The sequence below is a fragment of the Piliocolobus tephrosceles genome, chromosome 4, assembly GCF_002776525.5.
Source record: "Piliocolobus tephrosceles isolate RC106 chromosome 4, ASM277652v3, whole genome shotgun sequence".
Taxonomy (NCBI): domain Eukaryota; kingdom Metazoa; phylum Chordata; class Mammalia; order Primates; family Cercopithecidae; genus Piliocolobus; species Piliocolobus tephrosceles.
In genome coordinates this window covers 34,017,696-34,086,458 of record NC_045437.1, presented here as the reverse complement: position 1 = coordinate 34,086,458, position 68,763 = coordinate 34,017,696, and the positions used below count along the sequence as shown (strand labels likewise).

Below are 68,763 nucleotides of genomic sequence, written 5' to 3'. Positions count from 1 at the left end.
GATAGATAGATAGATAGATAGATAGATAGATAGATAGATAGATAGATAGATAGATAGACAGACAGACAGATAGATAGATAGATAGGTAGATAGATAGATAGATGATAGATAGATAGATAGATAGATAGATAGATAGATAGATAGATAGATAGATAGATAGACAGATGAGAGGAAGCCAGAAAGGGCACAACAAAATGGTCTAGGGGCCAACCAGCAAATATTCAGTGAATGTTTACGTATTGTTTAATTGAATCAACACAGAGCTGTTGTGAATAGCGTGACTTACTTTGCCTGATAAGAAATTGAGTCTGGCTGTGATTTGGGGATAAACCTGCCACCCTGTGATTTGAGACTCTTCATACCAAAACATATTGATACGTTTTTGAATGTCTTTGGCTTACATGCCTAAACCCGAAGAGAACAATGCATGTACATTGGAACTTTGCACACAAACAGAAAAATATAAATGACTTTGAATTACCATCCCAAGTGTTGCTAACATAGATGTGCCATTGATGAAAATCTCGTGTGTTCTTGAGTGAATAAATTTCCTTTTCTGCCTTTTTGGCTCAAGCACAATAATACTGTCACTAAGACAGTGACTGAGCACTCAATGTCCAAGGCTAAATCACATTGCCACGACTAAGCAGGCTCTCTGTCCTGGAATGTCTTTTAAAATCTGAACATCAGGTTCCTTACTTGTTAAATAAGTGGGTTGCTCTAAAAGGTTTCTAAGACCTCTCATGATCTAGGTAAAATCCAGGGTTTCAGGTCAGTGTCCCTGGTGCAGTGCAAGAAAGCCTTGCTGACATGCCCTTGGCCTGAAGCAGCGAGCACGTGAAACTGTGTGACAATGCTTGAGAGAAAAACAGAGATCTGTTCCTCTCAAGTCAGATTGATTTAACATCCTTGCTTTTCCTTTTCCTTCCTAGCTTTACGTATTTATAGGGTTTTTACTTCTTCTCCAGAGCCTACTATTTTTCCTAAGAGTTAGTAGCAACCATAGGCTCCACAAGAAATGAAATTATTCATAAACAATGACTTTGGCACTGCAAAAGACTAAGTCAAAGGTTAAATCAGTCACACAAATATCCAAGGCCAAGTTGAAGATCACAAGTATATCCCATTTAGAGATTTGCATGCTTAGAGACTAAGCCCACATTCATTAATTATTTAGTTAATTCAAAGGCCATTAATAAATCCATGCCCAGCCTCGGCAACATAGTAAGACCCAGTCTCTACAAAAATTTTAAAAATTAGCCAGTCATGGTGACACGTACCTGTAGTCCTAGTCACTTGGGAATCTGAAGCCAGAGGATTGCTTGAGCCCAGGAGATCGAGGCTGCAGTGAACCGTGATTGTGTCACTGCACTCCAGCCTGAGTGACAGAGCAAGACCTTGTCTCAATAAATAAATAAATCCAAGCTACTTTGATGACTAGATAGTGGAGGTCTTAAGGAGAAACTTTAAAAATACAGATGGATTGCTTCAGAGAAATCCTATTTATAATTACGATCTGAACTTATTCGATGATTAGCAAATATATCATCTGAAAATAAAACAGGAGTTCTCTCCCCAGATTTTTGTTTTTCAGGATGGTGAGTTTTGGCCTAGGACCCTCATGGCACCCATTTCAATAAAAGGAAAAAGATAGTAAAATAGGAAATAGGAAGTTTCCAGAGAGATCTAGGCATTTCAGGATTCCATGAAATGCTGAGACTAACCCACTAAATCCAAATTTTATTGGATATGGTAAATCTAAATATGTTCAGTGTTCTGAACAGATTTTAGGAGTTTATGTCTAAGAGAGGTACATAATTCACAAACACTGTCATGCTGGCAGCTGTTTTATCCACATCAATTCCCTTGATTTAATGCTCTGATTTCAATTTAGAAAGTATTGAGACATGTTAAGTCTCAAAATAGGAAAAACCTATCTTGTTTATAAGGTGTGGTCGATAAATAGACCACAGATAACCTTAGTCTATTAATTAACTCTCAGATAATCTTTGTCTATTCATTAACATTCTACTTGCTGCTGATTAAAAAGAAAGAAACCCTAAAACCTTCAGCAACTGAAGTAGTAATATAAAAAATAACCTTTACTAATTATGGTCAAATTAGGCTTCACTTGGATAAACCTCAAAATGTAGTCTGAGTTTTTTTGTGCACACTTTACAAATCCTGAGGAAAAAAAATTTTTTTCCACGTTATCTCAAAAACTATATGGTGAAGATACCTCTGAAAAATAATTTGTTTTATGAAATTCCTGAAAAGCTAATTTTGAATTTTTTAAAGTAACTACCTCCCCTTTGTGTCCTAATGTCCTTCCTTCAAAGCTGCATATAGTTTAGAAATGAAAGATGTCACGTCTCATGCTTTGACTGGTTTTTGGTGGCATATTTGATATATTTGCTAAGTGGCATTCCTGACTTCACAGTAACTGTTACATTATTTAGTACTATATTGCTTTATGTGGTTCAAAAATAGTATACGCCATACTGAAATATGTAATCCTCATGTTGTGAAACTCATCATGTAATACAAATGAAAATCATTACTTAATAACTTACAATTTATCCATATGTAGTTGCAATATTATTGTGTCTATGACTGTAAAAAAAACTGAAAAAATATGTAATGTATTTCTGTTGAAACCGTGAATGTACTAATTTTTTTCTTAATCTTTGTCTAGAAGGAGGATTCTATGTCATTCATTGTACAGCTGCTCTGGGGTGTTACACATTTAAAGAACAATCCAACAGTTGTTTAAAAGTCAACCTCTCAGCTTTGTTTCATGTGACTGCTGAAGCTTCTCAAGTGTTCTTTGCATAATGAGGCTTGCTTTTGTGCTTCATCATTCATTTTAAACAATTGAAAAGTCTCATGTGGAAACCAAAGCAATCTAGAACCAGCCTGTTGGGTGACTGCATCTTCTGTAAAGCCATATTGAAGTGAAGCTATACGTTATAGCATAAGGTTCCATATTTTCAAAGCTACCACTACCTCTGCTTTTCCTCTTTCCCTAGAAAATGCCAAGCAAAATTCCCCAACACTAAGTGAGAAATTAGAAGTAATTGTTATAATTAAGTTGCTGGGTTTTTATATGTATATATACCTTCTAATTCATCACTTTGCAGGGTTATGTGAGAGTTTCTGAATAACTATTCTTACATTTTTACATTTTATAAAAACTGGCAGCAAGAAAGGTTCAGAAAGAATACTTAGTAAGTCATCAGATGAAAAACCAGCAAAACCATAGTGTGGAGATTTTTTCCTAACTATAAGTCACCTCATAGTTGTCCAAAGCCATGATAATGATATCTCTTACAAATTGACTTCTGTAACCCCCTAGAAATAACTCTTTTCCTTATTTGATTTTAGCCATCAAACACAGTATGATATGGGAAAGGTCAGCCATTTACCAGGAATAATCTTGTTTTGATTTTAAAAACTCATTTCTGTATGTAGTTATTGCAATGTCTATTTTTTTAGACTTAAAGATTTATAGAAGACTATAGTTATCTGATTTGTTATTTTGCATTTTTCATTTTGTAAATCTTTGCTTGTGGCACATTGTGCTCTCTGTTTTCCATGGGTTTATTCATTTGTCCCCTTCTATTTTGAGGGGACAGCATAGGTAGTTAAATCTTTGTCAACAGATTGGAGATAGTGCTAACTGCTATCATAACATCTTCATTTTTATTGCATGCCAAAAACAATGCCTGCCAAACAAAATCTTAGACATCCCAATATAATATGTTCATTATATTTCTATTCACATCATTATTGAAAATACCCAGCTCAGTGCCTAGCTTAATAAATGCTTAATTCCCTTACCTACTCTTGCTCTATTTTTTTATTTGAAATGGAGATGAGCAAAATAACACATTCATGGCTGAAGCATTTTTTTGGACATTTCTTGTTACTAAAAAATCTTGAGGACATTGTTTATGTAAGTTGGACAAAAAAAGTTCTTCCCCTCTATGTCCACCCTTCCATATGATTGCAAGACAAAATTTCCCTCCTTTACCTCATCCCAATAACATGGGAGCCTGAGAAAAATGAGGGGAGATGGAAGCAGATATAAGGAGATCCAGTAAGAGAAGCTTATTTAAATATTGTGAAATAATGGGAAACCAAAGCATTTTTTAAAGTGGGGAAACCTTTTGAACAGTTATTATTTATCCATATTGCTAACAACAGTTTTTCTGACAAAATCCATCAGATGAAGTGCAAATGGATAATCTTTTACTTTTAATGGATCTAGAACTAGAAAGTTTCACTTACTGTTCATGTTTGTGTTGCAGAATTGTGAAATGGTGTGTGGTTTTGCTTTCCAAGTTCTTCTCTGCCTCCTCTTAATTCTCTAATGCCATATCTTACAGAAGAATGAGAAATTTCTTTCTTACTTGAATATCATGCTCTAAAAAACTTGGCTTCAATCAAAGAAATACTAGCTCTCCTGTGCTTATATTGGAGCCATCTGCCTTTAATTCTTGGGTCCTCTTATATTTTTAAGGTGCAAAATTTGAAGTCTCAGTCACCAGACACAGGATCTATACAATTAATGGTGAGCTGGATAAGTAATATGTAACTAATTTTTCAAAAGCATTGAATATACTTTCCCGAAAGAAAACAGAAATTAAATATTGCCACATCTTGCCAGATTCCCATCTGACACCTTAACCTTGTCAGGTTTCCTACAACTTACTAATCAAGTTTTATACATTGTAAATCTCCCCAGTTTTTTGGGGGCTGAAAGATGCAACTTCCATTTAATAGAAACTTTGAAATGTTGGGGTAAGGGAGCAGTGGGGGGACGGAGGAGAAGGATAAGAAATAGAATTATTGAAAAGCCCCCAACAGGGACCTTCCTGGCCAGAATATGCAGAGTAATTCCTGCTGGCTTTACCTTTGAAAGTCCCTCAAAACCATGCAGATGAAACTGAGCCTGTTTTTGATATTGTCAGATGCATTCTACTTTGGAGGTCCCAATGCCTAAACTGGAATTCTTGTATCTACATCTCCTCCACCATCCCCCACACCGCCCCTCAATTCCTGTTGCCCCTGCTAATGTTAAGCATTTTTCTCTTGTTATGATCAGGTTCACATTAAAAACAGATACTTACAAACTGACTTGAAGCACAGATACCTTTACAAATGTGATGAAACATTTTCTTAAGAAGAAGAAAGAGGATGTCGGTCAAATAAAACACTACGTGGATGTTGATTGGTGAACACTGGTGTAAGAAAAGGGAGCTCAGGAATTTTTATTACTGTATTTGTAAATGAGTTTGAAAGAATTTGTAAATGCCACTGGTACATTTTTAAGGTGACACATTCGCTCCTTATAAAGTTATTAAAAGCTTAAATGACATTTGCCAGTAGTTTTACTTTACATAATCAATATTGATATTGTTGCTGAACTATGTAACTTTATGATGCATTTTTCAGTCCCTTTTCAGAGCAAATGCTTTTGCAATGGTAGCAATGTTTAGTTTAAATTGACTTAATAAATTATTACCTGAGCAGTGGTTTCTGGAGGGTCTTTATATATGTATGTGAAATATGCATTACATGAAAAATTTAAGTTGAAACAAGTTTTTCTTCTTTGCCACAACAAAATTTATTAGAATAGATTTTTTAAAAGAAGGAGGGGGAACTGCATTTTAACTCTGAAAATAAAGTATGCAGACACATGCTAAAACATTTATCTTAGGACACTTACAGGTGGCATTTTTTTCAAGCAGAAATCTTTGTGCTCATCTTTGAACACCTCCGATTTTATTTTCCTACTAATTCTAAATCAAAACTGAACACACATTTCCCCAGTCTTTATTCATCTGCCAGACTCAAGCCTTGAAAATGCAAGCATGCTTGGAAGCACCCAGAAGTTTCTTGGAACTTCTCCTGGGAACAACCAAGAACAATCAAAAGAAGAGTTTCCAAACCTGAGATTCGATTAACTTTCCCAAGTTTCCAAACCTGAGATATGATCAACTTTCATTTAACAAGCCGCAAATCTCGGGGCCAAAGTTTCACATTTTCTTTTGTTCATGTTTTCCTGACTAGAATTACTCAATGTCTTTACTTAAAACCAGCTGTGAGGCCGGGCGCGGTGGCTCAAGCCTCTAATCCCAGCACTTTGGGAGGCCGAGACGGGCGGATCACGAAGTCAGGAGATCGAGTCCATCCTGGCTAACACGGTGAAACCCGGTCTCTACTAAAAAAAAATACAAAATCTAGCCGGGCGATGTGGCAGGCGCCTGTAGTCCCAGCTACGTGGGAGGCTGAGGCAGGAGAATGGCGTGAACCCAAGAGGCGGAGCTTGCAGTGAGCTGAGATCGCACCACTGCACTCCAGCCTGGGCGACAGAGCGAGACGCCGTCTCAAAAAAAAAAAAAAACCAGCTGTGAGTTCATCATCCATTTGTGATCTTTTATTTATTGCATAATATATTTCACAAATACTTGAAAATATATAGAAAAACATAACACTCATTTGCCTACATCCAAATCTTATAAATATTCATATTTTGCCTTGTCTGTTCCTTTTTTAAACAAACATTCATTTAATATCACAGATACTGTCATTTACATCCCTCAACAACCAAATTCTCTACCTCTCTCTTCAGCAGTAACTACAATCCTAAAGTTATTATATATCCTTCCCAGCTATTTTTAAAATGCATTTGCCTCATATCTACCTATCCTTAAATAACATGACCAATTACTTTGGTATTTATGAGTTTTGCATAAAAAATAGCAGATAACATTATGCACTTTGATTTTTTTTCATTCGGCATTGGGTTTTTGAGATACAAATAGCTCCAGTTGCTTAGTTGTATATTATTAAGCTCCCTATTTATCAACATTTAATTTTCATTGCTTTATGTATACAACTGCTATGGTTGCATACATATATGCAATTTATTAATCTCCCTATTTATCAACATTTAATTTTCACTGCTTTATGCATACAACTGCTGTAATTGTATACATACGTATAATTTATTAATCTCTCTATTTATCAACATTTAATTTTCATTGCCATAAATGGCAAAAGTTGTGTGTATACCACTGCTATAATTTTACACTTATATACAATTTATTAATCTCCCTGTTTAGCAACATTTGATTTTCACTGTCATAAATGACTATGCAATGAGTATTCCCATGCCAGTCTCACTGGAATATGTGCAAAAGTTTCTCCAAAATATACACCTAGAGGTGGAATTGCTGGGTCATATAAAATGCATATCTTAATATTTCCTAGATACTGACAAACTTCTCCCTCTCCACAGTAGTTTTACTGATGTGTACCCTTACCTTCAGTGTAGTAATTTCCATTTCTCTTCATCTTTATCATTACCTGGTGCTGTCAGATGTTTTAATGTTTGACAGTTCAATGAGCATACAATGATGCATTGTTATTTTACTTTTTATTTCCCTGATGAATCCATTTGTATCTGAGTAACTCATCCTTTTCCTGCTTATCTTTTATACCATCTTTGTGGTCTTCTGATTGAATACATATGCCCAAATGTTAATCCAGGCTTTTCTGGCCCATTTTTCTGGGTATTTATTCCTGCCCTGGTGCTCCACTGTTTTATTACCATATTTTATACAAAGTCTTGTTATCTGGTAAATTAATTCTCACACCGCCATACCCTTCTTCAAAATTGTTGTGGCTATTCTTGGCCATTTACTCATCATATGAATTTTAGATGAGCCTATCGATCTCCTAAAAAATTGTGTTGGGAGCTAGATTGAATTTATGTTTTAATGCCAGAAGTTCCATCTTTATAATATTGTGCCTTCTTAATCATGAACATGGTATATCACTTCCTTTATATTGGGCTTCAATAAAACTTTACATTATTCTTCATAAATGTTTGCATATGTTTTATTAGATTCATCCCTAGGCACCCTCTCATTGCAACCTCCGCCTCCCATGTTCAAATGATTCTCCTGCCCCAGCCTCCCGAGTAGCTAGGATTACAGGCCCACACCACCACACCCAGCTAATTTTGGCATTTTTAGTAGAGACAGGGTTTCGCCATGTTATGCAGGTTTGTCTTGAACTCCTGACCTCAGGTGATCCACCGGCCTCAGCCTCCCAAAGTGCTGGGATTATAGGCATGATTCCACTGATATTTTAATACTGATCTTGCATCCTGTAACCTTACTGAACTCTAATTAATGTTCTTATAATTTGTAGGTTTTCTTGGATTTTCCATTTTTACAACTGTATCACCACAAACTAACAACATTGTTTCTTCTTTTAATAAGAGAAATACCTCTTATTTCTCTTTCTTCATCTATGTTATTGGGCTTCCAGGACAGTGTTAAATAGAAATGTGTTATGGGCATTCTTTCTTTTTCCTGACTTTAACAAGAATGCTGTGAAAAGTTCACTATTACATATAAGGCATCATGTAGGTGTTGTAGGGGGAGAGGAAAGCTGCCATTTTGCCCTCCAAGGGTTCACTAAAAGTCACTGACGAAAGTTGAATTAATAGGAGAAAAGGCATACAAATTTATTTGATTATAGTTTTGTGTGACATGGGAACCTTCAGAATGAAGACCCAAAGATACAGAGGAAACTGTCCATTTTTATGCATAGTTTCAATGAAGTATGGACAGTTGTGTAGGAAAATGATTGGATCTAAAGCCGATAGACTGAGTGAGAAAACCTAGCAAGGCCTGTCTGTCTGGGTTTTTCTTGGCCTCTCTGTGTAGCAATGCCTCTCACCATTCCTTCCTTCTGGGTATGGGGCAGGACCCTCTCTGGAAAGTGGGTCTTATGACCTACAGTCAAACAAGATAGGTAGGTTATTCATGGTCAGTTTTTACACAGAAAGACTGTGTAAGGTTACAGTAATATTTTTAGACTGTAAAACTGACTTTAGGGCAAGAGGGTTCCAGTTTCTATGACCCGCCCTGGGGAAGTGAGATGCCAGTTTCTATGGCCAGCTTCTGGAGAGAACGAGAGACCAGACAGGAGAGCAGCAGGTCAGAGAGACCTGCTGCTGGGCCCTTACAATTTTTCAGATACCATTAGCTATGTGAAAGATATTCCTTTATATTTCTAGTTTGCTAATAGTTTTTTATCTTAACTAATTTTAAAACTTCTCAAATTTTTTCTACATCTATTGATATGTTCATGTGACTTTTATCTGTTAATGTGTAAGTTATTACAGAAAATTATTTTGGAGAGTATATTTTAAGGTTAAAGTAGCCTTGCGTTCTTGAGATAAACCTCACTTATACATGAAGTATTTGTGCAAACATTATTAGGTTCAATTTTCTAAACTTTTATTTAGGATTTTTGCATGAATGAGGTTCATCTTTTTTGCTGCTTAAGATATCATTTTTGGAGGTGATTTATAAGTAAGTTAAAATCTTCTAAGATTAAGTAAGTTTCTACTTTTTTTTTTTTTTTTTTTTTTGAGACGGAGTCTCCCTCTGTCGCCCAGGCTGGAGTGCAGTGGCGCGATCTCAGCTCACTGCAAGCTCCGCCTCCCGGGTTTACGCCATTCTCCTGCCTCAGCCTCCGGAGTAGCTGGGACTACAGGCGCCCACCACCTCGCCCCGCTAGTTTTTTGTATTTTTTTTAGTAGAGATGGGGTTTCACCGTGTTAGCCAGGATGGTCTCGATCTCCTGACCTCGTGATTCACCCGTCTCGGCCTCCCAAAGTGCTGGGATAACAGGTTTGAGCCACTGCGCCTGGCCAGTTTCTACTTATTATAATTCTGTCAGTTTTTGCTTTATATCTTTTGAGGCTGTATTATTGGGCATATACAGATTTAAATGTTCAATCCTCCAAATAAATTATTTTTTTCATTGCTACATATGATCCCCTTTATTTATAATGGCCACATTTGTCTTAAAACCTATTTTTTCTGAAACTGATATCACTAATTTGGCTTTTCTTGGGAGCAGTAATTCTCTGGTAAGTTTCCTTTCATTCCTTTACTTCCTAATTTTTCTATATCATTATATTTTAGGTGTGTCTTTAAAAAAACAGCATACGCTAGATTTTGTTTTCTTATAGTTGAGAATTTGTTCCTTTTGGTGGCTAAACAGTTCTCTCCTTCTCATCTGATGCACCCTTCCTTCATTTTTCTTTTGCAATTTGAATTATTTATATCAGCCAGTTCTGTAATGATCACAATAGTAACAGGATATAATTAAAGGTCTTTGTAATTAAAGATCCCTGTGAGATAATTCACTGTAACTGAGAGCCCTAAGCTTGGGAACAGCTCTTCCCCCACACAGGAACGATCCCAGGCATAGTGAACCAAACTGTGAGGACTCTCATCTTACTGTGATTGAAAACAATAATTAAGCCTTGATTGTAAAGTTCAAGGGAATGAACAACTAGAAAATCCCAACTGCTAAGAGAAGGGCCTATGCTCAAAAAGATCTTGCCATACATTCTACCAAAAAGAGATTGAGTTGTATTTTCAGGATCTTCCATTTAAACACAAATATGCCCCATATAGATTATCTGTGAATCATTCCACCACAGACATTATTGAATAATACCTGATGAACACTGTATGCCAGGCACTGTGCTATGTATGCAGTGAGCAGTATGGATGTGCTCTGCGTCCTAAGGCTGAGGTAATCCATGTGTCCCTAGCTCTCTCCAGAATGTTACTTTCTAAAACATAAAGTCCAATAATTTCAATGAGACTTGTTCAAAGAGTCCTAATAAATAAACAAAAGGACTTTGACCTTGCATTATTTTTCAAGAAAATCAGTTTTCCATGAAATTCTAAGGGTTACTGAGCCACATCTTTATGCAGTTATTCTCTTCTTACACACCTACTAATCTCTGCAGCTCAGTCTGAACACCCTGCATACAGCATTCTTTGTAGACCATTAACTGTGAAATGGAACACCTGTAATATGAAGTATCATGTAAACTGTCCACATTTATCTGAAATCCTTCCAAAACAATTTTCCTTTCCTTCAATTTCACAACTCCTAAACGAGTTGAGAGAGGGAAAGGATTACTTTGGAAAAGCTGTTAATTATCTTCAGAGACTTACTGGACTCTGTTATTGACAGAAGGCCTGGGGCAGAGCAAAGTTCAGTTACACTCAGGACTTAACTGATAAATCATTGGTGAACCTGTGTGTAAAAATCCTCCCCAATAATTCCTAACATGACAACAGAATTTCCAAGTTTCCCCATTTGTGAAGTATTTTTTTTCAAGGAGAAATTTCTATATTTTCCTACCTGATGAAAGTCTTCTCCCCTCCTATTTACCATCTGTGCAAACTGAGATAGTTCTTCATCTTCTCTAGTCCTATGTAAAATGGAGAAAATTATACCTGATCTGCTCAAAGGAGAGAGAACAGAGAAACTCAACAGGTGTCGCTTATAACTCAGAAATAATATCTGTTTAATTGGAGTTTTATCTGTGAAGGTAGGGTAGGATCTTAGATTGATATTCCAAATTACTCCTAGGCTGAGAATGAAGCTCTAGAAGCAATCTAAGTTTCCTCTTCATCCCAGTTTTCAGATTTTGTGGATATCATGTAATTCTACAGAGTTCAAAAGAACAAACATCTTAGAATATAGTTTTGTCCGGCCGGGCGCAGTGGCTCATGCCTGTAATCCCAGCATTTTGGGATGCCAAGGCGGGCAGATCACCTGAGGTCAGGAGTTCGAGACAAGCCTCAACATGGAGAAACCCCGTCTCTACTAAAAATACAAAATTAACCGGGCGTGGAGTAGCTGTAATCCCAGCTACTCGGGAGGCTGAGGCAGGAGAATTGCTTGAACCTGGGAGGCAGAGGTTGCGGTGAGCCAAGATCGTGCCATTGCACTCCAGCCTGGGCAATAAGAGCGAAACTCCATCCCAAAAAAAAATATATATATATACACACACACACACACACACACACACACACGCACACACACACACATATATATACACACATATATATTATATATAGTTTTGTGCAATTTTAGTTAGTTGAATTATAAATTAATGTCATCTTACTGAGATGCATTTAAAATGTACATACATTTTGACCTAGGAATCCTTCTTCAAGGAATTTATCTGAAGAAAAAAATAGTCAAGTGCAGAAAATTCTCTGTCCTAGGATGCTGGAGGAAATATAGCTATCCATCAAAAGGAACTTATTAAATAAAAAAATGAAGACTTTCAGTTTCTGAAACAGCATGTGCATACACAGATATACACACGTAGAGAAAGATTTCTGAAAGGAAATTTACTAAAATATAACGGTCAGATTTGTTGTGATCTTTTTCTTTCTTCTTTATTCTTTTCTAGGCTTGACTTTGTTTAACAAAAGTACATATTATGGTAATCAGAACAATTTATTTTCTTTTTAAATAAAAAAGGTATAACCTCCCACTTTCCCTCTGGAAGTTATTCAAAATGTACTGTTTTTCTTCCCCACTGTAGGTGACCCCTTGATGTTGGGTGTCTCTCACTATAAAAATCTCAAATCTTACAGCCCAAGAAAAATCTCAAGTCAGGGAAGACTGCAGCCTGCAGTGTTCACAAAGGCAAAATTGACCACAGTCCAGTAGAGCTGAAGAGCATATACCAGACTTCAGGAACTCATCATTTTCTCCCCTCTGTCCAACCACAGGACAGACTGTGCACCCCAGGGAGAGGCTGTGTGGCCACTGGCCTCACTGACTTGGATTACTCCTGCAGCACATGACCAGCCAGCTCATATGATCACTCCCTACTGCCCCCAAAGCAGAATTGACTGGGAGCTGGAAACCCACACAAAAAGGGACAATTATACTGAATATAACATACTCTCTGTGCTTACGTTACCCAACGCCTTCACCTCCCACGGGCATTCAGAGTCAAAAGTTGTTATGTAGGCGTTTGTGAAGGATGTGGCCAAGTCAGTTGTCTCCCCTACACGGTGACCCAAGATTAATGATATCTACGCATCCCCACTCCCTCGACCCCCTAGTTGCAATCAACTTTGTCACTGTCCCCCTTGGGCACTGCCATGTAGAGCACGTGGCCCCCATTCTGAAGCAGTGGGAAACCCAGAAGAGATGTACCCTTCGCAATCTGGTTGGATCTTAAAAACATAGATCTAACTGAAAAGAAAAAAAGACACACATTACACATATTGACATAAATTAAAACTGCATTCACCCTAAACGATACACATTCTGCAAGAATGCGTGCCAAGAAAAGGATATATGTAAACATGCTAAATAGTTGCTAAATAGTTGCTTATGGGGATATATGTAAACATGCTAAATAGTTGAAGGTAAGGGGAGGCTAGACTGGGATAAATGGGAATTTAAGAAATAATGAAAATAAGGCACACTAACTCCTCAGCTCTCAACCTTTTGCCTTCCTCAGACACATAAGAGGAGCCACAGCTGTCCAGAACCTTACCTAGTTATTTGGTACTCTCTGATTTCTTTGGAATGGCTCCTTCCCCATTGTTTTCTCCTCTTTCTCTAAGACCCCCAAAACCAATTTATTTGTTCATTCACTTCATGCATATCCTCCTTTTTACTCTCTTAGTCACATCTCTCATTTCTCAGTCTCTGACCCCTTCAACCATGTCCTGATCCTTCTCCTACACCCAGCACAACCCTCCTGCAGAGAAAAGTGTACCCGGATGAAACCCCGATGGAATACTAAACTAACAGAACTCATCAGATGGCCTTTGCTTTATCTGCCTGCTTTCTTTCCTCTTCCCTTCTGTTCTCTTCTTTTCCTTTCTTTTCTCTCCTCTTCTCTCTCTCCCTCCTACTTTCACTGTCTCTCTACCGCTTTTCCTCATTCTCTTTTTCTCCCCCCTTGAAGGCACTGTTACTAGCAATAGAGAGCTCTGGGGCTTGCCTGAAGCCATGGGCAGTTACCACTCCAGGATTCCCCTTTTAGCGCCTCCTCCCCATCTTAATCTCAAAGTCCAGCAAGGATAGTGAGCAGTTAGAGCCCGACCTCCAACCTACTTCCACGGGGGTTTGCTTCCTGAGTAGGAGAGATGACTCTAGTCTGGAGACATTTGCTGAGACCCTTGTGCCTGGTCACCTCCGCTCCCAGGATCCTTGAGATGCGTCCTTTCCTGAGCCGTAAGTGGAAACCAGGGGGACATGGGTCAGTTGAGGATCAGCGAGAGGGGAAGACTTGAGCTCTGAAGGCTGCTTCCTGGGATTCTGGAATGTTAGACCTGGATGAGGTCTTAGAGATGAGGCATGTTTTTAACACACAGGTTCTCACCCTGAGTCGATGCCCCATTTTCATAGACAATATTTTGTAATACTTCCTTTTATTTTGAAATGAAATTCATGGATAGTAAAACCTGACTATGCTTAATTTCAACATAATGACATGTTATCTCAGCTGCAATATTTTTAAAAACCAAGGGAAAGCAATTCAAAATAAAGTGTGACTTCAACTTACAGATGCCCAAGGATGATTTCTACTTTTTCTTTTTTGAGACAGGGTCTCCCTCTGTCACGTAGGTTGGAGTACAGTGGTGTGATCATGGTTCACTGCAGCCTCGACATCCCAGACTCAAATAATTCTCCCACCTCAGCCTCCTGAGTAGCTGGAACTATAGGCACATGCCACCATGCCTAGCTATTTTTCTTTTTTACCTTTTTGTAGACATGTGGCTTTACTGTGTTGCCCGAGCTGATCTTGAACTCCTGGGCTCAAGCAATTCTCTCACTTCAGCCTTTCAAAGTGCTCGGATTGCAGGCCTGAGCCACTGCACCTGGCTAGGATGACTATTTTAAAAAACATAAAGCATCTGCATGAATTTTCATCATGCCTCCAGGAAGTGAGACCATTGTCTCAATTACCAACAAATGCTGTGATTTACCCAGAGTCATCCAAGCCAGGACTTGACCCCAGGCCCTCCCCATCCACTCAAACTCTCCTCTCTGCAGCAGGAACAGGAAATGTGGGGAGATGTGGGGTAACCAGACATTGCTGGCTTTATGAGTGATATCCTATGTGCCTGTGATTTTCAGATGGATCTTGTTTCACGAAAGCCCCACCTCCTCCCCAGCAAATTCCCTCATGTAAACATGAGATGAAGCAGCTGTCTGTACGTTTCTGTGCCTGTGCTTCACAGGCCCTAAACAGGTATGGGGACCATTTTCCATTCCCCATTGTGACCAACTTTGTCTTCATTCTCTCCTCATCTTTCCCTTTTACCCTCCTTCCTTCCTCTCCTCTTTGCTTTCTTCCTCCTGAAAACTGCAATTTTTTGAAACTTGATACATGCATGATGCTTTCAATGCATTATGTCCCTTTATCTTCAACCAAACTTGTTAGCGAGTACTATTATCTCATTCCACAGATCAGGAGACAGGGTAATAAGGAATATCTAAGAAATGTGGTCAAAGGCAGAAAAATGTAAGTGACAACTTGGGATTCCCAGCCAGGCCTATCTGACTCCAAACTCGGAGAGATTCTACCAGGCCCTGTCTATCCTCCCCCAGTCTTCCAGTCCTGTTTGGACTGCTCTTTTCCCTTGGTCATGAGTTTTTTGCCAGGACATCACTTAACTCCAACGTTTTCTCAGAAGCAGGTAAAATTATACCCAGTCTTATGCTCAGTGAGGAGGAAATTATGCTGAAAGTACCAGCTGCTGACCTAGCAAGAGAAATGCCCTAGGCTGCCCTCTCCCCTTTCCTACCCCAACCTCTGAGCATTGTGTAGCTGCACAGTGGAGCAGCAGATAACCTAGACAGGGCAGGTGAGTCCTAGTACCTAGAGATCTTGATCAACTCATTGGGGATGCCTTACCATAGGCCCAGCAAGGACACTACGAAGGAGCAGTCTTAGAAAACCACACCACCTAGACTGAATGCCATCCTCATTACCTGGCCTTGCAAAAACCTTTGGGACTTTTATGTCTACTTTCTTACCTACTCTACCTAGGTCTATGCTTGCTTGTGCTTGTTCATTCAAACACACACTCACTGAACATACACTTTGGGAGCACCTGCCACATGCAAAATATACATTCAGGCAAAATATATGAGCATCTATTATGCACCAGTGCTGGAGACTTAGCCACAATAGGCAAGAAAAAGCCCCTGCCCTCTATTTCAGGAAGGAGATGGACATAAACGAGTAAGTAAATACGTAAATATATATATGTGTGTGTATGTATGTATTTATGTATGTATCCAGTAGAGAAGCATACCATGAATAAAACCAAATCTGGAAAGGGAATAGAAAAATATAATGGGGGAGGTGGGAAGGGAAGGGGCTGTGGTAAAGAGATTACCATATTTCAAGTGTAGTTATATATGCAAAAATAAATAAGTCACAACTCTTGTATAGTATCTACATAGTTACTATACAATATTCATATGCCTAAAATGTTCAGCCTTGTTTACGCTTTGATATGCGCAATCACTTTGGGCCAAGTGTATGCAAAGTTATGGAAGCAATTTGCTTTCAGTACAAAAGTGTGGAGAAATATCTCAGTGGGGCATTCTTTCCTACCATTAGCTAATGACTGTGAAATGTATAATATTTGCAGGTGGCTGGGGTATGTGCTCCCTGTAGCAATTTCCTAATATATGCCTGCTCTCCCACAAAAGAAGGGGGGCACAAAAAGTAATCCATTTCCAGCTGAGATGTTTCTCCATTCCTGCCAAGGCCATTTTAAGAAAACATCTAAAATTTGCCCTAAAGGGGGGCCTCCCATGTGCACCCCTCCAGGCAGCCTTGCCACAGTCAGAACTGATTTAACACATGCCAAGGGCCAGGAAGGGTGATCACAGAGAATGACTACTCCCAAGCATGCAGAAGGAAGACCCACTCACCTCAGAATCAGGAATCGAGCAGCGCTCTCGCTTGTGCACAGACACAACTGCCCCTGTTTGGCTTCAGCAAAAGGGCATATACTGGAAGGGTATGAAGGAATGGAGGCAGGGAGGGAAGGCGGCTGAAATAATCAACAGGAGGCTGAGGAGGTGGACAGGACCCCACACGCAAAGAAGCCAAGGAAGGCCAGGCAGGAGTAGAGTAAATTCTGGTAGGAACCGCCTCTTAGCAGCTTTGCTGGGGGAGATGCAGGCACCTGGCATTCATCGCTGTCATCCTTTCACCCAGAGCATGCATGGGACAGAGGGGACCTCCACAGAGAGGGCTGCGAGAGATCACGTCCTGAGCTGAATAACACCGAACAGCAATGGCGAGGGTTCTCGGCAGTGTCCTGCAGACTGCAGTCCCATGAGTGAAGGAAAAAGGACCACTCTGGAGTCTCCAAGCTGGCAGCTCCAGGACAGGGAAGCAGAGGAGGAAAAGTTTCTCTGCTGACCAGACACTGTCACCCAGGCATCCAAACACCAACACAGCTTCAGCAGGCCTCCATGGGAGGCGGTGTCTCAAACCCTCGATGTTAGTGAGGGACTTCAAAAGTGCCAAGGCCTCAAATTCCATCTGTCACTGACTCCACCCTAAGGTGGATGCAGGATGAAATCTTCCTTTCCTAACTCATTGGCTATCCTAAGTATTAAATGAGATTCCAAATGTGACAAGATTTTTTTCAAGTTACCTAAGATGCTATACAGAAATGAGATAAATTGGCATTTGGGGCCAGGCTCAGTGGTTCATGCCTGTAATCACAACACTTCCGGAGGCCAAGGCAGACAGATGACTTGAGCTCAGGAGTTCGAGACCAGCCTGGGCAACCTGGAAACCCGATCTCTACTAAAAATACAAAACATTAGCCGGGTGTGGTGGCATGCACCTGTGGTTCTAGCTACTAGGGAGGCTGAGACAGGAGGAGGACTGCTTGAGCCTGGGAGGTACAAGTTGCAATGAGCAGAGATCCCACCACTGCACTCCATGTAAGACCCCATGTCTATTAAAAGTAGAAAAAGGAAAATAGCTGGGCGTGGTGGCATGTGCTGACGGTTCCAGCTACTCAAGAGGCTGAGGTGGGAGAATTGTTTGAGCCTGGGATGTCGAGGCTACAGTAAGCCACGATCACAACACTGTACTCCAGCCTGTTTGACAGACAGAGACCTTGTCTCAAAAAAGGAAAAAAAGAAATCATCCCTGGGCATCTGTAAATTAAAGCCATACTTGATTTTGAATGCTTTCCTTTGATTTTTAAAATTATTGCAGTTGAGATAGCATGTCGTTATTTTAACACATTATATGAGCATTGGGCAACAAAGCCAGACTCTGGCTCAATAATAATAATAATAATTAGCATTTTAATAAATCACACTGTGTCCACTGCATATTTTCAAATATTTTAGAATCTTTTTTTCATTTTAAAGGGTGAGGAAGCCCTTAATAAATACTCCCTCTGGGCTGAAAACTGGTTGTGAATACTGAAAAACTCTTTATCATTACAAAGAGAATTTTCCCAAGAGTTTCCAAATGCCAAAAAAGATTGATTTTTCTCACTTACTTTGCCCAACAGTTTTTGTCATTTGACATCATGATTTTGGGGAAAGAAAACAAAGTTACGGTGACCTGTAAGCTATAGAACCCTGAGAATTAGGCAGCTGGGAAATGAAAGCTTGCTAGTTACCCACTTGACATTTATTATGCAAAAGCAATGCTGTTCTCCAAATTGAATTCCATCTTTCAATGTCTTGAGTTGCTCATGTGAATTGAAGTGAAAATTGGTGAATTGGATGAAAATCATTAGCTGTCATCTGTTTAGCCTAAAAAGACACTATCCGATTAGTTAAAACAATGAGACAAAACAAAACAAATACCTATTCACAAATAGACCTTGGATATAGTTTTATTAATCCTAATCTCATTCATTCCTTCCCTTCTACCTCCATCTCTCTCTCTTTCTCACACACACACACACACACACATACAGGTATGCATATGCATATACACACATACACAATCTCCAGGAGCCCCCAAAAAGCTTTATGAACACTCAACTCTTACATCATCCTCAAAACCCAGGCTATTTTGAATAAAGAATGCATGCAATTATCTAGATAATTAGATTTTAATTTTTTTCTGGAAAATAATAAAAACTAAAGCAGTTTTATTTCTTTCTGTCCATCAAATATCAACATTATTACTATTATTTTTGAGTTTTAGTTATTTATTAAGAGGGGTGATATGACAGTCAATAGATTTGGAGGTATTATCCAGATTTATTTCACTTACTGACCCCTATTATATTTCTCCTACTTGCTCGTTACTCTCTGTCTATTTCTTCCTTCCTCTTTCTTCTTCCTTTCTCCCTTCTTCTCTTTCTTCCTCTTCTTTCTTCCTTGCAGAATTTCATGTATTTCATTTGAAGCCCTCACTCCACCATCATATGCTTATCACTTCTGTGAATAAATGAATAAATAAACCTGCCTTGACTGTTTAAAATTCAAGCTTTTCTTTATCAAGTCTTTCTCTCCAACTCCCTTCCCCCTCTAGCCTACTTTCGTAAATCCTATAACCTTGGAGTCAAGAGAGCCTACAACCTCCTCAATGGGCAACTCCAATTTTGCAGACAGAAAAATGAGACTGAAGAAACGAAAGGATTTTTGAATTCTTAGAAACACTCAGAAGTTTTGTTCCATCTCAGAAGCATAACTAATGCAGAGAGACACAATGAAAAGCTTTTTAAAAGGTGAAATTCTCAGAAAACTGAAGCTATCAAATTTCTTGGTTCTTTCTATACATGAAAATCAAAAGTCACTTGCTTTTAAAGTAAGAGCAAATTAATGACATTAGTGATTACTTAGAGCAGAAAAGTGAATGGAATCTCTTTGAAAGAAGATATATTCAGAGCTGTTACTTTCCATCTTCATTTAAAAACACAATTGTTCATTATGTTTCTCAGGACTGTGACTTCATAGCCACACAAAATACTAACATTTCTTTCTTGCATTCAAACCTTCATGCTGAGAAAGAGACATAATTTCCTCAGCTCTCTCCACCTGTAAAACTATCTTAATGTTGACCTTTAGTCTTCAAAATTAGGAGCATCTTTCCTAGGAGTACTTATATGTTCTCTAGAAACCTCTTCCAGCTCTAACGTTCTGATTCCATTATTCCATCCCACTGCTGCAGAGCGGCCAAAATCTGTGCTGTCAGGGAAGGGTGGAAATGGCTGAGGAATGAGCAAAACAGACCCCTGGGCTAGAAGTCAGAGGAATTTTGTTCTCATTCTTCACCTAACTAGCTTGATAGCCTCGAACAGATTAATTTACCACTTTACGCTGGTTTCCTTATCTATAAAGTATGCATTTTGACACACACACACACACACACACACACTCACACACACAAATGTAAGGTCCCTCCTAGCTCCAAATATTTAATGAATCTGGTTTAGCTTATCCTTGTTTTGTCACAGCCTTGTGTTGGTAACCGTTTTCTTTTTTTTTTTTTTTTTTTGGAGTAGGGGAGGTTTTGTCTTCTGGGTCTATTTGCCTGTGTTTATTAGTCTAGTTTATTGTCTAACACCTGCCTCTCTTCATTCCCTACAAGAATAGTCAACAGTCATTAATTCCATGTGTACTGACAGCTAACCAGGTACCAGGCACTGACTAAACACTAGAATTCCGGCACTAGGCAGCTTGAAGCCTAAAAGACACCTCTATTAACAGAGGATGGACTCCAACAACACATTACACTGGCAGAAGCTTTGCCTACTGATGAGAGAATCAACATGGTGAGGGTAACACGGGCAGTTTGCCTAAACTGAGCTTCCCAAGCTTGTGAGGGACTGCAGTAAATTGTTTTTCCAAACTAGATTTGAGAAGAACTATCTTTTTTTCCTCCAGAAAACTCATTATTGAGATACTCAGTTTTTAAATCCAAACTAAAAGCTGATTTACATGACTTTTTAACTAAGAAATAAACAAAATTGTCTAAGCAGTTTTATTTGGATAACTATAGGTGACTTTCACCAACAGACCTATGTCATGCTTAGTTGAGGATTCTAACTCACTCCACTTTCGGTAGGTGCTTCCTGGACATCAGGAACCAAGCTCAGTCTTCATACAAGGCCCAGAATGCCTCCATGTGACTTCAAGCCTGAAAGATACCAGGTAAGATTCGGGGCTTTAAGAACACTCAAAGAGGTAGTTTCTCTGGGGAGGTCTCAATTGATTGTTTCCTTAGGAATGACACAAAAATAGCCCTGCTTGCCACTAAACTATCTCATTCCAGATATTGTACCTCTAAGTCATTGGAAGCATCTGAAACCCTCTTACTCCCTTAATGTTAGTATATAAATTGGTGTCCGTGTGTGAGAGATAGAGACAGAGACAGAGGCAAAGAAAGAGAGTACAAGAAACACACTATACATGATAATTAATATATGTATTGCAGGGAGATACACACACATCACAAATGTGATGGCACACGTTGGCTTTAAAGTAAATATTGCTCCTGTTTTAACTGACTCATGTGGCCATCTGACCTTCCTGAGCCCTCCAGCCAAAATTATAGTTATATTTTTGTTCTCAGGCTAATAAAGATTGAGCTGGCATTTTCTCTCTCACTTTCTCTCTTTCTTTCTTTCTTTCTGTTTCTTTCTTCCTTCCTTTCTTTCTTTCTTTCTCTCTCTCTCTAATGCATGCACATGTGCATGCACACACACACACAGCAACTCCTTTATTCTACATGATACTTACAAGTTAGAAATTGTAGAATCAATAGGTACTCATGAGGGATCCACAAAGAAGAGAAATACAGGAGAGATATTTTATAATTAAAGATACAAACATGACTAGCACTTCATTGTATTTTTATTTTTTAAAACACTACCACAACAAAAATGACTTACTGGTTCAGACTAATTGCTTATTAGTTCGGACATTTACTTCCAAAGTCTATTTTTTTCATAGTTAAAATCAACTCAAAGCCAAGGCTTTTCATTGATAGGTAGAAATTCCAGCCCTTTTCTAGAAAGAGATTGAAAGCCTACAAATAATAATTCACCTCCTTAAAAGAAAAGGCTTTAATTTCTTGCAAGGATGATATTGGGTAAGTACACCCACTTTTGAGCCTCTACAGGCTAGCAGCCCTCTGCTCCATCCACTAGAGAGACTGGGCACTATTATTCATAGATTGACTGCCATTGACCTTCTAAGAAGTATGCGAGTTTAAATCTTGTTTATCTATAGTCCCTTGGCTACAACCGTGTCCTGGAAATCCACAAGGAACACCTTTCTCCTGTGGTGACGGCATATTTCCAGAAACCCCTGCTGCTCCACCAGGGGCACATGGAGTGGCTCTTTGATGCTGAGGGAAACAGATACCTGGATTTCTTTTCTGGGATTGTTACTGTCAGTGTTGGCCACTGCCACCCGTGAGTATCCTTAAAATCTGGGGATTTTTGTTGCAAAAGAATGCATGGAAAACAATTATGCTAGTGATTCCGAACTCTTGATTTGCTTATCTTGGTTAAAAAATATCTATGACAGATTGTGGCTGACATACTCCCTTCCATTTCCTGAGTACAAAATCTTGACACTCTACTTTTCCTTTTCTTGACAGCAAGATGTAGTGTGGCAGGTACCACGTGACTGGAGTCTTGCTGTGTGTGTTTCTCATTAGCAACAGCTTTCCAAAGAGAGGAGTGCATTCAGGGAAAGGAAGGGAAGGGAAAGGCAGGTGGCTCTCAGAGAAACACATGACGGGCTTGTCAGGCGAGGGATGATGAGAGATTAGAAATAGCTTCTAGCCTGGGGAATCTTTTTCATGGCCTCTGAGAGATGGAAGAGGAAGAGAAGAATGATAAGAGACATATGCAATTCTAGCTGGAAATTTACCTGGAAATGTATGAATCAATTAATCTAGAGATTATCTGCAGTGATGACGGTACATTTGCCCACACAGATACCCTTGGAGTATTCTTGGTTTCCATGCAGTGCTCTCATTTCATGTCTGTTCTCTCTTTCTTTTAATAATCTGACCAATGCAACCTCACACTAAGTTAGGGGAAAGCAATAAAGCAGCAAGTCTAAAACAAACTGAATAGGTGTGGGACCTTCCGTCAAAGCAGGAGGCCAAGAGTCCCCCTTCACATAGCTGTCAGGAGGTAAGAAGTGAGTGTGCCTCAGGGTTCCAGCCCTCATCTTTTCCTCCCCTTCACTTCTCCTACCCTCTTTCATGATCAGGAGGCCCTAGTCCCGTGCAAAGTCACGAAAAGTATCCAAAATAAATGTCAGATGCAATTTCAAACATACAACAAACATACACGAAAGAAGTAGAGAAAAGGGAATAGAAAATGAGTTCAAACATTCTCATTGAATCTTCCCAATAACATTGACAGTCTTCCCTGGAAATGGGAAGCCATCTTTTTTCCCCCTCCTGTGACTTTCATTTATTTTACTAAACAATGTTTTTGTCAAGTGTCTCTTCTTTTCAAGAATTTACTGATACTCTACAATTTTCTAAAGTGAGTTTCATGGAACATTGATCACAGGAGTTTCCGTGGAAAAGAGTCCCATGAGAAAATAAGTTTGGGAAACACTTTAAACTGTTTCTCCTTTCTGAAGAGAAATAGTGTACACTAGTCTATTATAGGTACTAAATGTCCTACAGTAAAGACATCTGTATAATTTCTCAAAATATTTACCCACTGGATTGATTTCTTCTGATGTGAAAGATATTAATAACAAATAAAATTGGTATGTAACAAACTTTAGCAATTAATGTCCTTTACAGCAAGTTCAGGCATCTTGGCTTGTGTTTTCAAAGCTAAGTCAGGTTCCACAAATCTATCATCCTTAGTCCCTATTATCTCTCAGTATGAAACTTCTAATCCTGTAAGGTTGGCCCAATCCTTCAAAGAATGTGGCTTTATAGTTACGAAATGTTCATCCACACTAATCACTGTTCAGACTCAGATATTAGAATCTCCCTGCAGAAAAACTGTTAATCTTAGTCTGACGTGGTAGCATGCACCTGCAGTCCCAGTGACTTGGGAGGTTGAGACAGGAGGATCTCTTGAGCCCAGGAATTGGAGATTGCAGTGCACTTTGATTGTGCCTGTGAATAGCCACCACACTCCAGCCTAGGCAACACAGTGAGAACCCATCCCTTAAGAAAGAAAGAAGGAGGGGAGGAAAGGAGAAAGAGAGGAAGGAAGGGAGGGAGGGAAGAACTATTGATCTTGCGTACACGTGCTTGATGAATCTATTCTTCTTTAGAAAAACAAAATGGAAAGGACTCGGGCTTACAACTAGTCATCTCTTTTTCCAAACTCTTCAAAGGATGGCTAATAAGAAAGCATAGTTAGAAGAAATTCTAAACCCAAACTTCCTCTTAAACTAGGTATTTCTTTTCTAAAATCCCTGTAATCATTGAGTCTTCTTTTGAACCCTGCTCTTGGAGAGGAATTCATTACCTTTTGAGGCAACACGTCCCATTTCTGGACACCTGTAGTGGTTAAAGGAGTTTATTCTCACATGTAAATAAAATCTGTCTCTTGAAACTCTTTGAGAAAAAGCAGTACGTTCGGGTCCAATGACCAGTGTGTGTGCAGGAGAGGCGTGATATGCAGTGCAGGTAACTGCTCTACTGCTTATCCAGGAAGGTGAATGCAGTGGCACAAAAGCAACTCGGCCGCCTGTGGCATACAAGCACTGTCTTCTTCCACCCTCCAATGCATGAATATGCAGAGAAGCTTGCCGCACTTCTTCCTGAGCCTCTTAAGGTACAATGTTCTTCCTACAGGAGCTGAATTTTATGGGGAGAAAAAAAGGTACGATGCTCCCAGCTCAAAGGGACAGGAGTCTTATGATTCCAGGGGAGCTGCCCTAGGAAGCAGGAACATGAGCAGGGAATTCAGTCTGTGCATTGAACATCTGTAGTGGTGATCTGATAGCTACATCTGAAAGCAATCAGACAGAAGGGAATTTATGAATTGCTGGTGAAACAAGCCAGTGTTCCCTTGTGTCACCTCTGAGCCTCTGTCTCTCTTTGGTTGCTCTCCTCACCATATCTTCGCAGAAATCATTTCCCAGGAGCCATAGGCCTGCTGATGTTCTCTTCTATGTCCTCAAGGGGTTTTTATCTCATTGCTCCTTAGCCTTTCTGCAAAGTTATTTGCATTTCTTTTACAAAGAGTGAAACCATTTTTAATAAATGCTATTTGGTTCATTTGGTCTAAAACACACTTAGATATTTTTTTCTACATGAGCTGTTTTTCTCCATCTGAAATGACTGATATTTTAAACTGAACTGAGATGTTAAAATGTTGGCCAAGATTTGCATTTAGGCATTAAATGAGTTAATACATATGAAGAACCTAGAACAGCACTTAGTCTCAAGTGTTAGCTATTATTATTTTACCATGTTGTCTACATTACCTAGAGTAGACGAAGAAACCTGGAAGAACTGCAACCTCGGTTTAGCCCCAGATGTTCATGGAAGAGCAGAAGCAGAGAGTCAGCAGAGTCACAAACACATGTCTTCCAGTCCCTGAGTCTGGAGGGCACAGTTCACTTTCCTTCCCATTCTTTCGTCCAGGCTGAGCTGCATTTTTTGTTTACTTGTTTTTTCTCTTTTTTTTTTTTTTTTTTTTTTTTTTGAGACAGAATCTCATTCTGTCACCCAGGCTGGAGTGCAATAGTGCAATCTCGGCTCACTGCAACCTCTGCCTCCCAGGTTCAAGCGATTCTCCTGCCTCAGCCTCCCAAGTAGCTGGGATTACAGGTGCCCGCCACCACACCTGGCTAATTTTTGTATTTTTGCTAGAGATGGGGTTTCACCGTGCTGGCCAGGCTGGTCTCAAACTCCTGACCTCAAGTGATCTGCCCACCTCAACCTCCCAGAATGCTGGGATTATAGGCCTGAGCCACCACACCTGGCTTGTTCACTTGTTTTTTTAACATTCACACACACAGCACAGTCAGGCTGGGACAACCCCTGGAGTTGCAGGGTCAGAGGTCCTGTCTTGTTCCAAGCCTTTAGAATCAGGTGAGTGGGTTAGGGTCAGGAGCCAAGAAGCCCAATCTTTGAATCTATCAGCTACTCACTGCTGTGTGCCCCTCAGCAAGTCTCCTCTCTTGGCATTTTGCAGACCATCAAATAAAGCCAATGAAAGCCCGGAATGTTCCACAGCGGAGACAATCTCTTAGCCATTTTTGTACATCTAGCACTTAGCGGCTACTGGAAGAAGGGCTATGGAATCCATACGGTGGTTAAATGGTGGAACTGCTGGGTAATCCGAGCTCATATGAAGGGAACTCTCCTTAATACTCAGGGGCTGGACACGTGCCCTTTAGCAATTTTAAATGAATGGGTAATAAGGAAATAAATTATGAAGCCACATGTCTTCCTTTCCTCTCTAGGTCATTTTCTTGGTGAACAGTGGCTCAGAAGCCAATGAGCTAGCCATGCTGATGGCCAGGGCGCACTCAAACAACATAGACATCATTTCTTTCAGGTAATCACAACTTGGAATATTCAACTTTAGGAACACTGACTTACCCCCATTCTTAATGTGTATCTTTACATTAGCATGGAGTGGGAGAGAGGTTTTCTCGGGAATATTTTTCTAATTGTTAAGTTTTAAGGAAGGATTGGTCAATTGAATTTTATAACAGGATAACTGCATTCAAGTTAGCCTTATACAAGAGAGGGGGCCCCAACTGGTCACAAACAGCTTGAAGTCCTCATTATGTCATAGATCCTCCTGTGGAATTAAAGAGAAACCCACTTGACAGTTTTTTAACGTTGAAGATGTGGCGGGGACCGCACCGTATATCAAGCAGTAAAGGACTGTTCCCCACCTTAGAAGATCAAGGCTCTACCAAAAAATACTGGCCCTTTTTAATTTCTGCTTATGATAAGGAGCTGTCTGCTTATTTCGTAGTGCTAGCTGCACCCGTTTTTCACCCTTTATTCTCCTTAAGTTCAGAGGATGCACATATAACCCTGTATATTTCTGCTTCTTCCAGTGACTTTTGAGCACTGATAACAGATTAATTAATAAACCCTTCATGGCTATATTAGCACTAAAAATAATAGAAAACTAAGCATTTTGCTCAAGTTACCTTCCTTGAGTAATTGATTGTACACAGCACATTTAAACAGACTCATGAAAGTTAATGTAAAAGATAGGAGTGACTTATGGTTAAAGTTGATGGAATGAAGACACAGTGGTATTTTTGACCTGTCTGGTCATAATTTCTGTGTGAATTCAAAAGGAGGTTTTATTTAATCCTTATGATAGCACATTCAATACTGCACATTCCATATCAAAGGAACATGCAGTTATTACAGGAATCAGGAATATGGCAATAAAGAATTGTGATTGATGTATTACCTAAATAACATTCCAGAATGTGTATGCCCAGGTAAGTATTAAGTAGTCACAGTACTACCAGGGTTCAGCACACATTGTGTCTCCTTTTTCAAGATATATTAGGTCGGTGCAAAAGTGATTGAGATTTCTGCCATTACTTTCTGCCATTAAAAGTAATGGCAAAAACCACAATCACTTTTGCACTGACCTAATACAACCATTCTTTTGAGTAGTCTTAATAGTCCAAAATCCTTATTTAAAGGTGATTTTGGTATGTGAGATTGTTAAAACTCATTTGAAGCTGACACTCATGATTAGGAGCATTTATACTAAACATAACTGTTTCAGGTTCAAAAGAAACAAAACCTATGTTTCTTAGATGGAGAATAAGGTAATTTATAAGGTGTGTAAGTGCCTAAAGATATTGAACAACAGGTATATCACAGGAAAAAATATTTGGCTTCCCAAGGCGATTACTTCAAAGACTGGAATTCATTGAACATATAATTTCTGGTATGTTGCTAAAAGATGAGTCTCATTACTATGGAGTAATAGAGTAGGGCAGGTCCTAAGATTGGATGTCTTGGACAAATGTTCTCCAAAATTCCTTTCACAGTTTCAAATCTATGTTTTCTAACAACAGTTAGAAAAGACTATTAAGTACATTCACCTGACGTAGGCTTAGATGTGTTCTTAGAAATCAGAGGTGGATGTGAATTATATTCTATTTCATCTTCGTGGCCTTCCTGGATTTTCTCTTTTGTCCTACTCAGTGGACCAGGAACTTGACTCAACCCTCCTGTTGTTTCTTTTCTGCAGAGGAGCCTACCATGGATGCAGTCCTTACACACTTGGTTTGACAAATGTAGGGACCTACAAGATGGAACTCCCTGGTGGGACAGGTTGCCAACCAGTGAGTTTGGAGATTTTTCTCTTGTTTCTTTAAAGACTGCTGGGTATGTGAAGTAGTTGATCAGGTTTTCCTGGTACAAGGATTAGAAACTAATATAAAGCCTGTCATTAATCAGGGGCTCAATTTGACCTAATTGAATTGGAGACCACTTGAGGACACCATTAGAAAAGCCTTCCGAGTCTGAGGAATAATTAAGGACAGGGTTTTAAAATTTATTTTGCTTTTAAATAAAATCAAGTAAACTGCAAAGCTCTGAGAATCTTGAATGCACAAAATTTCTATGAAGTCATCACTGTAGTCACCTTCTGTTCCCACTTACTGTACCCACCTTTTCAGCATCAGAATCAGATACCTAATTATTCTTATTCTTTCAGATGTCCTTACCCACTGCACCCTTGAGCAAGTTGTTTCCAGGCTAACATTGAAATCAGTTTCCTTGTTAGAGTGCCCACATAGCTGATTTCTAAGAAAAAATTATCTCTGCAAAGCAGATTATTCAGTTTTCATCTTAAGTGGGGGAAGAATGAGGGAGGAAAACTAAGAAGCCCTCTTGTTTTGATGGCAGCCTAAATGGGCTGTCTCGTGTTCATGTTTGGCCACACTCCTTCTTTTGTCATTTGCAGACAATGTGTCCAGATGTTTTTCGTGGTCCTTGGGGAGGAAGCCACTGTCGAGATTCTCCAGTGCAAACAATCAGGAAGTGCAGCTGTGCACCAGGTCCGACTGGGCAAGGGAGGGGCCAGTGGAGGGTTGGATGTTGGAAAGGACACGAATAAAGGCACACCTATCCCTGAAGGAGCAATTGAATTTGAAAACATGGAAAAGGGAAAATCCAGAGGCAGCAAAACTGGAAAGTAACCAAGTTATTCCTCGTTGAATCAACACTTATGTCTGCTATCACTTCACTCTCAGACCATCTGTCTGGCCATATAGGAAAAGCATCTCATGCTATCAGAGCCAAGCTTAAAAAAATGACTATCAGTTGGTACTTGATTCAAGGCATTCTATTAGCTCTACTATAATAGCAATAGCTCTGGTGTCAACTTTAAAATGAAACAAGCTGGACGTGGTGGCATGCCTGTAGTCCCAGCTACTTGGGAGGCTGAGGTGGGAGGATTACTTGAGCTGAGAAAGTTGAGGCTGCTGTGATTCATGATTATGCCACTGCACTCTAGCCTGCATGAAAGAGCAAGCCCCGGCGGGGTGTGTAGCTCATGGCTACAATCCCAGCACTTTGTGAGGTCGAGGTGGGCAGATCACCTGAAGTCGGGAGTTTGAGACCAGCCTAGCCAACATGGTGAAACGCTGTCTCTACTAAAAATACAAAAATTAGCCGGGCGTGGTGGTGTGCACCTATAATCCCAGCTACTCAGGAGGCTGAGGTTCAAGAATCACTTGAACCTGGGAGGCAGAGGTTGCAGTGAGCTGAGATAACACCACTGCACTCCAGCCTAGGTGGCAAGGCAAGACTCCGTCAAAAAAAAAAAAAAGAAAAAAAACCCCAAGAAACCAAGATGGGTGGGATTCTTTACCAATCGCAATGGATGGAGGGAAAATAATGCTTTTGGGAATCTCAAAACTCCAGTCAAAAAGTTCTCCAGGGACTGCCAGCCAAAATGAGAGCATCTGTCAAACAAAACACAAGGCTGCCCTTCCTTCAGGCTGCTGACAACCCTGGCAAAAATTTCAAAGCCTTTCTCACAAGGAGAACTTCCATTTATCAATCACATTTTTATTTGCATTCTTTATCTATACTTAACAGGAGGGTGAGGAGGCAGGAAACATCATCTGTTCCTTGCTAATCAACAAGCCCCGCCTCCGATTTGTCATGGCAACCTTTTGAATAGCTGCCCCTTAGTAGTTCTGAAGGAAATAACTAAAAGCTTCAGCCCAGTGATTTTTAATGGAATAGTATGAATCACTGGGTTGAGAGGAAAAATACAAAACAGAAGTCTTAAAAACCAGCTCTGAAAGGAAGAAAATTCACCGTTGTCTTAAAATTCAGATGACATAATAGCAAAATGGAGGTAAGAGAATGAAAAAGTAAGTACTGGAACAAGACAAGATGTCACGCTCACAGAATTTAAAATCAGAAGGAAATGTAAAGCTATAAAGTTATAAATCAAACTCTTCACTTTAAACATGAGGGAAGCCAGATTCATAGAGAGGAGACTGGAAGGCTAAGATTTGACCCCAGGTCTTTTGACTCCAAAACCAGTGCTCCCAAATCCACACTGATGTGCCGTCAAGATAAACCCAAGCTGAAAAATCATTCCTTTCCTGCAGGCCAGGACTGAGGAGTTGCATGAAGTCAAGAGATGGATTCCACTCTCAGCTCTGGCGTGGTTCGGCTATGAGTAAAAGCTTCACCTTTTGCTTCAGTTTTTCTCATTTGTAAAACAGAGACAGCAATATCTGGTTGCTGCCAACACCATCGCAGCACTTCATGAGATAAGGCATAGAGAGTTTATGTAGAGAAAACCAGACCACAGCAATACCTGGTAAAGCCATATTTGAATATTGTATCTGTATGGCATCAAGAACTAAAATCAGTTTGATGCACCTCCCAGACCCTGGTCTGACTGCAAAACCACCAGCACAGAGCCTAGTAGACAGAAGCACTCAAGAGGTGGCCATTCCTTCTTTTCCTGCTATATGTTCCTCTTTCCATATAGAAGAGAGACAAGCCTACTGTAAGGCCTACTATAGGACTACTTAAGCAAATTTGATAATACCAGAAGTCCATGGTCTCTCTAGTGGCATCTAGAGGCTAAATGATAGTGACAGGCATGCATTTCTGCTCTGAACTGTTGTCTTTGGCATATCTGAAGTCAGCTGTTTTCTTTTTTATTTATTTATTTATTTTTTGAGGCAAAGTCTCACCCTTGTCCCCCAGGCTGGAGTGCAGTGGCACAATCTTGGCTGACTGCAACCTCCACCTCCTGGGTTCAAGCGACTCTCTTACCTCAGCTTCCTGAATAGCAGGGATTACAGGTGCCTGCCACCATGCCCAGCTAATTTTTGTATTTTTATATTTTTAGTAGAGACCAGGTTTCACCATGTTGGCCAGGCTTGTCTCGAACTCCTGACTTCAGGAGACCCTCCTGCCTTGGCCTCCCAAAGTGCTGGGATTACATGCGTGAGCCACCGTGTCCAGCCAGCTGTTTTCTTAACTCATATCTTCAAGAGACAAGACTATTTATGTAATCTTTGAACAGGATTGGAATACAAAAGAAGGACCCCAGCCTCCTCCACTGCCTTTCGGACCTGGGAAGGGTTTGGTCTTTGCTGTAAAACTGGAATATCCATATATGTTTACAAAAGCATCCAAACATGTACAGTTCTTTGACTGTAGATGTTGCCTGTTCTCAATTCCTTTTAACCTATTGATAGGAATACCTTAAGAGGAATCGAGGCACCAACCATGGTAGAGATTTTTCTCCTCTCAGAAATATGTCATCTCTCCCAACAGAGGCAGGGGGCCATTTTGTGAGTCTAATCTAGATGTTTATGTGATATATTTCTTTGTTCTACTCCATCTACCTCCCAGGGTTTTTTCTCCCCAGGGGTTCATTCCAGGCCCTGAGTTTCAGATGTAAACCATGATGAGATTCAATCCTCATTACCTACTGCCCCCACAATGTTCCAAACCTGGTACTGATCATGTCATTCTTCTTCTTTTGAAAGACAACTTTTGTTTTTCTTAAAAATTGTAGTTCTTTCTTGGCTCCTCACTCAGCTTAACTCTTTCTGTACCACCAGCTGGAATAAATTCTTCCTTCGCCATCCTGTTGCGGTATTCAACAGAACATCCTGTCTTCACCCCCTTGGGGTTTTCCTCCTGCCAAGCCTCTGCAGAAGTGGCCTAACCTGGGGTTACAGCAATGAGCCAATGCAGCTAGTGTGAAATAAAGTAAAAAGCTCATCACAGTCGATGACTCTCTCATCGCTGAGCATGTGGGCAGAGAGGGAAAAAGTCATGAAAGGTCTAGCGTAGGTTCAAGCAAAACCTTTTGGTTTGGTTCTGCCCAAATTTAAGCTCCACTCTTTGATTTCTCCAGTTATAAATGGGCTTGTTAAATTTCCAAATGATGTCTCTTGAACATAGTTCTGACCCATCTTTTAGGGTCATCTGAAGCGGTTTTCCTTTCCCAATAAAAACGGGAAATTTCTGTCTCTAGAGGCAAAGATTTATTTATCTACTATATTCTTCTCATCAAAACAACACAAGTGATGCCAAAAACATACTTTGAGGGCTTGATATACTTGTCGTTACTTCCTTTCTCACACCCTCAACCTCCAACCTCCAGCTAACCAAAGATATCAGGTACCTCTGTCAATTAAACTTTTCCGAATATCACATGTAACCTAAAAATATGTTCGGGGCCAGCTAGTATTTTCTCACTTTTAATGAAGAGCTGAGGTATAAAATTCAGTTTTGATAGTGATTGCAGAAGGTTTCTATTCCTTCTGTCTAGCACCGTGGAGGCAGCACTGCATCCTTGCCAAGCACTGGAATGGTAGGTGGTGACCCAGACTGCTTTCACTGTCACTTGGGTTGGGGCTTTCCATCCCATCCACATCTTTCTCTGCACTCCTTCTGTCATCTATGGATATAAGTTTAAGTTCAGAGACTGCATGGTGCTGTTTAGAACCAAATAACAGGTGTGGATAAAAATTCTGAAGGCTCAGTCATGTATGGATACAGCTGATCTGGGACCTTTGTTATTCCAGAATAGAAGAATTTCTCTCTCTCTCTCTCACCTTTCCTGCTTCCTTGGTGATTCCCACTTTCAATTTTGACACACAGATGTAGGCTTTTGGCGCTTGGGCAAGGCTGCTGGGCAATCTTCCCACTCTCCTCTCGTCCTCTCCCATCCACAGGATTTCATGCCTGTGTGTCTGTGTGATGAGGCTTGCAGCTGGTGAAGCAAGGCAGAAATGTTTCTAGTATCTTTAAGCAGGATGGGAAAGTAGATATGGTTAGTACTAAGACAACTGAGCTGGCTGGACAGCTGGTACTGGTAACATGATAGCCTGGCTTTTCTCCAGTGGAAAACAACTGAAAAATTCTGGATAAAATGAAACGTATTCCCTTCAAGGCATGGATACAAGAAAGCACAAATTCTCAGAAACACAAAGAGATCATTAGGGCAATGCAGGCAGCTTTGACCCTGAGAGCATTTGTTGAACCTGGTAACCCTGAGCTTCCATGCTGATGGCTCTGTGGAGTGCAGGGAAGAGATGACGAAGTTCAGGGCCCAGCCAAAGTAAGGTCTTATAGGAAACCCTCCCCTGCCACAAAGCCAGAGCCCCCAAGGGGCCACCTCTTCATCCATGGGTCAACTAGAATTAAATACACCACCAAGAACACGTTACCCATCACAGGCCAAAGGGCCTGCAAGGATTCTGGTGCTGAATGGAAGTGGAGGGACTGGGAGGAACCACCACTGGAAATTTCACCTGCAGGCTGGCTCTCCAAGGCTTTGCATTGTGAACGCTCATTTCCTCAAGCTTATAATTTAAAGGACTCTTAGACTCTAACGCCCTGCATGCTTGGAAGCTGCAAATTCAAATAGGCTCTGGAGGGATCTACCTCATTCTGGGTCTCAAAGAATTCTCACAAACGAAATTCCAAGGAAAATAAACTGCCCCTTGTCAAAAATAAACATACAATACACAAAACTCTACAATCAAGAAAAAGATCTGCAAGGATTTCAAATAACAGAATTATTAGATAGACTATGACATGAATATGTTTAACACATTCAAAGAAAATCAAATATAAGCTTGGAAATATGTGAAATGGATAGGACATCATGAAGAATAAGAAAGCAAGTTTTGAAAACAAATATGTCTTCTAGTAATATAAAAGTGATTATTGAAATTTAAAACTCAGCAGGTGGGTTTAACAGCAGTAAGATGCAGCCAAAAGGAGAAGTAATGAATTAAAGACAGATCACTTCAACAAGGGCACTTTACTGCTTTTCCCCATTAGAAAGACCTCTAAAAAAAAAAAAAAAAAAAGAAAGGCCTTCAAGCAAAATTGCTCAATGTCTCACTCCAGCCATAATTTCTACTATTTGTTAATATTTTTTTCTTAATGCATTAAACATTTACTGAGAACCACCTACAGTGTACCAAACAGCTTGTTTGGCCACAGAGATTTTAGAAATGAACAAGGCATAGTCCCTGCCCACAAAAACCTCCTGATTAATGGGAGAAAGGCCTGTTAAAAACAAGCACAGGACCAAGTGCCAAGGGCTGCGATGGATGGAAGCCACCTGGCTCTCGAACATTTCTCTTTAAACTAAATGCTAATTGTTCTACAAACATATTTACTAACTCTAAAGACAAAGACACTTCATAGCTTTAAAACCGTACATCAGATTAAATGGCAATGAAAGGAAATACAGTTATTTTCAAATAAATTAAATCACTCTAATTCCATTTGAATTAGATCCACCCGTTTTAGAGGACGGGCATCCTTAGGTGAAACAGCTGTCTATACCAGCTCAATGACACTTCGGGACATTTTTTCCCCAGATGGAAAGAACTGAAGTGGTTTGTTTATGCCTTTATGGCTATCCTAATCTCCCTTCTTAAACCAAAGTACAAGTTGTTCAGAGAGAACATTCCCCCTTCAGAAATGCATACTCCCAATCCTTGATTGACCTACCCTGTCTGGTTGTTGTTTTTTTTTTTTTTTTTCTTTTTTTTCCTTTTTTTCCCCATGCTTCTAGATATCAGGCTAATGATTTCAAATGCTGTGTTTGTTTTACTTTGTTGTTTGTTTTTTGCAGACTGCTGCCAAGCTAAAGACCAGTATATTGAGCAGTTCAAAGATACGCTGAGCACATCTGTGGCCAAGTCAATTGCAGGATTTTTTGCAGAACCTATTCAAGTGGGTACATGAATCTAAGGAATTAATGGAGCTGAATCTTCAATTATCAGAAAGTTTTAACTCGTACATTCTAGATAATTCTAAATGAAATAAGTGCTTACTATGTCCCTTTCTAAATTCGTCCTCTTGGTCTCCTTGAAAAAAAGAAGACACTGACTTTCAAATGATCTTTTAAAGACCCTCTCCTCCATTTCCACCAGACAGATGAAACTACTGAACTCCTAAAATTCTTAAGAAGAGGAAACCCTGGCCATTTTTAGTTGCTTAATAACATCCGCATCGTCCAAAGAACTCTTTCGTTAGTCTCACCAAATTCCTCTATTCTACTGTTTTCTAATCTCGGAAAATAATCAACGTTTGTATGTTTTTTCCAGAAGTCACGGTGTAGAGTAATAACTCCTCTTTTCACCCATAGTGAAAACTGTTCTATAGACTGTTGTTAAAATTGCTAGTGTTACTATCATGATATTGATGATAATGATGATCTAACTTTTTGTATACTTTGAAAGGCTGATGCTATTATTATAGGTCTTCTGGGTCTGGTCTTTTGCAGGGTGTGAATGGAGTTGTCCAGTACCCAAAGGGGTTTCTAAAGGAAGCCTTTGAGCTGGTGCGAGCAAGGGGAGGTGTGTGCATTGCAGATGAAGTAAGTGGCATATAAGGGTGCCATTGAGTGCTGTGGGAACAGGAGATGCACAGACAGAAACCTACGAAACTTCCTCTGTGTTCCAGGCAAAGTCTCCAAAGTTTGTTTACAAATGAATGAAATTTTTGCTAGCGGTCTGGTTGATTTGTTAGTACATTCGCTGATCAGTTTAACAAGTGCAACAGAACTTAAATATCCAAATTGATGTCTATCAAATAAGTTGCTAACAGTCATATATGATGTTATTAGACCGTGACTCAACATATTTTTTAAATTCCTTTCTAGGGATTGTTTCAGGGGCTGACAAACCACATAGGAAATTTAATCTCACAGCTAAGTTTTTTGTTGTTTTTATTTGTTTGGTTGTTTTGAGACAAAGTCTTGCTCAGTCGTCCAGGCTGGAGTACAGTGTACGATCTCGGCTCACTGCAACCTCCGCCTCCTGGGGTTCAAGGAATTCTCCTGCCTCAGCCTCCCGAGTAGCTGGGACCACAGGCATGTGCCACCAAGCCTGACTAATTTTTGTATTTTTAGTATAGATGGGGTTTCACCATGTTGGCCAGGCTGATCTTGAATTCCTGACCTCAAGTGATCCACCTGCCTTGGCCTCCCAAAAATCCTGGGATTACAGCATGAGCCACCATGCCAGGCCCAATAGCCAAGTTTTTAATCTTAATTTTTGCAAAAATAGTATTTACCAACCTGGCAGCATATACCTTTCTGACAAAACTTGTCTGGAAATAATGTGGGGTTTTTTTTTGTTTGTTTGTTTTTGAGATGGAGTTTTTCAAAACAACGAGAGAGAATTTCTCTTTTGTTGCCCAGGCTGGAGTGCAGTGGCATCCTCTGCCTCCCAGGGTTCAAGTGATTCTCCTGCTTCAGCCTCCCAAGTAGCTGGGATTACAGGCATCCACTACCACACCCAGCTGATTTTGTGTTTTTTAGTGGAAACTGGGGTTTCTCCATGCTGGTCAGGCTGGTCTCAAACTCCTGACCTCAGGTGATCTGCCCGACTTGGCCTCCTAAAGTGCTAGGATTACAGGCATGAGCCACCGCTCCGGCCGAAATAATGTTTTTAAAATAGTAATAATAATCCAGCCTCTAAATTAGAAGAGTACCACCACTGCAGATACTGCATTTGAAAATAGTTCCCAGAAAATTGTAAAACAGATTTAATTAAAGCAGCATTGGTGGAATAAGCACACTACCCCCAAGGGCATTACTTTAATGGGAATAAAATTCATTGGCTATGTGAGCTCTAGCTGTGTGTTTTTAAAAGGGATTAATTTACTTAAATTACATTTCATATTAGAGTGTATCAAAGAAAGTAGTCCTCTGTCTACTTAGAATAGTTATGGAGATTAAAAGACCAGAGGATGACCACGAGGGCCACAGAAGCCCTGCTTTACTGCTGGGTGACTATCTTGATTGGACTCACAGGTGGTTAGACCAGCCAAGGACAAGTGGAGAACCTGTAAGTATGTTTCACACCTATTTCAGTCCAGCCATCATTGTTGGAATAGATTTCCTCAACTAAAAATTTCCTATAGCTAGGCTGGGCGCAGTGGCTCATACGTGTCATCCCAGCACTTTGGGAGGCTGAGGCAGGTGGATCACTTGAGGTCAGAAGTTCGAAACCAGCCCAGCCAACATGGTGAAACCCCAGAAATTTTGCAATTTCTGCCTGGGCAGCTGGGTCTCTGTTATGCCCAAGTGCATTGGATGTCCCTGGTGTACCACAGGCAACTTGGGCCAGCCTGCTCCTGCTGTGCCCATCCTCCCTTCTCCAATCTGCCCACAAACCGATGGAAGTCCTGGCTGGAGAAAGATAATCTGCTATTTTAAAAAGAAGAGTATATCCAGTCAGTTTGAAATTAGCTACATCATTAAAAAGGATAAACTTTGGCCTCCAAATCAGCACATAGTGAAGCTGTCACAGTCAGACTAATTAAAGAGATGGTAGGCTGAATTCAAAGGAAATATGAATTTCAGAATTTTCTGTCTTATGGTTTTATGACTTTCAAACAATGTAATTGAAAACTGTCTAACACAGGTATCCTTAAGAAGGATTATTCTGAGGACTAGGTAAAAATAAGGATAGCTGGAACTTTCTGAGTACCTACTGTGTGTCAGGCACTGTTCATAACACTTTGCATGTGTTAACTCAGTTCATACCTATCAACAGTTCTATAGTTCTACATGCCCCATGGCTATTATTCCTATGTATTAGTCCTTTCTCATGCTGCTGATAAAGAAATACCTGAGACTGGATAATTTATAAAGAAAAAGAGGTTTAAAGGACAGAGTTCCATGTGATTGGGGAGGCCTAACAATCATGGCAGAATGTGAAAGGCACATCTTACATGGCAGCAGACAAGAGACAATGAGAGCCAAGCAAAAGGGGTTTCCCCTTATAAAAACATCAGATCTTGTGAGACTTATTCACTACCATGAGAACAGTATGGGGAAACCGCCCCCATGATTCAGTTATCTCCCACCAGGTCCCTCCCACAACACGTGGGAATTATGGGAGCTACAATGCATGATGAGATTTGGGTGGGCACACAGCCAAACCATATCATCCCATTTTAAATATAAGTGAATTTAGGTCCAAGGTGCTTAAACAACCTGTCAAGCTTATGCCGTTAGAAGGAATAGGGTCCAAGACTCAAATTCAGGCTCCCAAAACCACATGACTAGCCACTGTATCAAGCTGCCCCTCCAAAATGACAGAGCGTGGTGTAGAAAGGGCAAATCATGGCAGAAAGGGAAGGAACACAGGATAGAAAAACCTGAGTGCGGAGGGCCAGTTCTGTCGAGGAGCAGTCTTAACGCAAGTCATCTTAATTAATAATCAGTGGCATTCTTTTCTTTAAAATGTGGAATCTGGATTAAAGGTAGAAAACTGGCAGCCTCTGGGCCCATATTGGCATAGATTGATTCTGAATTTGAAACTGACTGCAGGGCACGCCCACCCATAGTCCCCACCCCACTTGCTGTCATGACCCAGCCTGCTCCTCTCCCTAACGTATGCTCCTCATCTCCAAAGACAGTTGAGTTTATGGACGTTAGAATGATCCATCTCTGTGCTACTGTAAGAGTCTATGAAACTGATACTAAACATGGTTTATTGTTCTACATAATTCCACGCATTTGTAACCAAGTCCAAAGCTTGTACCACTTGCTGCAAAACAGTCAATAAGTCAAGCAATAAGGTGTTGGGGCAAGGAAGACCACTTTATTTTGGGGAGCAAGCAAACCGAGAAGACAGCAGACTTATGTCCTAAAGAACCACCTTGGCTGAGACAGGCAGATCACGAGGTCAGGAGATCGAGACCATCCTGGCTAACACGGTGAAACCCCGTCTCTACTAAAAATACAAAAAACTAGCCGGGCGAGGTGGCGGGTGCCTGTAGTCCCAGCTACTCGGGAGGCTGAGGCAGGAGAATGGAGTGAACCCGGGAGGCAGAGCTTGCAGTGAGCTGACATAGCGCCACTGCACTCCACCCCGGGCAACAGAGCGAGACTCCATTTCAAAAAAAAAAAAAAGAACCACCTTAAGCAAATGTGGGTTCCTTTTATGTTAAGGGAAAGGGGAAGAGGGAAGGGGTTGAGGTCAAAAGGTGACTGGTGACCACAGACATTTGAGCCACAGCACGGGTAAACTTTCGTCCTTGGTCAGGTTACAATACTGTTATAAATTTTTAATGTAACGTTGTTACTTGTGTGTACACCCTTCTTATCTCCTCAGGGATTGTTTTTAAAGCATCCTTGCCCTAGTTAAACTATAAACTAAATTCCTTCCATAGTTAGCTTAGCCTATAGGCAGAGATAAACAAAAGCAGTTAACCTAAAAGACATCATCACAGTGGGAGAATGAGAGCAAGCTGGTTAGGAGCAAAATGGAGTATGTCATGCTAGGCTTCCTTTTCACTGTTACACATTGTCCAAGCAATCTGATTTTCCACCATTTATGCCATTTATGTATGGTATTTAGATAGAGCGAAAAAGACAGGCAGGAAGACAAAATGGATGGATTTTCCGTGAGCTCCTCCTACATTATCCCATTTGGAAAAATCAATCAGTTGCCCAGAGGCTAATTAGTAGGAAGGAGGCCACCCAGGATTCCAGCCCAGGTCTGTCTGACTCCCAGGTTAAGCTCTTCTCCTATATTGGTCACTGTCATCTAATTCTAACTCCCAGAATCTGCCCTTGCTGCAGCAGCCTAGAGAAAGTAGGAAAATGAGAAGTGAATCTGAAAAGGACACTCACTCTTTTTTGGTTTTTTTGTTTGTTTGTTTATTTGTTTTTTTTTTTGAGACGGAGTCTCGCTCTGTCGCCCAGACTGGAGTGCAGTGGCCGGATCTCAGCTCACTGCAAGCTCCGCCTCCCGGTTTTACGCCATTCTCCTGCCTCAGCCTCCCGAGTAGCTGGGACTACAGGCGCCCGCCACTTCACCCGGCTAGTTTTTTGTATTTTTTTTAGTAGAGACGGGGTTTCGCTCACATCCTGTTAGCCAGGATGATCTCGATCTCCTGACCTCGTGATCCGCCCGTCTCGGCCTCCCAAAGTGCTGGGATTACAGGCTTGAGCCACCGCGCCCGGCCTTTTTTTTTTTTGAGATGGAGTCTCACTCTGTCACCCAGGGCTGGAGGGCAGTGGCCTGATCTCGGCTCACTGCAAGCTCCGCCTCCCAGGTTCAAGCGATTCTCCTGCCTCAACCTTCCGAGTAGCTGGGACTACAGGCACCTGCCACCACACCCAGATAATTTTTGTATTTTTAGTAGAAACGAGGTTTCATCATGTTGGCCAGGGAGGTCTCAAACTCCTGACCTCAGATGATCCACCCACCTCGGCCTCCCAAAGTGCTGAGATTACAGGCGTGAACCAACGTGCCCAGCCTGGAAGCTCACTCTTTTAAGTGCATTTTAGAATGAGCGTCAAGTACCCACATCCCTAACCCCTGTTTTGCATTGTGTGTATGTGTGGAGAGAGACAGAGAGACAGACAAGGAGACTGAGAGCCAGAGAGAAATCAAGGAGACTTCACCAGAAAGGCTCTGGCAGAAATGTGTGTGGAGATGTTTGTGTGACTTTATTTAATCAGGCACTTCTGCCACCCTGTCATTCATCCCACAAGTGCTTACGAAGTGTCTACTTTGTATCAGGCACTGTGCTAGGTGTTGCGGATAGAGAATGGAGTAAGACACAGTCCCTGCCATGGGACATGCCCACTGGTGATAACAGTCCTCTGTGAAAGTCGCTGATGGCAGCATGCCCAGAGTACCTTGAGAGGGAGCCTAACTAAGGCTCAGGAGAACCTTCAGAAACCAAGTGATGGCGAAGTTTGTTTTTTAGTTTGTTTATTTCTTTTGGGGTTTTTTTTTTTTTTTTTTCAAGATGGAATCTTGCTCTGTCGCCCAGGCTGGAGTGCAGTGGCGTGATCTCGGCTTACTGCAAGCTCCGCCTCCCCAGTTCATGCCATTCTCTTGCCTCAGCCTCCCGAGTTGCTGGGACTACAGGCACCCGCCACCACGCCCGGCTAATTTTTCACATTTTTTTTGGTAGAGACGGGGTTTCACTGTGTTAGCCAAGATGGTCTCGATCTCCTGACATTGTGATCCCCCTGCCTCAGCCTCCCAAAGTGCTGGGATTACAGGCCTGAGCCGCTGTGCCTGGCCAGCAAAGTGTTTGAAGCACAGAAGAAGTCAGTGAGATGAAGCAGCAAGAAGAGGGTCTTCTAGGAAGAGGGTCTTCTAGAAAGATCGAACAGCATGCACAAAAAAACTAAGGTCAATTTTTAGTCCGGACCACAATTTCTAGATTAGAGGAGTTCAACCCTGAGTTAACTGCCTCAGCTGGGTTCTTCTCACGATACAGTTCTCAGGAAGGGGAAGGCATCCCTGGAAGAAGATGACCAGTTCAACTGGGCTGGAGCAAGTGCCCCAGCTCCACTTGACTGACAGTAACTCCCTCTTCATCTATCCTGGGGCAGACTCAGCTTCTCTACTTTTCTACCCTGCTTACTTACACAGAGGAAATGCTCATCAAAAATTGTTAATCATAATGATCCCTTTCATATTATTTGTACGACCCTCATTGAGCCTGTGACTTACTGTTTTATTTCTACTTGATGGATGAGTTAGCAGAGGTTCCAAGGACTTAAGAAACATACCCAGAATTGCACAAAGCTAGGAAATCACTCTTGATGTCTAATATCAGGCACAGATTAAGCGCTTTGTCCATGATACTACAGGATGCTGATGACAATGGCTAATGATGGCCATAATGAGGAGGAGGAAAAGAAAGAGATCAGAGAAGAAAACAGCATTTCTTTCTTTCTTTCTTTTTCTTTTTTTTTTTTTTTTTTGAGACAGAGTCTCACTGTGTTGCCCAGGCTAGAGTGCAGTGGCACAATCTCAGCTCGCTGCAGCCTCCACCCTCTGAGTTCAAGCGATTCTCCTGCCTCAGCCTCCTGAGTAGCTGGGATTCCAGGCACCTGCCACCGTACCCGGTTAATATTTTGTGTTTTTAGAAGAGACGGGGTTTCACCATCTTGGCCAAGCTGGTCTTGAACTCCTGACCTCATGATCCACCCACCTCGGCCTCCCAAAGTGCTGGGATTACAGGCATGAGCCACTACACCCAGTCAAAAACAGCATGTCTTGAAGGGTTTCCAATTGTCTTGAACTTGTTTTCCCAGGTGCAGACAGGATTTGGAAGGTTGGGCTCTCACTTCTGGGGCTTCCAAACCCACGACGTCCTGCCTGACATTGTCACCATGGCTAAAGGGATTGGGAATGGCTTTCCCATGGCAGCAGTCGTAACCACTCCAGGTAGGACCCGCAGGCAGTTTGTGTTTGCTTCTGGGCCTCGTACATTGGGCTATGGTATTAAACACGTGTGTTGGAACTTGTATAGATTGGAGACAATCATGGAAACTGCACGATGCATTTCCCAAGCAAATGAAAGAGAGAAACAGTCTGTCTGCCTGACTGTGAAACAGATGGAAGAAGGACAGCCCTTTGTTTTTTGTTTGTTTGTTTGTTTTTTGTTTGAGACAGAGTCTTGCTCTGTTGCCCAGGCTCAAGTGCAGTGGCACAATCTTGGCTCACTGCAACCTCTGCCTCCCCAGGGGCAAGCAATTCTCCTGCCTCAGCCTCCTGAGTAGCTGGGATTACAGGTGTGTACCATCAAGCCCAGCTAATTTTTGTATTTTTAGTAGAAACGGGGTTTCACCGTGTTGGCCAGGCTGGTCTTGAACTCCTGACCTCAGGTGATCCGTCTGCCTTGGCCTCCCAAAGTGCTGGATAGGCGTGAGCCATCGCACCCCTATCATAAACCAGCCCGTTCTGATCTTCCTGTAAGGAAGACTAATTCTCCCATGCCTACCATGAAACGGAGGGTTCCACCACACTTTAGAGGTATATGGAAGACAGGCAGAGAGGGGATGGAAAGAGGAGAGGGGTGGGAGAGGGTTCTGGTGTCTCTTCCTCTTCTTATAAGAAAACCAGTTCCTTGGGCTTAGATAGTGCAGCACCCTGATGACCTTATTCAACCTAATTACCTACTTAAAAGCACCATCTCCAAATACAGTCTCATTCAGGGTTAAGGCTTCAACCATACGCATTTGAGGTAATATAATTCAGTCCCTAACATCTACTATCAGTTGAATGAATTGGATAGGATGCCATTTACAACACGAAGTAACTGTAGTCCAAATGGTGCCATGAGAGATTGTGGACAGTAATGTGTGCCTCTTTCCACACCTTCTATTTTTTCCCTCTAGAGATTGCCAAATCTTTGGCCAAACGCCTGCAGCACTTCAATACCTTTGGAGGGAACCCCATGGCCTGTGCCATTGGATCTGCTGTGCTTGAGGTTGGTGCCAGTGGCCACATTAGCCACATTTCACAAATGACTCTTTCAAAACCACACATGCATTGGCAGAACTCTATCATGCTGAATTATTAAAGGGGAGAGTTAATTCATGGTTTATCCATTAAAGTTAGATTTCCGTTTATTATTCTGCCTTCTCCCTTTTTAAAGATCTACTTTGGGCGCTTGAAGTGTTGGATAAGAAATAATATATAATAAACCTCACATACATGGGAAATACAAGAATTTTCATAGCCAGCTGAAATTTCTTTGTTATCTGGGTAGTGATTTACAGATGTTAACTGCTATCCTTGTAATTAGTTTCATGTTGGCCTTCTCTTGTACATTTTTTTCTTGCTTCCTTTTGTTGTACTATTATTAATTGGATGACTAAGGAGACACTGAGTTCTACATGATTACAACAAGGTAATTCAGCTGTTCAACCCTACACCATTGATTTAGCCTGGGATCGCATCTGTTTAAAAAAAGATTTTTTTTTTTATGTCCTTGCTAACATGCCTAATATCATGTGCTTAAAGAACTATAACAAATTTCTGGAAGAATGTCTAAGAAGTAAATGACAGTGTTTTTTTGTGGGGAGGAAAACTAGGTGGCTGGGGGCCAGGGATCAGCAAGAGTCACTCTGCTGTATATTCTTTTATGCTTGCTGATATTTATATATATACACACACATATATATTTATATATTATATATATTTATTTATTTCAATAGCTTTTGGGCTACAAGTGGGTTTGGTTACATGGATGAATTGTATAGTGGCAAAGTCTGAAACTTTAGTGCACTGTCACCCAAGTAGTGTACATTGTACCCAATATGGAATTTTTCATCCCTCATCCCCCTCCCACCTTCCCCCCTTCTGGGTCTCCAATGCCAATTGTGTATCCATAGCTTAGCTCCCACCTATAAATGAGAACACTTATTAGTTGCTCCAAAAGACATTATTTTCTTTTTTATGGCTGAGTAGTATTCCATGGAGGGTGTGTGTGTGTGTGTGTACACACCGCATTTTCTTTATCCACTCATCAATTGATGGGCTCTTAGGTTAGTTCCATATCTTTGCAATTGTGAGTTGTACTACAATAAACATACATGTGCAGGTGTCTTTTTGCTATAATGACTTTTCTTCCTTTGAGAAAATACCCAGAAGTGGGATGGCTGGACCAAAGGGTAGACCTACTTTTAGTTCTTTAAGAAATCTCCATACTGTTTTCCACTGAGGTTGTACTAATTTACAGTCCCACCAGCAGTTACACTCACTGATTTTTTACCATGAACTTGATTTACCTATTCCAAAAAAATGAAATTTAAAAGTACTTTTACACAAAAATAAATAAGTAAATGCTGCCCTTGCTAATTAAATAGTTATTTTCGAAAACAATTAAATCATGAGATGAGAAAATATGGGTAAAAATGTGTCATTTATTTCACTTTGTAGACATTGCCAATTTTTTTTTTTTTGTTTTGTATTCTTGTTTTCTTTTTTATACAGGTTTTGAGAAAGAGTCTTCCTCTGTCACCCAGACTGGAGTGCAGGGATACAACCATGGCTCACTGCAACCTCCGTCTCCTGGGTTCAAGAGATTCTCATGCCTCAGTCTCCTGAGTAGCTGGGATTACAGGCATGCACCACCATGCCCACCTAATTTTTATATTTTTGGTAGAGATGGGGTTTCACCATGTTGGCCAGCTAGTCTCAAACTCCTAACCTCAAGTGATCCACCCACCTCAGCCTCCCAAAGTGCTGGTATTACAAACATGAGCTGACATTGCCAACTTTTTTTAAAAAGTGCTTTGTTACCTCAACCAATTTAGAAGGTAGAGAAGGTTTAGGTGAACAAATAGGTCTTTAAAAATAACAAGGTTTGCCTGGAGTCATGCAATTATTGTCAGCTAAATAAAAATACAGTATTTTTCGTGTGTCTTGTCAAGAACCCCAGGTGTTTGCTGTAAGTAGAACTGAGATAAAAATCATTTTATGTCTTCTGGTGCCCTGGCTCTGGGCTCAGCCAAAGAGGCCAGAGACCCAGACCAGGTTGCTTGGGCTATGAGAGCCCATGTCTGGCTGAGGACTGCTGAGCAAAGGTCACCATCTTCCAGTAGGGAAAGCACCTGTGATTTCTCTCCTCAGAGCATTCATCTTATTCATGACTATATCCCAGTTCTCAGCAAAACCTGACAATAACAAGCCTTGGGATTTCAGAATCTACATTTTCAACTGCATTGAGACACACCTTTTATTCTATTCTAAATTATTTTTTGTTTGTTTTTTTGAGGCAAAGTGTCATTCTGTCACCCAGGCTGGAGTGCAGTGGTGCGATCTTGGCTCACTACAACCTCTACCTCCCAGGTTCAAGCGATTCTTCTGCCTCAGCCTCCCGAATAACTGAGATTACAGGAGCCCACCCCTGAGCCCAGCTAATTTTTGTATTTTTTTTTTTAAGTAGAGATGGGGTTTCACCCTATTGGTCAGGCTGGTCTCAAACTCCTGACCTTGTGATCCACCCACCTTGGCCTCCCAAAGTACTGGGATTACAGGTGTGAGCCACCACGCCTGGCCTATTCTTTCCTAAATTCTTAGCCACCTCTGAAGGTGAGGGAGTTGAGGGCAGAAGCGTATCCCCTCCCCTAAGACTTTTCTTCTCTCCTTACAACAAATCTTTTTGTAGTCCCTGTGGTCACACTAGACTTGTTCTGGATTCTGTTTGGTTAGGTTACAAGAGGGCCATGTCCGATGACTTCTCCACGATTCTCAGTCAATCTTAAAACTTCTGCCATGTGAGATCATTTGGGGCTTTCTCTCAACAGGTGATTAAAGAAGAAAATCTACAGGAAAATAGTCAAGAAGTTGGGACCTACATGTTACTAAAATTTGCTAAGCTGCGGGATGAGTTTGAAATTGTTGGAGACGTTCGAGGCAAAGGCCTCATGATAGGCATAGAAATGGTGCAGGATAAGGTAGGTGCTGATCTGCTCCTCTCTCTGCAGCTGCTTGGGCCAGCGCGAGATATAGGAGGAAACATTAACTAAACTTCGTTTACTCTCAGGGAGAGAGCACACACAAACAGCAAGCTTTCAGCAAAGCCCTTTAGAGATTAGTAGAGAGTGTTGAGCATGAACAAAATGTTGGCAGATCACCAAGAATTCTAGAGGGATGTGGGAGAGCATTTGGGAAAAGAAACCAACATTATCCTTGCCATCCTAGGCAAAGAGCATAGGCAATGACTGAATACTTAGAAATACGGGAAAGGGAGGAAATTATTTGGGGAGAAACAGAAGGAAGTAAGAAAGAAGGGCCAGGAAAAGGTTATGGTGAAGGTTTGGGGTGAGGAATTTAAATATATATTAGGGGTTGTTTTTGCTGTTGTTGAGACAGAGTCACACTCTGTCACCCAGGCTGGAGTGCAGTGGTGTGATCTTGGCTCACTGCAACCTCCGCCTTCTAGGTTCAAGCTATTCTCGATCCTCAGCCTCCCGGGTAGCTGGGATTACAGGCACGCACTACCATGCCTGGCTAATTTTTGTATTTTTAGTAGAGATGGGATTTTGCCATGTTTCCCAGGCTGGTCTCAAACTCCTGACCTCAAGTGATCTGCCCATCATGGCCTCTTGAAGTACTGGGATTACAGGCGTGAGCCACCGTGCCTGGCCTACGTTGAGTTTTTTGTTTGTTTGCATGCTTACTTACTTGTGAATGGATTTCAACCTCCCAAGTAACCAGGGAGGAATGTTGCCCACTGAGACATCTAACTCATCATAACAACAGTTGAACTTAGCATCTTCCCCCAAACCAGATATTTCTCCCAAGATCACTGTTTGTTTCTCACCCTCCACCATTCTCCCAATTACTCAGCCTCCATACCACAAAATCATCTGACTCCTCCTCTTCCCTTGTTTCTAACATCAAGACCCATTGATCTCTTCTCTGCTATCTCTCTCAAATCTTTCTCTTTGTTTCTACTGCAGCCCCTATAGTAAATGCCCATAGGAAATTGTGCCTTTCCTCCATAAAATCAAAACCTGAGAAGAGCAGGAGAATCTTGGGAGAAGGGAGGAGTAGCCAGACTGACCTCATGTCCACAGGGATCCAGCTTTCCCTAGCAATTTCTAGCTCTTTGGTCTTACCACCATTCTACTTTAGAAGGATTGATGCTCAATTTTTTACTCTTTAGACCAGACATGGGTATAAGTCTCTTCAATTCATACCACATGTCAGAGCCAGTGCAAAGCTGGGATGTTTAAATAAGATTTGAAAGCCAAGGGAAGACATCAGGAAAGTAAACAAAGGGTAATATGAGACTAAGGTCCCCAGCTCACGGGTCATTTTATTTATTTATTTATTTGTTTTGACCCCAACTTGCTTTCTACAATGGAGAAATTCTCACAAGCCATAACGTATTTAAGTGTGTGGACAAGTACAAGAGTTGTTGCAAGGTTCAGAAGAGTTCACCATAATCTCCACCCAAGGGGTTCCCTCAAAGCTGTCTATACCCCTCAAAGTGTAGACTCGAGAGAGGAAAGCCCAATGAGAGAGGAGGAGTTCTTCCTTTTTCTCTGTTCCGAACCCAACCTCTGTGTGCTTAAAGTCGTATGAACAGAGATGTTCATCACAACTTTGTCTTAGTAAAACACCAGAATCCTCCTCCCAGATGACCATTCATACAAAACAAGCTAGCTTATGGCATCTCCCCACTATAATGGCATAGACATATATGTGACATGGAAATATGTGCAAGCTATATTGTGGAAACAATAAAACAGGTTTTTCTTAGTCCATTTGTGTTGCTGTAAAGGAATATCTGAGGCTGGGTAATGTCTAAAGAAAAGAGGTTCATTTGGCTCATGTTTCTGCAGACTGCACAAATTTGAAAGCCAAGGGAAGACATCAGGAAAGTAAACAAAGGGTAATATGAGACTAAGGTCCCCAGCTCACGGGTCATTTTATTTATTTGTTGTTCTCTTCGCTGAACCATTTGTTAATGTAAGCATGAGCTCTAAGGGCAGACCACCTGGATTTAAATCCCAGGTCCTACATCCCCTAATTCTACTCACTGTCCCCTCAATGCCATTCACTCTCCAAATCCAAATGCCACTCAAATTTTTCCTCAACCATGGAACATGGTATTTTCCCCTCTATATCTACCTATGGAAATCCTAGTCTTTTTCAAGATCAAGCTCTCCATCGCATCTCCTTAAAGCTTGTCTTTGCTTCTGCTCTATCCAAGAGATCCACCCTTCAGAGAATTCCTCTGGTACTCACTGTCTAAGGAACTGCTTTGAAAAGATCTTTCCCACTATATTAGTCCATTCAGGCTGCTATAGCAAAGTTCTATAGATTGGATGTCTTATAAATAACAGAAATGTATTCCTCATGGTTCTGGAGACTGGAAAGTCCAAGAACAAGGGGCAGGTTGACCTGGTGTCCGACGAGGGCCCACTTTCTGGTTCATAGATGGTGCCTTCTTGCTGTGCCCTCATATGGTAAATGAGGCAAAAGAGCTTTCTGGGGCCTCTTTTATGAGAGTACTGATCTCATTCATGAGGGTTCCACTCTTGTAATCTAATCACCTGTCAAATGTCCCACCTCCAAATATTATGCCTTCACTTTGGATATTAGGTTTCAATGTATGAATTTTGAGGGACACAGACATTCACTCTGTGCCACCTAATCTGTATTTGTTAACTCACTTTTTATGTATAAATACCTTATTTTCCTAAATAAGTTTACACTTTTGAGGCCAGGAAACATATAGATGGTGAGTGCTTTGTGTTTGTCGATTAATTTCAGGCCCCTGCAACACATCATACCACATTCATGTAGTTGTAACACCCAAGAACTTTGCTATAATGCTGTCCAGCATCACCCAGATAGGTACTCTCATATTCTGTCGGTAAGGAGGTACAGCCCTTTGGACAGCAATTTGTCTGTCGCTCTCCAAATTTTAAATGTCTATACATTTTGACCTGGTGATATGGTTTGAATATGTGTCACCTCCAGATCTCAGATTGGAATGTAATCCCCAGTGTTGGAGGTGGAGCCAGTGGGAGGTTTTTGGGTCATGGGGGCAGATCCCTCATCAGTGGCTTGGCGATGAGTGACTTCATGTAAGATCTGGTTGTTTAAAAATGTGTGACACCTCCCCACTCCCTCTCTTGCTCCTGCTGTCACCACATGACCCAACTGCTCACCCTTTGCCTTCTGCCATGATTGTAAGGTTCCTGAGGCCCTCACTAGAAGCGGGTGCTGGAGCCATGCTTGTACAGTCTGTAGAACTGTGAGCCAATTAAACCTCTTTTCTTTATGAATTACCCAGTCTCAGGTATTCCTTTGCAGCAACACAAGAATGGGCTAACATACCTGGCAATTTCTAGAAGTGTGCTCAAATACTTTCAAAAGTGTCTAAAAATATGTATGAATAGGAATATTTGCAGCATTGTTTATAACCATGAAAAAATGGAAACAACCTAAATGCTCAACATTAGGAGACTGAAAAACTTACTGCAAGGAAATACTAGGTAACCTTTAAGAAGACTAGGTCCAAATATACTGACATGGAAAGATGTCTAGGATATACTATATATTATTAAAAGGAAATTGCCAAACATTATAAAATGACTTATTTTTTAAAACATGCATATAGATGTATTTGCATGCATAGAAAAAGTATCTGGTTCGCACCAAATTGTCAATAGGAGGTGTCCCTTGGAATAGGATAGGAAGTGGAGGAATGTTCTGGTTTTACTTTATGCACTTCCAGAACATTTGAATTTTTTTCAAATATTAAGTTTATAATTCTTTAAATATAGATTCACCAAAAAAGATAAACATGACGCTCCATTATACACTCATCAAGAAGTTGAATTACTCGCATACCCACTTCATTGTCAAGTAGTTGGGGCATAGGCATGGGCACAAGGGCCTCAGCAGGCTGCGCTATGGCTTTAGCCTCAGTAGAGTTTCAGAACCTGCTTTTTTCCCTGAGGAAGGCATACAAGATGTTCAATTAGCCATAGCAGTTGAGGCCAGGGAGGAATAAAATGGGCAAGGGAGCCAAGAGGGTGCTGGCCCAGAGCAAGGTTGGGTGAAGCCACACAGACTACGCCCATTCAAAACTGTCATGTTGGGCCGGGCATGGTGATTCACACCTGTAATCCCAGCACTTTGGGAGGCTGAGGTGGATCACTTGAGGTCAGGAGTTCGAGACCAGCCTGGCCAACATAGTGAAACCCCATCTCTATTAAAAATACAAAAATTAGCCAGGTGTGGTGGCACGTGGCTGTAATCCCACTTACTCGGGAGACTGAGGCAGGCGAATCACTTGAGCCCAGGAGACAGAGATTGCAGTGAGCCGAGATTATACCACTGCACTGCAGCCTGGGCAACAGAGTGAGACTCTGACTCAAAAATCAAAACAACAACAACAACAAAAGAACTGAACTCCCAATCCAACCTTCCCTCCAGATTACTCTCTGGTCCCTCTGGTCTCTCGAATCATATTTAATGCCCTTCTAGTTCTCACAGTTTAGCCCTAAATTATTTTCATTGACCCTTTCTAATCAATCATAAGCAGGAATGCATGATAGCGTTTTGGGGTCAATGAGAAGATTCTAGTCCTTCCCTCTCCCTCAGTTCCTTTCTGATCCAATAGTCTGAAAGTTTGAATATGTATTTTTGCTTATCTTAAGGCTTTAAGACAGACCAAAATGAGCATATCTCTCTAGGAGGTCCCTTCTTATTCTGTTCTCAGACAATGACACCTTACAAGAAATAGAGGATTGGGGAAAGAGTTGGATCTGGGGTTGGTGGGAAGAAGGAAGTGGATGGCAAAGCCCAGAGCAAGGGTGGGTAGGAAGTGCGGAAGATGTAATGAAGCTGGGCACACTGGAGGGGCCCCACCTACCTCACGAGGATCGCAAGGGCTGACCCAGAGCAAGGCTCATGTCTTATGCATCTAAAACCGGAGAGTCAGCCCGATGCAGAAGCTCAGTGAGGCTGGGCTATGGAGAAACAAGAGTCCAGTGGCAGCAACAGGCCTCAGCACTCATGGTGGAAAAATTAGAGCAGTGCTTAGCCCTGGCACCTGAGGACCATTTTAAAAATGCAGATGCCTAAACCCTACTTCAAATATTCTAATTTGATTGGCCTAGCATGAGGCCCAAATATCTGTCGTTTGAAAGCCTTCCAGGTAATGCTGATATGTTGTCAGGTACGACATGACTAAGTCAGAGGGAGACATTTATACTCACAGACTGGGAAGACAGGAGATGCACAGAAAGGATGCAAGTCAGTTCAATGTCTGACCCCACAGGGAGGGGACCTGTTTGGATGGCCAGAGATCTGAACAGCCTCTCAGCTCCTGGAGCACTTACCTTTCCTAACCCTGGAGGATGCAGTCTTGGGGAAGAAACAGCAAGTCCTACAAGCAGGGAAATTAGCTCCTCAGCTGTCCCACCACACTGCCCAGGGAAAGCTCAGGCTGTTGGTGCCTTTGCGCAACTTCTGAGCCATTTCCTGGCCTTTGAAATGAGCCCTTTCCATGGGCAGAACAAAGTGAAGAGTTAAGGAGAATTTCCAAGTAAAACAGACTCCAAATTTAGCTATTAAGAAACCAGACTCCCAAGGCAGCCATTAGCAAAGCTAAGATTCACAGAACTTCATTTTGTCTTTTGGGAATTTGGGATGAATTGGGATTAAAAACAAACATTTTTAATAACATCCTCCAAAAATCTGGTTCAACAATTAGCAACTTTATTTAATTACAGGGGAAGGAGAGGACAGAGAGAAAGAGGGAGAGAGAGAAAAAAAGAGGGGCATTGATGGCTGGAGGGTTTTTCCTTTTTCCTCTCTTGGAAATAATTCCTGTAACCATTCCAACACCAAATAGAAAGCTTTCTGAAAATATATTTACAGATAAGCCGCCGGCCTCTTCCCCGTGAAGAAGTGAATCAGATCCATGAGGACTGCAAGCACATGGGGCTCCTCGTGGGCAGAGGCAGCATTTTTTCTCAGGTAAGAGAAAGACTGGTCTTTACCTATCGCTCTAGGTAGGAGTCTCTCTGGTTTCCTAATGCTGGTCACAGTTTCTTCACAACTGTGCCGGGGTACCCAGCCACAAGTCATCTAGGGATGAAGCTCGTGTATGCAAAAAAAAAAAAAAGGCGGGGACAGTGCACCTCTTGGGCCACGAGGGGGCGCTGAGTGAAAATGATTTGGTAGTCGCGGCTCTGTGGTAAAGATAGAGGCAGACACAGGATGGTCAAAGCAGACAATTTACAGTACGGATGATAAGAAACATCCCAGTCATGCTATAAATAATTTGTCTCCTGTATAATTAATCCTAGTCCCTGTGAAAGCAATTCTGGCCGTTCTTAGCTCAGCCCTGGGTTCTGACTTGGTGACCCTGCTAAGCCTTAGTGGCCTCTGTGGCCGGGAGCAACCCAACAGCATTGGCAGGCCTGGGTGACGCCTGTCGGAGAGATGGAGGACCACCTGGGCATAGCTCACAATGCCAAACTCAAAATCAGCCACAGCCAGTGTCCCTCATCCTTAGGCTGGGAGATTCAGGAGTGAGCCCTCCTCACTCCCTTCCTTGAAAAGCCACGCCCAGCTCCACAGTGGGGACCCTGGCTGGCCCTGCACGCACTGCCCGAGGGCTGCTGCTGCCCTGAGTGAAGTGAGCTGCCCTTCAATCCCTCACAGCAACAGGCCCCTCCCCAGGAATGGACTCCAGGGCAGAGACTTAAGAGAAAAGGTAACATCTGCTCCTCCCTAATTTGTCCTGTCCTTTGTCAACTTTCTTTCCCATTTTAAACATGCGCATCCTTCCCAGTTTCCCTGCTCCATCCCTGCCTCTCACAATTTCAGTGGATACTGAAATACCTACTTCTTGCCTCATACTTCTCAGATAAAATTGAAACTATCAGGCAAAACCTCTATATAAACTCATCGGTCCCCACATTTATTCTTTCCCCCTGTGTTAGTCCCCCCAGCCTGCTGTCACAAAGTGCCATAGACTGGGTGGCTTATACATCATAGAAATTCATTCCTCATAGTTCTGGAGGCAGAGAAGTCCAAGATCAAGGTGCCAGCAAGTTCAGTGTCTGGTAAGGGCGCTCTTTCTAGGCAGCCATCTTTCGGCTGTGACCTCATATGGCAGAAGGGGCAAGAGAACTCCCTGGGCCTTCATGGGCTATTCCCTCCTGACCTAATCACTTCCCAAAGGCCCCACTTTGCAAGACCATCACTTTGGGAGTTAGGATACCAACATAGGAATTCAAGGGGTAGAGGCACAAATGTCCAGATCATAGCACCTCCTTCCCTGAAGGTTCCAGAAATGAGACATTTCTCCTGTTCAAATCTAGATCTTCCATCTGTGCACTTGTTTCTCCAAGCTCCCTCCACCTTCACTCAAGGAAACATCCCCATGTTTTCTTGCATCTTCAACTTTTCCCCAACTTCCCCTTTAAACAAAACAGACTTAAAGCTCTCCCAGCCCAAACAACAAAACCAGAATGAGCACTTTTGCTGGGACGTGCTCCGTGACTTTTTATTCTAGTCCTAGTCATAAATATTTTTCTGTACAAATCAGATAGCATAATTTAATGATTATGAATCCTAAGACATGCAATTTATAAAGACATGAGATACTTGTGTACTTGCTTAGCTCTTCCTTTGTTATTTGGCAAAATTTGTTATGTGCTAAGCAACAGGTGTTATTCTGGAAACTGAAACTATTAGGTTGGTGTAAAAGTAATTGCAGTTTTTGTGATTTTTTTTTAATTGCAAAAACTATAATTACTTTTGCGCCAACCTAATATGATGATAAATAAGATCTGGTCCTTCCTTCATGGAGCTGGTGGGAGAGAAAGTCAAATACATAGAAAATTACAATACAATGTAGTAAGCTCATCTATAAATATTTTTAAAAGGCATTAAAGGGGGAGAGAGAAGGGACTTTCAGGCCAGGCTTTCTGGCTAGCAGAATCTTAAATAATGAGATAAACAACCAAACTGTGGATGAAACATGGCAGAGTACAAATAACTGATTTTGCACACCACATCGCACCACACAGATGTGGCTGGCGCAAAGGCTTGAGGTAGTCAGTGGAGCTGGTATGAAGCGGTTCCTGCTTGTCAAGTACTGTCCTAATACTTTGCATGAGCCTTTATTTACATAACAATACCTAATGACTCACCAATCTCATGCTTACCACATAGTCAAGCCCAGTCCCTGGCCACTAACAGGAGCCCTCTCAGCCCTCCTAATAACATCTGGCTTAATTATATGATTCCACTTTTACTCCACCACTCTACTAACACTAGGGCTATTAACCAATATACTAACCATATATCAATGGTTACGTGACATTGTCCGAGAAAGTACCTATCAAGGCCACCATACAACACCCGTCCAAAAAAGTCTTCATTACAGAATAGTCTTGTTTATCATCTCAGAGATTTTCTTCTTAGCCGGTTTCTTCTGGGCATTCTACCACTCAAGCCTCGCCCCCACCCTGCACCTAGGAGAACACTGACCACCAACAGGCATTACTCCCCTAAACCCTCTAGAAGTACCTCTTTTAAACACCTCTGTATTACTTGCATCAGGAGTTACAATTACCTGAGCCCATCACAGCCTAATAGAAAGCAATCGAAAACAAATAATCCAAGCCCTATTCAATACAATCCTACTAGGCATCTACTTCACCCTACTACAAACCTCAGAATATTTTGAAGCACCCTTTACCATTTCCAACGGTATCTACGGTTCAACATTCTTTGTTGCTATGGGCTTCCACGGACTTCACATCATTTTCGGATCTACATTCCTCATTATCTGACTTATTCGTCAACTATTACATCATTTCACATCAAACACTCATTCAATGTTCCCAGCAAGACTATTATTTCCTTATTTTAGGTACTATTATTATCCTTATTTTACAGAGGAAAAGACACACAGAGAGGTTAAGTAATGACAGAACCAGGATCCAAACTCAGGCAGTCTGATTTCAGAATCTGTCCTCTGAGGAGGACAAATCTAATGGGACAAGACTGGAGACAGGGAGTCCCTCTGAGAGCCAAGGATGCTGTTTGAACTTCAACTGTGGTAGTAGAGATAGAGGAGACATTCTGAGGATAATCCTGGAAAACGCACAGAATGTGGATATGAAGAGCAAGAGAGAGTCCACTGAGGCAGGAAAATCACGTGAACCTGGGAGGCGGAGGTTGCAGTGAGCCGAGATCGTGCCACTGCACTCCAGCCTGGGCTACAGAGCGAGACTCTGTCTCAAAATAAATAAATAAATAATAAATAATAATAATAAAGGGCAGGAGAAGGAAAAAGCTGCCCAGGTAGAGGCAGAAAGCGTGGACAGGTATGAAGAGAGTAACAAGAGTGTGAAGTCATGGAAGAAAGAGACGGGAGAGGTTCAGGAAGTGGAGTGGGGAATTCCAAAGAGTCAAGTGCAGAGAAGGCCACAGAGGATGAGGGCTGGAAGATGCCCAGTGGATTCCACACTTGCAGGTAACTTTAGTAGAGTAGTTGATGCAGCAGAAGTCAGACTGCAGCCAATTGAGATGTGAATGGGGGAAGGGCAAAGTGATAAATAATGGCCAATAAGCACCAACCGGTCTTTTTAATGCTGTGGCTAAAAGCAGGAAGAAAGCATTTGCGAGGTAGCCATAGGGGACAAGGTGGTCAACACAGATTTGTATTTGGTGTGGTCTAGATTGGGGTTATGAGAGCTTTCAGCCTGTTTGTTTATAAGCTAAGGAGAAGTTGAAGGGGTGTTTCCTGTGAAGGTGTTGGGAGAATCCAGGGTCAAGGGCATAGGTGGACAATTTGGAGTTGAACAGCAAATACGTCTTGTTCTCTGAGCCTTCAAGTAAGGTTATAACAATGGATGTAAGAGCAAACAAGTTTATCTTGCCCGGCAGCTTCCATTTTCTGAGAAGTATGAGGCCTGATTGTCTATGAAATAGAGGGAGAGGCGCAAGAGTTGAGTAAGGAAATTGAGAGGAATGTTAAAGGTTTAGATTAAGAAAGGATAGTGAACAAGAAAAGTTGGAGGGACCCACCAAAGTTGGAGACCCTGAATATCTAGCGTATCGCTCAGCCTAGCTGCGTGATTTTTCTCTAACTCTTCTCAGCCATCTAGATTGGAGAAAAGCCATGTAATAAAATCTTTTATTAGAGCTGGGATTGACTGTGTGGGTGCAGCAGAAGGGTAGACATGCAAGCAAAATGAGGAGCAAGTGCGAGCCTACTTCAGTCAGTTCTGTGTTCTGAGCTATGTGGAAAGGAAAGAAGAGACCTGAGTGGAGTAATAGACCTAAAGACAATGGGTGAATGAGGATTCTGAAGTTTTCATGAAAAGGAGAGCTATAGTGTGAATCAGAAATTGAGTTATTCCTGGTGACAAGGAGACACATGGCATTGCTCATGAGTGTGAATTGATGCAGAAGGGTGGACGTAAAGATTCTGGGAGTTGTGGCAATAAGGACAGTGAGAAGCGAGTTTGCTGGGTTGCACATATGGACATGGAAGTCACCCTGGGCAGAAATGGAGTACAGAGAGGGGCCTAAGACTTCAGCGAAGGTGTAGAAGGGCCAGGAGGTAAATGTATGACAAAAAGGAAAAGGGGCAGAGTCAATTGTACAAGGGTTTGTATGGAGACTGGAGGGTGAATGGCCTGGATCCAGCACTGGGGAGGGAGGAGGAGCCAAACCAAGAGGAACATGAGAAACGTCCTAAACACAAGGTTTTGGATTTTTAGTTTAGTGCATTTCCTCAAACTCATATTTGATTCTCTGATGATTTTTTTCTTATTTTTCGGTGTCTCCTCAGACATTTCGCATTGCACCCTCAATGTGCATCACTAAACCAGAAGTTGATTTTGCAACAGAAGTATTTCGTTCTGCCTTAACCCAACACATGGAAAGAAGAACTAAGTAACATTCTCAGAAATAAAACTACAAGTCTCAAGAATTTGCCACTTACATTCAAGGGTGAATTTGAAGAATTTCAGAACCACTGGTATCCAGAGAACACCTGCCGCTCTCCATAGGAGCTGTAGAAGACATGGTTGACTGCCTACCGACCATATTTGTTAGCAGAGCCCCTATTATCTTGAGAACTCCATTCTTCAGGGAAAAGATCTCCCTAGCTCAGAGAATAAATCCTAATTAGTTTATGTTAGGTATGGTAATTTGATTCCCCTTTGCAGTGATTGGTTTATGCATGAATATGTGATGTATTTTTGTCCAACAAATCTTGAAGAAAAATATTTTGGTGGAGGTGCCTTCAGGGAAAGTTTGCTTCACCCCTCACTCTTCAGCTCAAGAAGAGATGTCTTGTTCTTGCACTGAGAACACCGTATGTCCATAATGAGATTCTTGGCACCATATCAGCTGTCTTGAAGTCATGAGGACAATCCTTTTTGGTGAGGCTGGAAGATCGATGGAAGGAAAGTGCTTAGTGATGTCAATGAGCTACTTACTTAAGCATTCCTGGAGCCACCCTACCTCAGGGCTTCTTGATATATGAGGTAATAAATTCCTTCTACTGTATAAGACTTTTTTATTTTTCACTGTTATGGTCAAAACCATCCTGAGAAATGAGGCAGAAAATACCCTCAAAGAAACAACAGTTTCCCTCTCCTTTAACTCCCTAAAAACATCTGTCAGAGCCTTCTTTTCTTGTCGTTACCTATTACCAACATCCTACTCTGGTCTGAACCCTCATTACTCCTGGTGCAATACTCTCAAAGACCATAATTTCCCAAACTCTAGTCATTAGAATACTCACTTATATAATTTCTCCATAGAGGCATACCACATATCTTAGGTATATTTTTCCTTAATTTGACTTTTTTACTAAGATGTACAGTAAACTTTCTGTAATTACAATAAATGATAAATCATTCCTACTTGTCATAAGTAGAAAGTAACCATAAAAACAGAGTGAACAGAAAACAATGTAATTCAGTTTCAGCAAGATGCAGTTTTTGCAAATGTTCTCAGCCTGAGTCCTATTCTTTCTTTGTTCAAAAAGGAGATTAGGGAGTAGTCAAAATGCCAGGTAAGGTGGCTCATGCCTGTAAATCCCAGAACTTTGGAAGGTCATGGCAGGCGGATCACTTGAGGTCAGGAGTTCAAGACCAGCCTGGCCAACATGGTGAAACCCTGTCTCTACTAAAAATACAAAAATTAGCCAGGTGTGATGGCACATGCCTGTAATCCCAGCTACTCGAGAGGTTTAAGTTTGAGTTTTATTGTTTCCTTTTCATATTTTACTAAATTCCTAAATTGTGTTTTCAGTGTTCTTCCCTTTTCCTTTATCTTAAAGGAAAAGGAATGTTGGAAGTAGAGGGCTCTGAAGAAGAACTGGAAAATAAGTATTGACCTTTCTTGTTCAGTGTCCCTGACTGTAATTTTCACTGGTAAAGAGGAGAAGAACATTCCAGGCAGGGTGAACTACAGAAGCAAAGAACTAAGGTGCATGACATGGAAAGAATGGTGGAAATAAAGCTCAAAAAGCTTGTTTGGGGACAAGGAGGCGGTGGTTGCGGTGAGTGGAGATCGTGCCATTGCACTCCAGCCTGGGTCCGTTTCAAAAAAAAGAGAGAGGGAGTATTTGAAACATGTTAAAAATATACTGGCAAACTGAGAACTTCTCCTAAATTCAAACAGAACAGGGCATGGAGACCTGAAGGGAAATCACTTTCTCAGCATGTGATTGAATGCATATCAAAAGTTGTGTTTCTGTTTGAAGCTAATTGTCCTCATTTTCTAACCCCTCCCCACCACCAGGTGTCTGTTCTGCTGATGTATCCTACACCTCACTGCCAGATTTGTTCCATCAGGCATTAACTGAAACATAGCGTTCCCTGGCATAAAACCTTCCGGCAACTTGCCATTAACCCCGGATGAGGTCAAAACGCTTTAACAAGGAGCCCAATGCTCTCTAGTATCCAATATGCAAATAGAGTGAACACTTTAGAAATGTTCTGTTTGGGCACAGTAGAAAGATCACTGGAGTAAGAGTCAAATAACCTGAATTCTAAATCCAATTCTTCCCCTTATTTGCTGTAATTGACTTTGGGCAAGCCTTTTAACTTCTTTTTAACCTCAGTTTGTTCCCAAGAGTGTAAATATTTGGCCTTCCTACCTTCCAGAGTTTCCTTGGGAATAAAGTGACCCTGTGGATGTAAAAGTGCTTTGCAAACCAATGACCTAGACAAATAGAAATTTCTTCCTTTCAAGCCACATTTCTCCTCTTTCTTTCACTGCAAAATCTTTCTCAAGAGCAGTTTTTGTGCCTTACTTATACGTCTTTGCCTCCTACCCAAGGCCCAACCACTAGGATTTCATTCCTGTTTCTCATTCCTTGGAAATGCCTTTTCAGAAGGCACCTAGTAACATCTTTAAAACCGAAATTTAATATTTCCTTTAAATGGTCTTTCTGAACAATTGCCACTTCCTTCATTAGCTTCTGCAGTGTGGTCCTTCTATCTCAGATGGTTTTCTCAGCCTCTTTTCTGGCAACTCCTCAACTACAAGTTTCTGTCCTGAGCTGTCTCCTCTTCCATGCTATACTCTCTCCCTACAGGCAACCTTATCCACTTCTGAAATTTCACCTACCTTGGCTATGCTGAAGACTTCCAAATATTTATCTTTAGTCCCCCAAGCCTTTTTCTGAGTTCTAACCCCAACATTTAGCTCTCTGGACTCTGTCATTTAGATGTCACAGGAACACTTCCAATTCAACAGATTTAACACAAACTCTACTAAATATCTCCTCCAAGAATCCCTTCTTTATTAATGGTACCCTTTTAATCTCAGGCTCACAATGATTTAGACAATGATTTAGATCATTTTTTCCCCTAAGTTATCTTTCTGCCTTTTATATGACTAAGTCTCATGAATACCTTCTCTGACATAATTTTTTCCAGTATGACCCATTTATACCAAAACTGCCTTAATTTGGACAATCAGCTCCCTAAACTGTTTAAACTGCCTTCTAACTGGTGTCCTGGACTCCTTCCCAATCCATCCTCTACATTGATACCAAAGTAATTTACTTAATAAATAAATATGACCATGTCTCTTGTCTCTGGAAGCATTTGGGGTTTCCTATTGCCCAGGGAACAAAGTCCAAACTCCAACTATTATGGCATTCCAGACCTTCACATTTTGTCGCCAAATGAGCTTTTTGAGCTTTATTTCCACCATTCTTTCCATGTCATGTACCTTAGTTCTTTGCTTCTACAGTTCACTCTGCCTGGAATGTTCTCCTCTTTGCCAGTGAAAATTACAGGGTCAGGGAGATTGAACAAGAAAGTCAACACTTACTTTCCAGTTCTTCTTCAAAGCCCTCTACTTCCAACATTCCTTTTCCTCTAAGATAAGGAAAAGGGAAGAACACTGAAAACACAATTTAGAAATGTAGTAAAATATGAAGAGGAAACAATAAAACTCAAACTTAAAACCAATAACAACAACAACAACAAATGTCTCCAGCCAAGATCCCTGCTACTGCCAGGACATCCTCTCCAGGAAGTAGGAAGCTGAGAGATTTAGTCATTCAGGTGAATTCATACAACATATTCCTTGTGGTTCCCTGGGTCTTACAGAATCTTTTATATACCTAACTATATCCTGCTAGTTTCCCACGTCCAAGGGACATATTAATGTCAGAGTCAGAAATGAAATTCCAAAAGGTAGCCAGGTCCTGAGTCTCATTTCTTGACTACGAAGGCTACACGGCTGTACCCCAGTTCCTGCTCATCAGGATAAACTGCAACTGTTTCTTGAAGAGCAGTTGGGGATTAAAGATGAGCAAGTCATCAGAAGCATGGGAGTAGGAAGGGCAAAAATTGTGGCCATAGAATGCATATGGCTGTTCATTTCTTTCACTGGCTTATAAGCATGATGGATTCCTCCCTCTTTCCATTTGGAGTCGTGGGCAGAGGTTTAGCACCCCCATTTTTCTCCCTTCCTTTTTCTGCTCTCCCCACAGGCAGTGGGATGTAAGCCAGCTTACATAAGGCAAGGAGTCCACATTCTTGCCAAGATTTTTAAAAACTTTTTTTCTTGTTAAGATTGTCTAAAGTGAAGATAATGAACACTCAGCTCAAGTAAACTTTTTTCACACAAGGAACATATTGACAGTCAATCATGTGATTAGAATATGCATTAAAATGTGGGCAACTGTTTAAAAACACTTCAGATGCCAATCTATTCAGGAGGGAGTACATTTTTTTTAATCTTTTTTTGGAGACAGTCTCATTTTGTCGCCCAGGCTGGATTGCAGTGGTGTGATCTCGGCTCACTGCAATCCCTGGGTTCCAGCAATTCTTCCATCTCAGCCTCCTAAGTAGCTGGGATTACAGGCACATGCCACCACACTTGGCTAATTTTTGTATCTTTTTAGTAGAGATGGTGTTTCACCATGTTGGCCAAGCTGGTCTTGAACTTCTGACCTCAGGTGATCTTCCTGCCTTGGCCTCCCAAAGTACCGTGATTACAGACATGAGCTGCTGCACCCAGCTGGGAGTAATTTTTTAAAAGCCCATCATATCAAGCTTTGTTTATATCATTAGTGATAATAATTATTGTAAAATAACACCTATAAATTAGTAATACTCCTATAAATTAGTAATAGTAATTTAATAAATTTAATAAATTAGTAATGCTAATTAACACCTATATTACTAATTATAATAATAATACAACACTACTTATTGTAAAATGACACGTATAAATTAGTAATATTTTATTATTATAAAATACAGTCCTATTTGTATTGTAACACTCCAACTTGTATGTTGGTGTAACTTTTAACTTTCTAGTAATTCAAGCTAATTTCAAATGGGAGGACTTAATTCTTCTTCCACCTTTAAGTTTCACTTAAGTCTCACCTTTCCTGCAAGGAACAACAAAAGAACAATAGAAAACGTGGCAGCATTTGCTACTTCCTCATCACAGTGTTTAAATCCGAGCATCATAGTCATCATTCAGAAGTGGTGTTGAAGACTGCTGGGCCCTGCACCAGTTTTTTTCTCTCAGTTAATTAAAGCTGAATGCTCACTTCCAACTGAGGCACAATCGGTAAAAATGGCACAACTTTGCCCATGGAAAAGGTGATGGTAAAATACACACCCCAAAGTATCTCAACGGAAGCCAAAGGATCACTGAACTTAAAAAGAGTAAAGTCACAGAAACAAAAGCTTTATTATATGAATCCCTTTTGGTTCAATGAAAATAAAGGAGATAAACCTAGGTCTGATGGGTGTCAGATGTAGGGAGTGTTTAGTAGATCTGAAGACACTGTGAGATGAACCCATGGTGGAAAACACTCATAGAAGAGAGCTCAAAAACACAATTTAATCAAGAACAAGGTTTGAAGGGTCACTGCAGACAGCAGCTAGTGAAAAAACAAAATTTTAGATTGGAGGGACAACATGATGCAGTGGAAGGAGCCCACATAAAGTCTCCATTGGATTTGTTTTGGGTAAATTAATCCCTCTGAGCTGAAACTTCCTTGTATCCAAAAAGATGATCATATGGATCCCCTTGAACTCTTGTGAAGATTTAAAGAATACACTGGCAGCTTCTCCAATAATATTAACGTTCTCCTTAGGATTCCCTGCCGTTTCACCCAGAAACCCCTTTAGTTGGTGCTTGGCTGTCATCATCTTGAGCCAATGTTTATTTCTGTGCATATGTTTTATTTCCTTAACTGAATTCTAACTACTGGCAGGGTGACCTTCTCTTATCCTCTTACGCTTAGTGCCTAACACAGTGCTCCTCAGAGAAAGGGAAATAGTAACTCCTAATGGGAAATAGATTCTCAGAAATACATGCTTAGATGACTTTTTCATTGAGTAAACATCGCAGAGTGTACTTACATTAATCTACATGGTAGAGCCTACCACACAGCTAGGCCTTGTGGTATAGGGCTATTGCTCCCAGGCTGCAAACCTGTATAGTAGGTCACTGTACTGAATACTGTATGTAAGAGTTAAAGAAAGAGGAAAGAAACATGAAACATGGCTCAACAGTCAAAGGCATGCTTATTTTAGAGAAATAAACCTGAGAGGGGCTTCTGTCTGATTTTGGTCAGGAATATTCTCTCTTACAGACTAACAGTATATATTGGTTTTAGGGTGAGGGGCCTTTTCACAAGCTTGGAATGTTTCTGTGTTGGGGAGAAGTTTTATGGTGGGGTTGAAATGTCTCTGGGCAGAGGGGAGGTTATCTTGGGGCTGACATCTTTCCAGCCAGAGGGAGGTTATCTCGGGGCTGGCATCTTCCTGACCAAAAGGGGTTAGCTCACATCTGGCATGTCTCTGGTTGGGGAGGGGTCTGAAATATTTCTGGTCAGAGATGTTATTTGTGGTTTATGGTCATGCTAACCTTAGCCATTAGGCTGATGTCCTTTGGATTTAGGTGGTTTTCGATTAATGGTGGTGCTTGTCCAAGATGGTGATGTTCCCGTTATGTCGCTGTAGGCAGTTGTAACACACAGCAAGTATTTGTATATTTAAACATATCTAAATATAGAAGACATACAGTCAAACTACAGCATAAAAAATAATTGTACACCTGTTTAGGGCACTCACCATGAATAGAGCTTGCAGGACTAGAAGTTGCTCTGGGTGAGTCAGTGAGTACATGGTGAGTGAATATGAAGGCCTAGGACATTCCTGTACACCACTGTAGACTTTATAAACACTGTACCCTCAGGGAACACAAACTTTTTTAAAGTTTTCTTTCTTCAATAATAAATTAACCTTAGTTTACTGTTATGCTGTTTTTACTTTATAAACTTACCTTTTGTTAACTTTTTGTCTCTTTTGTAATAACACTGCTTAAAACACAAACACATTGCACAGCTTTACAGAAATATTTTCTTTGTTTATATCTTTATTCTATAAACTCTTACTGTTTTTAATTTTTTTAAGTTATTTATTAAAAACTAAGATAAACACAGTAGGCTAGGCTACCCAAGGTCAGGTTCATCAGTTTCACTGTCTTCCGCCTCCACATCTTGTCCCATTGGAATATCTTCAAGGGCAATAACAGGCATGGTGTTGTCATCCATGATAACAATGCCTTCTTCTGGATAACCCCTGAAGGACCTGCCTGTGGCTGTTTTACAGTTTTAACTTTTTTCTAATAACAAAAGGAATATACTCTAAAATAATGATTTAAAGTATACATGAACCAGTAACATGGTCATTTATTATCATTATCAAGTATTATGTACTGAACATAATTGCACGTGTTAGACTTTTGTCAGCAAAAATAGTCAAACTGTAAAATATTTGAAGAGATTTATTCTGAGCCAAATAGGAGTGACCAATGACCCGTGACACAGCCCTCAGGAGACCCCAAGAACACATGCCTAAGGTGGTCATGTTACCAGACAGGGGTCCCAATCCATACCCCAAGAGAGGGTTCTTGGACCTCACACAAGAAAGAATTCAGGGTGAATCCATAAAGTGAAAGTAAGTTTATTAAGAAAGTAAAGGGGCTGGGCGTGGTGGCTCACGCCAGTAATCCCAACACTTTGGGAGGCCAAGGCGGGCAGATTGCCTGAGCTCAGGGATTCAAGACCAGCCTGGCCAACACGGTGAAACCCAGTCTCTACTAAAACACACAAAAAATTAGCTGGGCACGGCAGTCTGTGCCTGCAGTTCCAGCTACTCATGAGGCTGAGGCAGGAGAATGACTCGAACTAAGGAGGCAGAGGTTGCAGTGAGCCGAGATTGCCCCACTGCACTCCAGCCTGGGCGACAGAGCGAGACTCCTTCTCGAAAAAAAAAAAAAGAAAAAGAAAAAAGAAAATAAAGAAACAAAAGAATGGCTACTCCATAGTCAGAGCAACAGCATGGGCTGCTCAACTGAGTACACTTATGGTTATTTCTTGATGCTTTTCTATGTGTATACTTATGGTTTAGCATGATCATATGCTAAACAAGGGGTGGATTATTCATGATTTTTCAGGGAAAGGGGTGGGTAATTCCTGGAATTGAGGGTTCTTCCTTTTTGTAGACCATATAATGTAACTTCCTGATGTTGCCATGGCATTTGTGAACTGTCATGGCATTGGTGGGAGTGTCTTTTAGCATGCTAATTCATTATTAATTAGCATGTAATGAGCAGTCAGGATGATCAGAAGTCACTTTGGTCACCATCTTGGTTTTAGTGGTTTTTGGCAGGCTTCTGTACCACAATCTGTTTTATCAGCAAGGTCTTTGTGCCCGTTTCTTGTGCTGACCTCCTATCACATCCTGTGACTAAGAATGCCTAACCTTCTGGGAATGCACTCCAAGAAGTCTCAGCCTTATTTTACCCAGCCCTTATTCAAGATAGAGTTGCTCTGGTTCATACACCTCCGACAGTTGGACTACAACTAGGTTTTACACATTTTAGGGAGACATAAGATATCAATCAATATAAGTAAGATGTACATTGGTTCAGTCTAGAAAGGTGGGACAACTGGAAGTGGGGGCTTCCAGATTATGGTCAGATTCAAAGATTTTCTGGTTGGCAATTTATTGAAAGAGTTTATCTAAAGACCTAGAGTCAATAGAAAGAAAATGTGTGGGTTAAGAAAAGGGATTGTGGAGACCAAGGTTCTTATTATGCAGATGAAGCCTCCAGGTAACAGGCTTCAGATAAAATAAATTGTAAATATTTCTTATCAGATTTAAAAAGGTGTCAGACTCAGTTTATTCTCTTTGGATCAGGAAAAAGTCCTGGAAAAGGGAAAGAAAAATATCTACAGAATGTAGGTTTTTCCCTACAAGAGACAACTTTGAAGGGCAATTTCAAGATATGGCAAAGAAACATACCTGTGGTTAAAATATTTTGATTTCCTTCCTTATCTGTCATGTGATGTTATGCCAGAGTCAGGTTGGAAAGCAGGCCACATTATATAGGGTTAAATAAAACCCCTCTGATGAGACTTTGTGGTTTGTGGGTCATGACTCCCCACACCCCTTGGATAGGAATTTGGGCAAGAGAAGAAAAAAAAGGTCAGAGTTTAGTCCCCACTTTTATATGACTGGCAGTGCAGTGGTCTGTTTCCACCAGCATCACCACAAACGATAACTTGATGGCACGAGAGTGACAGGAGTTTTTCAGCTCCATTATAATCTTATGGGACCACTGTTTTACATGCAGTCCATTGTTGACAAAAACATTGTTAGGTAGCACATGACTGTATTTAGAAATATACATAGTTAGAAATATGTATTTAGACATATATGTATATTTAGAATATTAGGTAATTACATACCAAATCTTATTTTAGAAAGAAAAAGAAGCCATTCTTAGATGAATTGTGAGAAGGTCATAATAACCACAGGAAGAATCTATAGGCTTCCCAGAAATCTCTTATTCATTCCCTGAGGGGGTATTGTAAACCTTGCACTCCTCAGACCCTATCTCACATCCTTGTCCTTCTCACCCTCAATAAATGATTTTGCATTTTATTTATCAGAAAAACAATGAAAGTATCCAGCAGGAATTCATATTATATCACTCTCCTGGGTAACACTTGCTAGTACCATCCTGCTTTCTAGACGCCTCTCGCTTGTGGCATCAGCTGGTGCCTCCCTGCCTTTTCCCAGCTGTCTGCTTCCTCTCCCCAGTCTTGCTGGTATCCCCACCTCTCGCAGGGCTCTGCAAGAGTACCCCCGCCAAGTCCCAGGCTTCACTAACTGATGATCCCTTCACCCTTCACAGAGCCTATATTCACTTTCACAGTCAGGCTTTTGTTTATGTAAATATTTGCCCCTCCCTGTATATTCTCCAGGATCTTGCTGCATATATTTTTTTGTTTTTTGTTTTTTGAGATGGAGTCTCCCACTGTCACCTAGGTTGGAGTGCAGTGACACAGTCTCAGCTCACTGCAACCTCTGCCTCCCAGGTTCAAGTGATTCTCATGCCTCAGCCTCCTGAATAGCTGGGATTACAGGTGTGCACCACCACGCCCAGCTAATTTTTGTATTTTTGGTAGAGAAGGTGTTTCACCATGTTGGCCAGGCTTGGCTCAAACTCCTCATATCAAGTGATCCACCCACCTCAGCCTCCCAAAGTAATGGGATTACAGGCTGAGCCACCACGCCTGGCCCTTGCTGCATAAATTACTCCTTCTCTACTAGACTTTCAACTTCTATGTCCTTCTGGGTTCTTCCTCTTAGCCTATAAATGTGCTTGTCTTTCCCATTTAAAAAGAAAACACTTTCTTCAAACATATATTCCTTTCAAAAAGTGATGCTACTGGGAAAACTGTCAGGGGCTCTGCTATGTCACTCCCTCATTCCTGCTCTCTCTGTACTCTGCAGGCTGGCTCCTGTGAACCAGTTCTTGCAAGAAGTGCCCAATAACCCCCTCATTGCCACATCCAACAGAAATGTCTCAGCCTTCATCTTACTTGACATCTCTGTGACAGTTGAGACTGTTGGTCACACTATTCCAGAAATTCTCTCCCTCTCTTCTTTTTTTTTTTTTTTAATGGTTCCACAACCTTTCATTTGAAATCACCTTTGCAAAAATTATGACGGTGAGAAAATTATGGCAGTGAAATGGATCTGATTTAAACGACCCCTAGCTTGCCCTTCCCTTAATTAACCTTGGGCTTTTGGGACAAGCTAACTTTGGAAAACATTTAGGTTATTGTTTAAATGATAAGAGTCCTTCCTCAAAACTCAACCACCTTTGTAAACCTAATGAAAGGCCCATCAGGCTGGAGGAGAAAAGAAGTCTGATTTTTGCTAAGGGTAGCCATTATTCCAGGGATCCTGCAGTTCATATCACTATTAGAGATTGGCCTTTGAGTTATCTTTTCAGATTTTTTTGCATGTCTGACACTCATGGCTCCACTTGGACCTGATGGCTGTTATGGCCCCAACCAGGAGCAACTCAGCCCAAGAGGGCAGCTTCAATCCCTTATGATTTAATCTCCATCTCAACCAACCAGCAGCAAGCACCTATTTCCGAGCCACCCCCTTCTTTTTTTCCCTAACCTGCCTCTGAAAAACCCCTAATCTACAACCTTTGGACAAGACTGACTTGAGTACGAACTCTGTCTCCCACATGTTATGGTCAGCCTTGTGTCCATTAAACTCTTTCTTTACT

At 41.2% G+C, this 68,763-nt stretch overlaps 1 protein-coding gene across 2 annotated transcripts; it reads left to right on the top strand.

The window, feature by feature from the left end:
- Window positions 1-14,018: 14,018 nt before the first annotated feature.
- On the top strand, window positions 14,019-57,565 carry AGXT2 (alanine--glyoxylate aminotransferase 2). 2 transcript variants are annotated; one of them, XM_023216526.2, is made up of 14 exons: window positions 14,019-14,106; window positions 20,948-21,036; window positions 22,117-22,301; window positions 24,530-24,653; window positions 26,293-26,387; window positions 28,068-28,161; window positions 28,785-28,878; window positions 34,965-35,065; window positions 35,619-35,711; window positions 42,414-42,546; window positions 43,500-43,591; window positions 46,416-46,565; window positions 52,519-52,617; window positions 57,458-57,565. In XM_023216526.2, the coding sequence occupies exons 1-14, from the start codon at window positions 14,019-14,021 to the stop codon at window positions 57,563-57,565; spliced, it is 1,545 nt and encodes a 514-aa protein (XP_023072294.2). The 2 variants fall into 2 exon arrangements, with proteins under 2 accessions (XP_023072294.2, XP_023072295.2); XM_023216527.2 differs by lacking the exons at window positions 42,414-42,546; window positions 43,500-43,591.
- Window positions 57,566-68,763: the final 11,198 nt, after the last annotated feature.

What these genes read in the sequence shown, in the direction of transcription:
- AGXT2 (XM_023216526.2), top strand. Translation starts at nt 14,019, where the DNA reads ATGACTCTAGTCTGGAGACATTTGCTGAGACCCTTGTGCCTGGTCACC. An exon ending in AGTGTTGGCCACTGCCACCC is followed by an intron (nt 22,302 to 24,529) that starts GTGAGTATCCTT and finishes CTGCTTATCCAG; the next exon opens with GAAGGTGAATGCAGTGGCAC. An exon ending in AGCAGTCGTAACCACTCCAG is followed by an intron (nt 42,547 to 43,499) that starts GTAGGACCCGCA and finishes TTTTCCCTCTAG; the next exon opens with AGATTGCCAAATCTTTGGCC.